General features: G+C 39.4%; 5 gene segments (V, D, J or C); all 5 read right to left on the bottom strand.

Annotated features, from left to right (window-relative positions):
* Positions 1-1567: 1567 nt before the first annotated feature.
* On the bottom strand, positions 1568-2110 carry LOC119800337. The segment is given in 2 exon segments: positions 1568-1884; positions 2031-2110. Coding segments are annotated over 2 exon segments (369 nt in total).
* An 11585-nt stretch (positions 2111-13695) lies between these two features.
* Positions 13696-16339, bottom strand: LOC119799840. The segment is given in 3 exon segments: positions 13696-13754; positions 15793-16119; positions 16294-16339. Coding segments are annotated over 3 exon segments (432 nt in total).
* Positions 16340-27183: 10844 nt separating this feature from the next.
* On the bottom strand, positions 27184-27801 carry LOC119799839. The segment is given in 2 exon segments: positions 27184-27539; positions 27736-27801. Coding segments are annotated over 2 exon segments (408 nt in total).
* Positions 27802-46460: 18659 nt separating this feature from the next.
* LOC119799838 lies at positions 46461-50108 on the bottom strand. The segment is given in 3 exon segments: positions 46461-46595; positions 49547-49938; positions 50063-50108. Coding segments are annotated over 3 exon segments (573 nt in total).
* Positions 50109-64375: 14267 nt separating this feature from the next.
* Positions 64376-65066, bottom strand: LOC119799837. The segment is given in 2 exon segments: positions 64376-64818; positions 64982-65066. Coding segments are annotated over 2 exon segments (495 nt in total).
* Between the last annotated feature and the right edge of the window lie 7023 nt (positions 65067-72089).

Here is a 72089-nt window from a genome sequence, read left to right as displayed (position 1 = left end):
TATAAACACTGCTCCCAATTTCTACCTCAAGTTTAAACTTGACAAGGACATAATACTTTTGAGGACATGGGGAGTTCACCTACTGATAATGTGAGATATATTGCTGGTCTACTGCTAAGAGCCAACTAGCATATTTCCTTCTTAACTTTCCTTTTTACATACTGAAAACTATGGATAAGGAGAGCTTATCCATAAGGAGAGCTTGCAGAATTTGTTTAATTTAATATCTTCCACATTGATTCTGTTATTTTTGGTTTTCTTTTTTTGTTGTTTTGGTTTGATTTTGATTTTGTGAAAGAGAGTTGCTTAAGCTAGACTCTCAGTCCTCAACTCAAGCATTGTGCCTGCCTTGACTTCCTAGGTAGCTATAGTTAACACAACCATCAATTATATGGCATAAAACATTTAAATTTATAAACTAAGGTTTTTCCAGTGGAAATCTTAGTATTTTTGCAGAATTAAGTGAGTAAACACACAAAATATTAGACAAGGAGGTCCTTTTTCTATTTCGTGTACTTCAGCTGCTTTTATGAGCTAAAATCACATTCAAAATTATATTTTTTCATTTACAAAATACACATGTGAAATTATTTCTTTAGTTAAAGTTATGAATTTTCACTAGATGAGTAAATTTCATTCTTCTCCCCAATGTTATCATTTGTCTATTGTAGACACAACTACAGTCTTATGTATATGTTTAAGTTAACACATCTGAATTTCTTGAGGTAATTGGGTATATAAGTGACAAAATAAGAGGAATTAGAAGTGGACAATGGTTATATAAATCACTGCTTCCCTTGTCATCAGAGGAAAGTAAGGCAAGAGACTATTCTATATTATTTCCAGCACAAAAGTCACAATGAAAGCCTTGGGGTGTATTCACCACACATTAACAACACTGTTGACAAGGGTATAGCGAGATGGGGACTTTATAAATTCCATTTGGTAAAAACCAAGTACACGTCCAGGACAGACTCCAAAGCTACAGAGAAACCCAATCTCAAAAGCAAACAAACAGGAGCTGGAGAGATGGTTCAGTGGTTAAGAGCACCGCCTGCTCTTCCAAAAGTCCTGAGTTCAAATCCCAGCAACCACATGGTGGCTCACAACCATCTGTAATGAGGTCTGGTGCCCTCTTCTGGCCTGTAGGCATACACACAGACAGAATATTGTATGCATAATAAATAAATAAACAAATAAATAAATAAATAAATAAATAAAATTTAAAAAGCAAATAAATAAGCAAACAAAATAAAACAAACTGCAAACTAAACTAAACTTAAAACCAAGCACACAGAGAACTATTTGTATTTACCTAAACTAGTTAAGTAAATATATGTAAAAACTTCAGTGGTGCGTGGGTAGCAAAGGGAGACTGGAGAAAACCAAGCTGATTTCACCTTGGTCTGTCTGTGGCCTGATTGAGTCTAATTCTTAAGTTCACTGAGTCATCAGGCATTTCCTGCAAGGAAAAACTCCTCTGCACCTTTGCCAGATTCAAACCGCACAGCAGGGTTTTGCTGGAGCACAGCTGCAGGTTTGGGTATGGGCTGCAGGTGCCAGGAGATCACTGTGCACTTGCTGCACAGAAGTAGGTGGCTGAGTCTCCAGGCTGAGAATCTCTGATGTGCAAGGAGAACTGTTTATCACTTTTACTAAAGAAGACTGTGAATCGTCCATCTTCCTTTTTGTTCGACACTGAACGTATGTCTATCAGTAATGCAGGGCCTTCAACAGGGAACTGCCGGTACCATGGGAAGTAGTTAAATGCGCTGTCCTCATAAGTGCAGTTTAGAACTGAAGTCTCTCCTTCCCAGACTGTCAGAGATTGGGGGCTTTGTCTCACCTGCTGCCGGTCAGGTCTCTCCTGCTGGCCACTCACCCCTGTGTAGAGAAATAACAGTTGTCATTAGGTTTCCTTGTATGTCCTACCTGGTTATGGTTTTATCATTATAATTTTGTCTGGTTCTCCAGTAATCTCATGCCTCCAAATTAATCCTATATCCTGGATATTCTCTTTCATGACTCACAGGCTAGGTGAAGGGTTAGGACTAATAATGACACTTTCAGGATCTTCTCCATTCTTCCTAGACTGAAGCTTGTGTAGTACTCTGGTGGCCTTTATCTCCCCAGAACACAGCCTTCAACTTCACAGGTTCTTAGTACTTTCAACAGGCTCCGCCTCTCACAAACACTTTGTCTAAAGGTAGCTTTGATGTAGGAAGCACTTCCCCATTTTGCCCAAATTCATTATCACTGAAAGTGCAGACACTGAAAATCAGAAATCCCTTTATTGTAATTGTACCAATATACAGTGATGGTGGAAATGTGAGCTCATCTAGCCACCAAGAATGTCATTGTGGATTTTCGGAAATATAGAAATAAAGGGAAAAAAAGGAAAAAAAGATAAGAGCATGAAAGAGAAAAGAAATGAAAAAAAGAAACAAAAGGAAATAAGGAAAGAAAAGAAAAGGAAAGAAGAAAAAAGAAAAAAATAAGAAAGACTAATGATCCATTTAAGACCAGGAATAGGTGTTTATCCAGGAGAACTGAGGTCAGCATATAAGAGAGACACCTTCATATGCATGTTCATGACAGCACCATTCACTATTGCCAAGATGCAGACGCAGCCTAGGTACCACCTGTCAACTGATGAATGCAGAAATTACTGTACCTGAAATAACAGAGTAATATTCAGCCACAAGGAATAATGAACTGGCGCCATCTGTAGAAGAAAGGTGGTATTGAAGGACACCATGTAAAGCAAAATAAAGCAGACATATAGAGACAAGTAACGCATATGTGTTCTCATATGTGAAAACTAATAAAAAGAAGGAAAAGGGAAACTAAAGATGATCTGAAAATAGAAGTTATACAAATGAGTAAGGGAGATGGGACATAGGAAGAGAGAGGACAACAGAGGGGGAGGCAAGATGACTATGAGGAAATCACTGCAAATGCATATACTAAAATTTTACAACAAACCCACTGTCATGTACAATTATTGTGTGCTGATTATTATGGCAATTATATGATTAAAGGAAGGATAAATTTAAATTTTTCTTCATTCTAGAAGCTTACACACACACACACACACACACACACATATAAAAAGTTAAAATGCATTTATGCTGGGTCAAGAATACATCTATCAGATACCACGGGCTAACAAATAAAAATGCCTAAACCAGGAATGGGTTACCTCTTCTGGTGTTTGAATTAGTTTCCTTTCTATTGGTAACATAAATAAATATAATGACCAGAAGCAACTGAGGAAGGAAATGATTTATTTGGTTTACATTTCTGATCATATTCCATCACTGAAGTAAGTCAGTCAGGAATTTAAGCTGGAACAGTGGTAAGAAACATACATGAAAGCTATTTACTGGCTTGCTCCTTGCTGGCTTGCTCATCTTGTTTTGGTTGCTGTTTCTATTTTATTTTATTTTATCTTAAACTTTTTATTTATTTTACATACCAGTCACAGTTTCCACTCCCTTATCTCCTCCCATTCCCTCCCCCAATTCCATTTTATACCCTTCCCATCAACTCAGAAATGGTAAGGTCTCCCCATAGGGAGTCAACAAAGCCTGGCATATCAAGTTGAAGAAGGATCAAGCCCTCCCCCCCTCCCCGCATCAAGGCTGAGCAAAGCATCCTACCATAATGATTGGTTTCCAAAACGCCAGATTATGTACCAGGAGCAGATCCTGGTCCCATTGTTAGGGGCCACAAAAACAGAACAAGCTACACAGCTGTCACCCACATGCAGAAGTCCTAGGTCAGTCACACGCAAGCTCCCTATAGAACCCAGAACCTTCTCCCCAGACATGATATTGTCCACAAAGGGGCTGGGGCCTCCCATATAAATTGTTAATGAAGAAAATGCCACAAACCTGCCCACAAAGAAGTATGGCAAATAACATCATTTGACTGAAGTTCCTTCCTCCTGGGAATCTCTAGTTTGTGTCAAGCTGACAAGAATTAACCACAACTGACCCCTTGTCAACTTGACACATAGAACAGTGTTATTTAACCATGATCTTCCCTTTCTTGTTGATTTCCAAGACCTCATTTTAGTATCACAATATAAACCATAGTACAACTTTTAAATAGCCAATTTTTCTCATTTACACAAATGGAGTAGCAGTCTTCTGTTAAAAATATGACCTCATGAAATTTGCTGACAAATGGATATAACTAGTAAAAAAGACCATCCTGAGTGAGGAAACCCACACCCATAAAGACAAACATGGTATGTACTCATTTATAAGTGGGTATTAGCAATAAAGTAAATGATAATCATGCTAGAATCCACAGACCTAGAGAAGCTATGTAACAAGGAAGAATCAAGGTGGTACCTATGAACCTCAGAGTGAAGAGGAAATAGAATAGACATTGCCAGTGGAGAGATGGAGGAATCCAGAGGAGGGTTTGGGATGGGAACAAGATAAATCACGTGGAGGGAGGATGGAAGGAGAGAGTACTTAGAAAGACAAATGACATCTGGAGGAGGGTATCTCTGAGATGAGTTAGAGACCTAGCACAATGGAAACTCTCAGGATTCTATGAGGGTGACTCTAGCAATGGGGGATACATACAGAACTCTAACTGTCCATCTCTTTTAATCACACAAGACTTCCAGTGAAGGGATTGGGAGACCAATCGAGCCACAAGACCTTCGACCTACAATTTATCCTGCTTCAAGGAATAAAGGTGGCACAGAAATTGTGGAGGTGGCCAATTAATATTGGTCCAGCTTGAAACCTGTACTATGAGAGGGAGGCATCCCTGACACTGTCTGAAGGGCCACAGCCCAGGAGTTTAATAGCCCACAGACTGGGATATACCCAAATGGGACTGGCAAAAAAATCAATAAAATGATTCCTAATGATATTCTGTGGTACTCATAGATTGGTGCCTAGCCCAATTGTCGTCAGAGAGGCTTCACCCAGCTACTGATGGAAACAGACAGAAACCCACAGCCGAACATTAGATGGAGCTTGGGGACTACTACAAAAGTTGCCAAGTTGGGTTTCTAGATTGAAAACATTGCCAAGTTGGGTTTCCAGATTGTCATGAAGCCCTGACCTCCCCAGACAATAGCTTTCTGTGTCCTGAATGTTAGGAGATAATTCCCAGAAGATTTTCCTAAGTTTAGCTAATCCCTTATTCATTAAAGCTGACTTGGAAGCACCAACTCTTCAGGATCTATTGGCTCAATAAAACAAAAGATTCATTTCCATAGATTCTTAATTCAAAATATCTCATTACAGTCTTGATAGCAGTTTTTGCTACTCCCTTATACTTCCTAGCCAAGCATCCATTGTCTGTGCATTTCATAACATTATGTTCTAACATTTCAGAGGAGTTCATTTAGGTCTTTTCTAGCCTAAAGTTCAAGAATGCTTCCACAATCTTCCCCAAAAGCAACATGGTCAGGTTCACTACAGCAACCCCTCATGCTGTTAATATCAAATTCTGTTTAAATTGTGTCTGCTGCTGTGATAAAACTCTGACCTAAAACAACTTGGGGAATAAAGGGTTTTTTGTATCTTGCCAGGTTACCATCAATCACTGACAGAAGTCAGGACAGGAACTTAAGCAGAGAAACTGGAGGAACGTGGATTAATTGCTCACAGTCCACAGGCTGCTCAAATTGATTTCTAATACAGCCAAGGACCACCTACCCAGGATGGTACTTCCCAAAGTGGGCTGGGCTCTCACATATCAAGCATGAAGGAAATGCCTTCATAAAATGCTCACATGACAATCTGGTGGAAATAATTCCTCAACTTGTGTTACCTCTTCCTTAACATCTCAGTGTGCACTTATTTGACAAAAAAAAAAAAAACAAAAATAACAACAACAAAAAAAAAACACAGAACACCCACCATTATTGGCTAGTGTAGTCCCACAGGCAACCCCTGTTGAACATTATAGGACATTAAAAATGCTCTTGGTTGCCCTCCATAATTTGATACTAACCACCTATTGCTGAAGATATCACATATCTGCATCATAGAACATGAATAAAGTAAGCTAGTATGTACCTTGAAACTTCATTCCTACTAGATGGCTTCCATATTGCTGGAATGTGTTATGCATGCTACCAGGGAGAAAAATAATTGTCTGTCTCACCCAGCTGTGAACACTGTGAGTCCAAATAAGAACTGGCCTGGAAAGAGATGCCCACCTATGCAGTAGTTGCACAAAAATCTTTTTGTAGCAACTGGTTTGTATCAACCAACCAGTCTCTGATAATACTCCATAAGGTGACACCCATACCTGACACCATTATAAAGTGAAGAATCTCTGGTTAAATATATCATATGTCCTAGGAGAGAATTCACTACTAGTACTCTGACAAATGGACACAGTATGAATCCAACTCCTAGTGACAGCATTTACACATAGATTAATGGAAATCTCAACCCTCATTAGAGAAATTAACACTAACACTGTGCTTCTTATCAGCCAATATGCAGAGAATAAGGGGCAGTGGAATTGCTGGCCCTAATAGGATATCTATATCAAATAGCTGATTTCTCCTCCCAAGATTTGGGGTTCAGTGGGGAAGAAAGAACAGAAAGTGTGCTGGAGTCAGCAGTGGTGAAGAGCTACAAGGAAATGATGTTTTCTGGATCCATCAGGGAGGCTGCACATAAGAAGCCACAGTTTTGTGGTAGTTTTTACAAGGCCTGTGCAAGCTTAAGTCAGACAAAACCATGGCATAGACAGGTGGGGTGAGCATCAATACACCAAATACACCAAGTACTCTTGACCTTGTAGGCCCAGAACATTCGAGTTTTACTGCAAATATTAATAAGCTATATCAAGACACACAATGAATATAATATTCCACTATGACATAAGGTGATGAACAAGTAAAGCATAGAGAATATATGCTCCATTCACTTAAGAGAACATCAATTTTATTATAATTGTCCATGCTTCCATGACCTTAAAAATGATAGATTTGAATTAATTGAAATTTAATAATATCTTTATAAAATAAAGACCAGGTCAGCTAAAAGTATTTAAAAATAATACCATGTAAAATAAAACAGAAGTTAGTAGAGTGATCTACTCTGGAAAGGCTTTGATCTTTAGATGGGTGAGAGAGGACAGAAAACATTCTGTAACCTGCACAGGACACACACCTTCAGGAATGCAGCATTTTTGGCTGCTCTCATCTTGAAACTTGAAAAAGAATTTTGTATCTTTTTAATTCCATAGATATGTAATTCCATAGATAAAATACAAATATTAAAATCAGTTTGGCTTTATATGTTAATATTAGCATATAAATTGATACATTGAGGTATCAAGTCCTGTTAATAAAACAGAATCTGCTAAAGCAGAGAGTCTCTGTAGTATAAATAATAGGAGTTGGAAGACCATGAGGAAGCTACAGCACAGAGAGGATTATATTATATATGTGGTGTCATTAGAGGTCCAATCACAGTCCAACAGCAGGCAATGATCCACTTTCCAGTCTCCAAAAAGGACTTAATATGTTGTTCAGTCAGAAGATTGCACCTTCGAGACTCTGGTTTGGCTGTCTTCATGTATAAATTGGCCATGATGCTTACACCTGTAATTCAAGCACTTGAGGTTGGAGGCAGGAAGATCAGACATAGAAAGAAAGACATGACAAGAGAGAGAGGGGGAAAAGAAGAAGAAGAAGAAGAAGAAGAGGAAGAAGTAGAAGAAGAAGAAGAAGAAGAAGAAGAAGAAGAAGAAGAGAAGAAGAAGAAGAAGAAGGAGAAGAAGAAGAAACAAAATTCTATCTGAACAGATTATACTTCAGCATCCTAGGGATTTTTTGTTCCTTTTTTTAACATTTCAGTGTCTTCTCTCTTTCCTTTACTCCCTTTAAACAGACATCTATCCCACACATATGCTACATTCATCATCTGTGGAGAATACATTCCATGATGTCCTTCAGCACCAAATCACAAATAGTGATGAACCACACATCCATTTTCTCCTGTACATATATATGTATCTCTGAAAAGTTTTAACCCTTTTACTGAAATGAAGAACATGTGCCTTTTCTTTTGAATATCTAAATTGCAGCACTGATGGGAAACCTCTTTCAGCCAATGGCCTTTGAGAGGCTGGACAACATTGAGGCCTGGCTTTGGATACCAAAAAGCTATGGTCCTGCCTGATTGCCCCTCTTCTTCTGGAGTCACACCCGGATGTTGAACCCCATTCCTATTTCCATACTGTGATCTGTGAGTTACCTTTTAATAAAGAAAATCTTAATGTACCCTATTCATTCAGAGCTAGTGTGTGATTTTTTTTTTTACTCACGTCATCTGTCACACCAATATGGGAATGAGTTCATGCTTACTGGGACCGCACTTTTGGTTCACCAGCCCAGGCACCCCTGTGGTGCTCCCAGTTCACAAGCCAGGTATATTCCTGCTCAAGGCTCATGACCCCCACACCTCTGCCTCTCCAGCTGGTAATCACTGTGGTGTTTCTTCTGCCAGCATGGAATACACAGTTCACGACTCATGACTGATGGAAAGATTTGGGCTTTCTCATTATTCTGGACACCAACTTTCGGGAATCACTTTGATTGTCCTTAATAACTGCTCTTAATTGTTATACAAAGCATATTTATTAGTAGGCAACAGAGCAGAACAAGAGCAAACAATCCTGGAGAAGCTGACAAGAGCTTCTCTGCCATGTCCCTCCATCATGCAGCTGCAACCGCAACACCTGCTGGCCAGTAAAGATTATTATACCTACTCCAATTCACTGTAATTGGCTACAACAGGTAAAATTTGAAAATTAATAATTACTGACAATATAACAATTCAGGAATTTAAAAACCATACTGATTACACTATGGATGGCATTTTGCAAGGCTTATGTGATTTTCCTTATACATTAATTTATTTTATTTTGGGAATTAGCTTTCTTTTTTATATTATATTGTTAAGAAAATGGTTTGATAACAGAGTCAAGAATAAGGCATTTTTTTTAGAAATGATACAGTCTTTACAGACTAGTAATGAACAGCTATTTGAAATAATTAATAGTACTGAAAAGGGTAACATTAATTTGACAGACAAGATCCAATCAATGTTTAAAGGTACTGAAACATTATCTTAAAGAATTCATGCTTTTAAATTTAACAATCAGAATATTTTGAAAAGTTGTGATAGATTAACAGATAAGGTATCTCTCTAGGAAGGCAATATGCACAGCATCAAAATTATGACCAAGAATGAGACATTATCTTTACTGGACAAATTACATACCTAGGAAGAATCAATGAGGGCATTAGAACAAAACAATGGACAGGAGATTCAGAATTTAAAAAACGTAGTAATAAAAATATTTGAAAAGATTAAGGAAATTATTGAATTTAATGATCTGAGAGGGAAGGTACAAGGACAGGATTTAGCCTTGTCAGTGCATGCCAGCTCTGGGATGACTTACCCAAAGTTTCAGCCGACCATCTGGTAATACCCTCTGAGAAGCCATATGATTTAGGAACGTCTTCTATCTATCTGTTGCTTTCATTGGTTAATTAATAAAGAAAAGTGCTTGGCCTGATAGGTCAGAACATAGGTAGGTGGGGAAGACAGAACAGAATTTTGGAAGGAAGAAAGCAGAGTCAGGCAGACACCATGAAGCTCTGACCTAGGATGGACATAGGTTAGAATCTTCCTGGTAAGGCACCATCTCATGGAGCTACACATAATAATAGAAATGGGTTAATCAAGATGTGAGAGTTAGCCAGTAAGAGGCTAGAGCTAATGGACCAGGCAGTGTTTAAATGAATACAGTTTCCGTGTAATTATTTTGGGTAAAGCTAGCCGGTGGCTGGGAGCTGGGCGGCAGGAAGCGACCAGTAGCTCCTTCTACAGCCATATGGCACAAAATACCCTAAAATAGTCAAAGAATATACATGGCAACCTATAGGTATGAGTGATCTAAATGAAATTAAGCAAATAATAGAATCTTTTGGCCTGCATTCACCATTTGATAGGGAAATGATGAAAACATGGGCTTCAAGCAATAAGGCTTTCCCATTCAGTTGGCTTCAGTTAATCTCAACAATTCTACAAAATGGACCCCAGCTGCTATGAAGAAGCAAATATTTGAACAAAAGAGAAAAGAAAAAGGATTCAAGGCTTCCCAGGATCAAATTCTTGGTGAGGCTCATTACTCTCATCCTTAAGACCAGGCTCTCTACAATGAACACACCTTGTCCTTTTGTACCACAACAGCTTTAAATGCTTGGGACAGGATTCAGGAACTAAGATAGAGAATTTAAACATACATTAGCGTTAAATGGGGCCAGAGAGAATACTTTAGTGACTTTTTATGAAGATTAACTAAGGCTATACAAGTACAAGAAACAGACCCAGAAGCTAGATATGAACTTATTGAATCTCTGACTTTTGAAAATACCAACTTAGAATGCAAAAGAGATCCTCTTACCTTTGAAGATCATAGTAGCACTAGTAGGTGAATGGATCTTTCATAAAATGAATGTTGAGACATTTGACTTTAGTCATATAGTCATATAGTCATATAGTCATAAGGCTTGCGGCAGGGTTCTGTTCTTGTTGTTTCAGGAAAATACACATATTCAAAAAGTCAAGAGACCCTGGATGTTTGGATACCTAAAGAGAAAAAAAATAACTATCCAGGAAGGATCACCAAGCTAAGAGCAATATGACTTATGAGGATACATCATATGATGGTAAAAGTTCACTATACATAAAAACACACACATACACACACACACACACACACACACACACACACACACACACATATGGTTTTAGAGTTTGACAGTTGCTATCCTTCTCTAAATCCAAGCATGTTGTTAAAAGAAAAAATTCAGAATTTTCCTCTCATGTCAGGAGCCATCTTGTTTGGGAGAGATAAAAAGAAAGATTTTAGGAAATATTTTGCTATTCTCCATACCTATTTTGTCTATATCATATCTTTTTTGTATATATGTCTATATGAATAATATGTTTTGCACAATGAACAGTAGATTTTCCTGTAGTAATCTTTGAAATTTTCTAGAAGATATGGTTCCACCACAATTACTCCACCTGGTTGATATGACTACTAATAGAGCTATTTTAAAACCCTATCAACTATTAAGAGACTACTTGCAATTATAACAGACAGTAATCTGGAAATTTAACTATAATTTTCTTTAACAGGATTCCATAGAAAGAACATTGCCCCTATGATAGCTAGAAGTATTCTAGAAGATGATGCCCCCTCTCCAAAAGAAGTTTGTCCTTAGGGATAAGGACATCATTTAGGGGTTGATTATAACTGGTATAGGGTTGAGGGTTGGGGTGGAAATTATGAAGGCTCAGAGATCTCCTTGGAAAAAACAAACAGGGAAATTGAATGGGATAATAAGTAGATTAGTGTTAGCTTACTCATACTAATAATAATAATGGTGATTAATAGTGTGAATACTTTTGAGCTGTTATTTATGAACAATTTACATTGGTATAAATTCTTGTATATTTAACAAGTTCAAATTATATTTGTTATATTGAATATGCTCCTATTTCTGTTTACAATATTTGTACACCTATGTAAAGTTAGTTGTCAGATTGTATGCATGCATGTTTCTCCCTCCATTTAAGACATTTTGTATATTGGATATAAATTTGGGGATATATTTGTCATATTGCATTATATATTTCTACCTCAATCAAGATATTTATACATTGTTTACACTTTTAGGTCATTGTTCTCATTTATTCACAGTTGTTTAAAGATTGGTTAATAATCTAATATGAAATCTTAGTTTTTAAGTTATATAGGTATTGTTTTGTAGATAAATAGCCATTCATGCTTGTAATACTTATAGTTAGACTAATCAGGTTCTTTGGATACATAGAGATTGTATCCTACATAGATAGGTAATCTCCAACCACTTCAAAGAACTGTAGAATAGGTCATTTAAATAACCTAGGTTTCTGTTGATGTGAGACACGATTTTTCCTTACAGCAGTGATCTATTCCTGAGAGAATGTTGAGCACCGAAGACACTCCACTTGGAGCTTGTTTTTTTTTCTTGGAAAAACTGACCTTTGGGCAAGGAACTCCCCATGCTTTGACCACTGAAAAAATGCATGGCATCTGGACTGGACAAGCAGGATACAAGAAAAACTACTGTCATACCTTGTCAAGACAGGGTAAGACAGTTTGAAATTTTTCCTGCCTCTGAAAATGGTCTGTCAGTTACTCTAGGCCTTAGCCAAAGTTGGTTGCTTCAATATTGCAAATAAGACTTGTGTGATTGTCCAGGATTGTCCAGGAAGCCAGTTGTCTCTGTCATTTACTGCACAAGTTGGAAACTACTTAATTACTCCTACCACCTACTCAAGTAATATTATCTCTTTATCAAGCCTTCAATGGGGCTGAAAATTAGACAGTAGTAGTTACTTTCCTCTTATGATTTACTTAAGCCATTTCTAGCACAAGACTTAGACTCTTTAGGATAGAATGATTATTGAAATATTTAACATATATCCATCCATTGTTTAATATTGTTTAAGCTGGTTGTAATTCTAATTTTTATTCTTGATATCTGTTCTTATCGTATATAGTTTTGTATTAGGTTTGGAGCTCTCTTATTTAGACAAAAGGGGGAGGTGATGGGGAACCTCCTTCAGCCAATGTCCTTTGAGAGGCTGGACTACATTGAGGCATGTCTTTTGATACCAAAAATCCTTAGTTCTGCCCATTCACCTCTCTTCTTTCTGCCAGCCACACCTGGATGTTGGACCCCATTCCTATTTCTTCTCTGTAATACATAAGTTCCCTTTTAATAAAGAAACACCTTAATATACCCTATTCTGGGCTAGTGTGGGATTTTTTTTTCCTTGCATCACACAGCACTATGATACCTGAAGAGTCATTCTGAGGACTCAGAGGGTTGCTCAGTGAAAACAGACCATAAGTTCATGGACAGCCAAGAGATGCCAGACAAAAATGCTCACAGTTACTGGTGGGGATCTCTGATACTACTAGAAAGAATAGGTGGTTTAAAATGAACAGGCTACTTATTTCCCAAGATCTTATTTGATATTAAAATGTCAAATGATTGAGAACTAAAAAAGTTAAACAAGATGGGCTGCAGTCCTATGTATTTGCTGAGTGCCTAACTGCCTTCTGTGTGGGCAGTTCTCAGGTATCTTTCATGACACACAATGTTCTGATCTTCTTTCTGGAAAGCATCACTCAAGAACAGAAAACAGAAGCCTACAGGGGACACCTGTGTCTCTAGATAAGACAATGAAGAATAGGGTGTAGATACTGCTTCCCAATCCAGCCAGAGAAGATCCTGATGGAGGAGAAGATTGAACTTCAAACCATGAGAAGTGGACAGAACATCTAACATAATTCTAGGCACAAGTTACATAAATGTGACAGGATATTGAATCAAGTGTGGCTGACAAGCTTAGAAATCTACAATAGAGAAGTTAATGTGGCCTAGGTTTTAAAAGACAGAAAGCATCTTCATAGTGTTCACTTGCAAATTCCTATTTGTCAAAACTACGGACCCAGGATAAATAGATATTACATAGGTAAATATAGGCTAGTCAAATATATGCATTTGTTTTGTACTGAAACGTAAGCAACATAGAAGATGATTTACTTAATAAAGCAATTATATATAGATTATTGAGGAGTGTGTCGAGGAGCCACATCTTCATCTGCTCTGAAGTAGCACTGCTCCTCTGTGGACAAATAAGAAAGTCTTCACACTCAACAGTGTCCTGAGGTTAGAAGTCTACATCTTGAAGAAAGAAAGGCATCAAATCTTCCTCTGGTGCATTATTTTTGATATGAAAATGGATTATGTCTATGTTGAGGTCAGCTATAGCATAGTTTCTTCCATGCCTCCTCATGATACCCTATCTTTCTATCATGCCTAAAACTACTCCATTCTGAAGAGTGAGAGAAGCCATTCATAAGACAAAAGGAAAAAAACAATGCTGATTATTTACAACGAAGCTTATAAAATAGGCAAATATTTGGGTTTCACATGAGTTCTATTTTATTGACCCCTTACATAGACTGTGAACATGCAAATTATTAAACCATAAAGTTTATTTTTCTTTCCCTCAATTTTATCTTTTTTTATTTTTTCAATTATAATATAGTCGTATCAGTCCTTCCTTCTAAAACTTCCTATCTTTCTCTCCTTGAACTCTTTAAACTTTATAACCTCTTCTCTCTACAATGGTTGTTATATATTCATATATATGAACATATTTATTGATAAGTACAAATAAGGCCTGCAAATTTATATAATGTTACTTGTATGCATGTTTTCAGGGGTGACCAGTAAGTATTGAATAATCAGTTTGTATGCTCTTCTCTGGGGATAACTATGTCTCTGACTATCAGCATTGCCTAGTTTACAGCAGCTCATGAGGTAGAATTGCTGCTTTCTGTACCTTCTACATGAACCTTAACGTATCTATTGTTTTTTTTTTCAGCTCATGTTTAGATAATCATGTTGGTGAGTCTTCATGTGTATGCCTTCTGACATGCTTAGGAGTCACAATTCCACAGCCAACTTCCTTAACCTCTGGCTCTTATCATATTTTCTCCCCTCTTCTTCAGTGTTTCCTGGGTCTTAAGTACAGGACTTATATTGTAGATCTATCTGTAATGACCAGACTCCACTACTCTGCAGTGTTACTCATTGTGTTTTCTACAATGCTTCCATCTGCTCATAAAGTCATGGATCTTGGAGAAGAGCCTACAACCACCACTTACTAATCCAGCACAGTCACTAACTACACTCTAATCATTTGTCCTTACCACATACGCATTCCTTTGCACAGGGTCTGCTCACTTGGCTCATTTTAGAATGAATCATTCATTTTCTTTTATTGAGTTTTAGGAGTTTTAAGATATTCTCTTTAAGCCTAGTTGAATAAGACACATCTTTGGGCATTTTCTCAATTGATGTTCTCTTTATTTTCTTAAAGATATTAAGATCTCTGTCTAGAAAACTTCAAAGCAATTATGAGTAAAGATAAATATTTGAAAGGGTAACTTAAAATAATAAATTAGAAGATTAAAAACCTTTAATATCCTCAACATCTTCCATAAATTCAATAAAATTGCACTAAAACACCAGGCACCATTTTTTAACTGATGAATTGAATGGAGAACAATGCACTGTGGGTGGCACCATTTTGTGGGAAAGTGACCTGGGTCTTATTAGGAAGCTAGTTAAGTTGGGCCTTGAGGGAGCTAGCAATAGTTTCTCCAGGGCATTTGTTTGAATCTCCTGTTTGAGTTACTGACTGAATTACCACCAATGATGAACTATAAACTGGAAGTGAAAAATAATAAATACTTCCACCTTATAAGTTGCTTTTTCTCAGAGATCTTAATCACAGCAACAGAAAGAAAGCTAGAGCATCCAGCTCTCTGTACATTCTGTATCTTCTATATATTTATGTTCTTGCTGTTGCTACAGTTCATTTTCTCATCATAACCTGGCCCTACACACAACAGGTTACCTGAGATTGGTTCAGTCCTCTCTTCAGCTTCTCTGTTAGTTCTAAAGTGGACATTTATGCATCAGGAAGGAGTGCATATTGAGAATTTAAAGACCTAAATCCTTAACTTACATGGCCAAAAGTTTACCTGAGGTTAAAACTCAAAGCTCTGGCTATACCAAAAAGGGATATTAAGTCAAGCAGATGTTCTATAGTGAAATTCTAATATCTTATGACAGGGGATGGCCACACCCACCCAACTGAAGATTTGTGTGCTGGCTGCAGGTGTGTGTGGAGCACTGTGGATCCACAGCACAGAAATAAGTTCCTGAGTCTGTGCTCTGAGAAGAGGAAATGTGCAAAAAGCTCTGACGTTCCTTACTGACTGTAGTTGAGTTCAGTCTTCCACTCTGCTTTGTTCCAGAAAGATTGGAAAACAGACTGACGAGGTGTCCCCCAGGGCTTTGGTGGAACCACTGCATTTGGTATATATTGTTGGAAAAGTTGCACTGCAGCTCTGCGCTCTCTCCCTCCTGCAGAACCAAGGACACAGGACTCTGCTTCACTTGTTGCCCTTTCACCCCTGAATAGAAAAAGAGAAAGAGACACAGATTAATGTAGTGTCCATAAAACTCTGAACATACTCCCATGCTTTTGAAAAGGTGGGAGCTCTGCAGAACCCCTGAGCTGCTTTCCGACCCCTCCATGTGCTCAACCGAATCCTCTCTGTCTCCTGAATGTGGACAGCCAGACTCACAGCAAACCTGGGTGCACAGCAGCAGAGAGCACAGCAGCCTCTTCATGGTGCTTGTCTGGATGCTGGAGACAGAAGCAAGTAACCAACACCTAGACTGTGGTGTCAGGATGTCTGTTCAAGTGTCCCTCCTCCTTCACCAGTCATCTCCACCCAGGCAGCCTGCCAGGTCAAACACTGCTGAGTTCCCTCCCAGTCATCTGGGCCTGAAGCTCTTACCAAACCAGACCTGGCCGAGAGTCTGGGTGCAGCACAGTGGGAGAGGGTGTGGCATATTTTAGGACGACCCTGAATTTATAGGCAGTGTGGCTGAACTTTGAAGAAAAAGAGGATTTATTTCCTCTTAATGAGAAAATGTCTTAACTGTTTAATAAGTGAGTGGAGAGCGTTAAAAAAAAAAGGAACAACTAAGCAATCATGCCAGGAAACAGTTGAATGTTCTGAGTAAAGAATCTCTATTGGCCAGGCTGTGGTGGTGCATACCCTTAGTCCCAGCACTCAGTAGGCAGAGGCAGGTGGAGTTCTGTGAGTTTGAGGCTAGCCTGGTCTGCAAAGTGAGTTTCAGGAAAGTCATGGTTACACAGGGAAACTGTCTCAAAACACTACCCTAGCCTGAAAAGAACCTTTATTAAGTAAAGAGAGAGGCATTCCAGTCATGCGAAGAAAAAAAAAAAACATCTGTTTTTTAATGATTTCCTAATTTTGGAATAGATAAAATATGTGTTGTGCCAAATACATCATTATAAAATTACCTCATACACTCTAAGGGAAGGAAAATTTTGCTGGACCTCGAAAAAGATTTATTAACATAGCTTATGGTTCCTTAAGACTTCAGGCTGCTCTCCCAGAGTGTACTCAGCCTGTTTATTTAACCTTCTTTTAAAAGAACAGTGCAACAACCAACCTTGCTTGCCATAGGTTCCACTGTAATCAAGTTTTATAACCTAAGTTAATGCATAGCCTTAATCCTAAATTTTGTACACTTCCTGCATATGGGTATGTATGTTATGGTATTTATTGATAGAAACAGCAAACATAGGTGAAACCAATCTTTTAAAATATCTGCCACAATATTAAAGACATTATATAGAGAATGTTTAGTAATGGTTGTTTGCTTATCATCTGGGCCATTTGGTGTCAGTTGGAGTCAATGACTTATTCTTTTGTACAACTCTATTAAAGATTTATGTAAACTCCCTCCATTCCTTTCCCATGTGATGATTTCTTGTGCTATTCAATAAATATATACCAGATCCTTTTGTTGGAGGCAAACCTACACAGATACAGGAACAGACAATACAAGACAGCATTCAGAGGGACACAGATTTAGACTCATACAACAGACAGATACAGATGTAGAACTACGGAAGTCAAGGAAAGGGAGAAGCAGAGAATTCAAATCCAGGCTTGGTCTCAAATTAAACCAAAGGGAGTGATTTTTCTTTTTCTTAAGGTGACACCTAAATATTTTGGGTACTCTGAGGCTACATTAATAAACAAATGTAACGTTTATTTTAATAGGCACTCCCATTATAACAAAGGTGTGGGATAAATTTGTTTGACTGTTAAATGACTGTATAGGAAGGAAGTGGAATGAAGAAGTTAAGATAGGAGTGCTACATGCTGAGTGACAGGGGCAGCAGAGCTGCTGTGCTTTTGCATAAGATGAATGCAGGGGACAATGCACTCGAGTTCACAACAATGAGGAATGCATTTTAAAGGATTCATCGTAAAGTTGACTGCTTGAGAAATGAGACTTGTAATGAAAAGTAACAATTTCCTCAAAGATAAATCCAGCCTCAACTTTGCGCCATCTCAGCCCATCACTGTCTCAAATGGTGTTAAAGCAACTGATGTCCTCCAGTTTGAAAAGAATCCTGAGGATAATTGAGGAAGAATTTTGACTCGGGTAAAAATGCTGTCCTTCTGGAATAAGATCTTTCCTTTGCAAGATGAGAAACAAATCTATGGCAGCTCAGATCTATCCCATAGGAACGAAGCACTTGCCAACATTCCACTTTCTCTGTACTGCTGCCTTCACAGAAACTGCCAACTCCCTGAGTGTCTGAGGCTGTGACCCTGGCCTCTTACTCTGCAAATCTCAGGTGGTTTATGTCCAGCTCTGCACATGTGACTCAGTGTAGAGAGCACCCAGCTCCCTCAGTCTCATCTCCAGGGGATCCTCAGGTGGAAGGAGTTTTCATCCTTCTGTACTCTGTCTGAAAGCTCTCCATGCTTGAGACAGGCTGGCTTCCTGGTGGGAGCTTCAGGAGGCACTGGAGTCTTAGGTGAGAGTGTTGCATATGCAGGTAAGGACCCTGAGGGACAAGAGATGAGTAGCTGCCCCTCAGCTCCAGAGCAGCTGCTGCAGATGCACAGAGGCAGCCATCAGGCTGGGGCACCAACTGGGCTCTGCATCCTCCTGCAGCAACAGTGCTGTGCGGGCAGCTCAGCTGAAAGGAGGTCTCTGGTCAGAGCGAAACAGCACAGCATTCTTTCTGGGGATGAAGCTCTAAGCAGAGTGACAGTGAGCAGCAGGGCTGCTCTGAGCCTCGGGATGCACAGCAAGGTCACCAATGTGAACAAGAAGCAGCTCACTGCTGCCTGGAAATTCCTAGGAAGTGAGTGGGAGAGGTAGACAGAGGGATCTAGAAACCTTCTCCACAGCAACCCTGTTTGAACTATTAAGTATTGTCAGTCTTGGCAATAGGCCTGTGTCTGAGATTGTTTCTGTCACTACCTAATATGTGCTCAGTGAAAACCAGTGTTTACATAGTGGAGAAATTAGGTTTTGTTGTCTTTGATTTAATCTGCCGCTAAGTCCTTTCCCCGTTAGAGAGCAGTGCCCCCTAGAGGCCAGGCAGAAATACAACTTCACAGTCTGAGTGTGTTGATTTTTCACACCATCTTTCCTGCCTTTCTTCAAAGCTTGATAATCATATACAAAGAAAGACCTGTGCTTTCTACGTCATGAAATTTGTCAATTTTACAAAAATACGAGTAAAAAGATATAAACAAAAATGGACACAAACTGTTTTAGTTTGAGATATTTACCCTTTACATATTTTAAAGGAAACTGTTAGAAACCACAGTATTCAGAAAAATCACATGCTACTTTACTGCTAAAATCTGAATGACATAATGAAACGGCACCATGAGTGTACAGTTTGATGATGCTGTGAGGAATAAGGACTACATTTCCTTATTCTCTCCACAGCAAACATGGGGAATGTATTGTTGTAAGAAAAGCCAGCTAGGGATTACTGAGCCAAAATCAACTGTAAAATTGTCTCAAGAAAATAAACCTGCTTAGATGACCTGCCATAGATAATCATTTCAATAAACTCAAAGTCAAAGTCATCGTGTGTCAGACTGAATAGAAATGTAATTACTTATGCAGAATCGTGTTGTCTTTCGTATGAAATGTAACCTAATCCCAGGAGTGGCACCTGTCATATTCTAATCCCTTCCTACAGGAGACCATGCCCTGCATGCCCACCAGGGGGCAGGCATTCTGAACATCACTTTCTAATTCTACTACTGAATTTAGTGTCCTCATTCTTGAGAGGTAGTTTGAATGTTGCATTATGGCAACAATGTATATAGTTTCGTGCCCTATAAAAAGATGGCATGCTAAGCCTTAACACATAGCATTCAATGCGACAATCTTATACCAAAGTAAGAAGACAAAGCACAGAGTCCTCTTTAGACAGATTAGGCTACACAGTGTGGCAGCAGTGAGAGCAGAAAAGAACACGGAAGCGGTTAGAGAGGAGATACGCAGATTCAGACATAGTAAACTGACTGGAAATAGACCATGCCTCTGAGTTAAGTCACAAGAAGCCACAGTGTAAAATAGCTATAGCTAAAGACTGTGATATCTTGGTGGCCATTAACTGTACAATGAATGGATTGTGAATCATGTGAATTAACACAACCCAATAATTCACCTTAGTCAAATCCAAAATATATTTATGTCCACTTTATTATTACCTGACAAGTAAAATTGTAATTGAAAAAAATGTAAGAGGAAAATCATTCAAAATATCTTACTTTTAGAGAATAATGCAGCACTTTAGATCATGTGATCGCCATTCTGGGATCTTCATAGGCCTTGGATCTGTTTGAGTCAAGAGTCTGAAGCATAAGTTACATTAGGTTCACAATAAAGCTTTTTCCAACCATAATAAATATTCTGGATTGCTTATCGTCTTCATGTTCCAAAAGGAAGAGCTTTGTCCATAAAACTATATCTTTGGTTTTTTTTTTACTTAGTTTCCTTATTGAATCTTTGCAAATTTTCCATCATGCACCCCAATTTTGCTCATCTTTTAGCCCTCCCATACCCTCCTCATCCCTGTAGCACCCTCGCATAAAGAAAATTTTCAAAAATCAAACCAAACAAAACCAACCAACCAAACAAACAAAAACAAAATCAACAAAATGAAACAAAAAAAACCATTTCCACTCCTTCATCTTTCCCACTTCTCCAACACCTCCTTATTTGTCCTGGTGGCATTGGGAGCCATGATGTATACCCTTTGTCCATGATGTTTACCCTTTGCCCAATCGACTTTACTTGCAACTTTCATGAGTCTTAGGTTTTTTAATGAGTCTTTGGTTTTTCAATGAGTCTTTTGCTTGGTTCAAGGCCTCTGGTTTTTGGTACACCATCATCACTGGACACTCACCAAAACTATTTTCAGATATCCCACAGCTGCCAGGAGTCATGGAGATCCTGTGGGTGTCTTTTCCCAGGAACAGTTCCTTCATGAGCTCCAGCATATGTGGAAGATGCTAGGGAGGGTCAACCCAAGGCCTTGTTGTATGCCTAGGTAGTAGCTGAGTTGGTCAGTCTGGGCCACTGAGGCTGCCCCTCTCAGGTGAGGGGTGGAGCCAGATCCCTTACTCCCATGCCATCAGAAAACAGATCTCCTTCACCTGTGGCGTGGGATGGGGGCCATCTCTCCTGAGTGTACCCAGAGGGAGCATAGCTCTCCCATTAGGGTTGGAACCAGCTCTCTTGCTGCAGTGTCCATTAAGGAGCAGGACCAGACTTCTGAGGGCCAGGGAAAAGCAAGGCTGGATCAACATGGACCTCTGATTTCATCATACATCGTTCCTATGGCCCCTTAGGTGACACATACCACAGATAGCATAGTCCTAAGCTGCAGCAGGAGCATGAGCAACGACATGGTCCTTGGCAGCAGCTGGAGTCTGGACAACATCCTCGTTTTTGGTGGAAGAACAAGTCATTAAGATCATGGCTATGATTGTAGTAGGAGCATGGTACCCAGACACCAACAATGCCACAGGTTGTAGCCCAACTTTGGGCTTCTGTGGAACCTTTGGTGGCAACATAAGCCTTGGTCTTCAACATAGACCTGGCTGCCATAGGACTATGGACCCAGACATGGCCATCAGCAGCAACCTGAGCCTGGATGACACCATGGCCCTTGGTGGCAGCACAGGCCACCCAGATCAGCATGGCTCTGGAAGTAGCACAACTCTTGAATTCCTATATTACCACAGATGGCAGCCCAAACACTGGGCATCTGTTGGTGACAATATGGGCCATGGATGGACATGCAGATCCTGGCTGAGGTAGAATCACTAACCTAGACATAACCCTGGGAGCAGCCTGGGTCAGTCATGATATCACCATAGCCTCAGCTAGTAAACAGGCCTCTTGCATCAGCCTGCTCTACTTTGCCTTCCCTTTTTCAGTTCTGCCTCTTTCCCAAGCACATGACCCATTTCACTTCTATTTGTCTTTCATTTCTACATCACATTTTGCTCATCATAAGGGGACCCACCTTGAGGGCTCAGCCTGGCCTGTGAGCAGATAGCACCCATATGATCAAAATTGCATCAGGTAGGCCGTGAATGTGTTTCTGACTTATTTGTTTTTATGACATCATTTTTATTAAATGTTTCATTTGAAATTCTCACACTCATATAAATGTGTTGGGATCTAATCCACCCCCATACTCACTCTTCATATTCCCATCCTTTTTACTCCTACTTTCCTACCTGATTTTATGCACTCTTCCCCAACCCACTAAGTTTGTTTTGCGCGGTCAAGTTTGTGTATGACTGTGGGACCACTGAGTGGACTGTAAGTAGCACCTCAAGGCTAATGGTAAAGAGAAGTGATTTTCAGTCTCCCAGTAGCCATCAATTGCCAGTGGTTTCTCAACAAGGGGGAGGCTTCATGAGCCCTTCCTCATCCACATGGGAAAGTTGGCTGACTTTTTCTTCTGCCAGTCTTGAGCATAAAACTCCAGCGACTATGAGGTCACGTGTTCATCTGCCCTGTAGTATCTGGCCGATAGTTTTCTCTACAGACATCCTATCTTTCTGTATCTTACAGGTTTTTCTTACCCCTATTCTGCTATGATATCTGAATGCTTGGGTGAAAAGCATGATGCAGTGTCTTATTTACAGGTGACCACTCCACAACTCATTCTATGCACACTAAATGATAGCTTGTTTCTGTATTGATAGCAAAGCACTGATAGTAGAAACTTCTCTGATAAGGGTGAAAAGATGTACTAATCTATGGATATAAGATAAGTTAGGGAATAGCTTATTCCTAAGTCTGTTTATCAGAAAAGTACTAAGATCTCTTCTAGGGCCTATGATTTATCAAGACACAGGGTTTTGTACAACTCCCACAACATTTACATCACCGTTGTACCAATGAACATATCTGTAGTTTCTGGAGAGCTAGGGATTGTGAATCATCTTTGGTTAACAAGAGACTAGAACCAATGAAGTGAAAGTCTTGGTTTATTATGACACTTGATGCTGGCTAGCTGGGACTGAAAATTCAGCTGTGATTAAAAAAAAGAGGCCAGCATCACTAAGGAAATAAATTGAGGGGGGGAATATTTCCTCAGTATCAGCAGATAGAAGCTCTGTTCCAGAGAAGTCTAGGGTTACAACTAAAGCTGGCAGCAAAACCTAGTTATGTGTAAAGGTCTCCTGGTGCAGGAGAATTGTCTGTATTCTGTCAATCATGTTTTAAATAAACGCTGATTGGCCAGCCAAGAAGTATAGATGGGAAAACCACACAGGAAATAGAAATGATACAATGAGAACAGGAGAACTCTGGGAAGGAGGAAGTTGATTCCTCCCACTCCTGCCCAGACTACCAAAGCAGCAGGATGTGATCTGCCCCACTGAAAAAAGGTACTGAGCCACATGGCTAACATAGATAAAAAATGGGTTAATCAACATGTGAGAGTTAGCCAGTAAGAGGCTAGAGCTAATGGGCCAATCAGCTTATAATTTATGGAGACCTATGTGCGATTTTCTTTGGGGCTAAACAGCTGTGGGAACCGAGCAGGACAGAAACAACAACAAGCAGGCTCCTGATCATGTTACAGTCTCCCACGTGGTGTTGATTTTAGCAGCATGGAAGCTGCCTGACTGAAGGTGTTATGGAGAAAAACAGGCTTGTGACTATATGGCAAGGTTTGAGTCTCTGAAGAGGAAAGGAGAGGCCACTGGTGAACGTGTAGCCTCAGTTTCAGTGGAGGCTCCAGTGTACTGGATATGCCAGGACAACGGGATGACCCCCAAGATCTGAGATGGATGTGCAGTACAGCAGGGCTAAGCCTAACAGATAAGCTTCTTGCATTAGGAATGGCAGAACACAGATGTGAGGCTATATAAGCCCTTCAGAGCATAAAGGTTATGAGTGAGTTTTAGAGACTGAGCATTGGGTTACAGGATTTGATTGACACTGCTGGGCTTTAGTTTTACTTAAGTGTTGTTTTTAATGCCTGGAATTTTCTCTCTTGAAATAAGAAACGATGTATAAATCATTATGGATTCTACACAAAACCACAGTTAAGAGATTTGGATACCTTAAAGAGATTTTGAAATTTTAGTGTTCTAATTTCTGAAGACTGGAGATTTATGTTTTTAGTAAAAACATGATTATATCAATTCTCTCCTCTATTTTTCTCTCTCTGAAACTCCCTCTTCCTTGTCCCCTCTCAAAACCACAGCATCCCTTATAGTACATGATATATTCATGTAAATTTAAATACGACTTGCTCAACGCATCTAGTGTTACTAGTATGTATATGAATTTGGTCCTCACTACTTATTATTTGATAAACAATTAGGGGACTGAGCTCTGAAAAAGACTAATTTTTTATTGACAGTCATTAGTTGCCTATAGAGTCTGAGTAGGACCCATGAGATTTCCCCTTTCCAAGTTGCATATCTATTGAAATTATATTTCTTCATGTCTTGTTCAGGCAGACATGTTGTTGAGGCTTCATGGCTGAGGCTTCCCTGTCATGTCTGGGAGACTCACCTTCCCGGGAGCTTTCCTGATTTTCTGGATCTCAAATTCTGTCTGCCCCATCCTCCATTAATGTTCCCCGAACTTTAGGTAAAGAAATCGTGTTGTGGATGTAAAATTGAGCTCAGTACCTCATGATCGCTTGTTACTGAATTTTGATTGGTTGTGTTTTCCTGCACTGGTCTCCATTTTTGTAAGAAGTTCCTGTGATGGGATTGGGAATTGTATTTATCAGGGGTATAATGACAGATATTTAGAATGCAGTTAGGAATTATGATGGTTTAGTAAAGTAGCTGAAGTAGGTTTCCTTCTAAGCTCCATGACCTCACTAGTCCCTGGTTTCCAGTGGCAGACATGTTTTCCCTTCTCATGAGTGGACCTTCATCTCTAGTTAGTTAGTGTTCATCATACTGGCAGGCACTCTGAATACTATTAGAAGAGAAAAGTGACCACCAACCCAGCTATAAGCCCATTGATCTACAACTTGACCTGTCTACCCAGTATACTGGTGCAATAGTGGCACTAAAGTTGTGGGAGTAACCAAACATGATCTTAATGTTTGACTTTGGAATTAAGCGATGAAATGAAACCCATGCCTCACCCTGCTCCTTTAGTGAACCTTAGGTCAGATAGGTCATGGGTCAAGGGGAAAACCAAATACTGTTATCTGGTAAAGCAGTGGTTCTCAAGTTTCTCAATGCTGCAGCCCTTTAATACAGTTCCTCATGTTGTGGTGACCCCCAGCAAAAATTTTATTTTCACTGCTGACTTCACAACTGTGATTTTGCTTTTGCTGTGAATCCCAATGTAAATATTTTTGTTTTCTGATGGTGTTATGCAACCCTTGTAAAATGGTAATTTGGCCCATAAAGGAGATATGACTCACAGATTGAGAACCAGTTTGATAAAGGAACATAGCAATGAAATGACTCCTAATGACTTTCTGCTATTCCCAAGAATCCGTATCTCACTCACCACAGAAACTTCCTCTTGCTGTGCATGGGAACTAAAACACAGGCCCACAGTGAGACTATGTGCAGAGTAAGAGATTTTGGAATTCTTAGTTAAATGAGAAGTCTTCATCAAATCCTTCCCATTGGTACACAGGGTACTTCATGAAAGAAGAGGTGGAAAGAGTGTATGAGCCATAAGTGGTGGATAACAACAGACCTTATTTATGTAAGAACTCATGGAGATTGTGGCAGCATATGCAGAGTCTGCACAGGTTCAAGCCAGATGTGGTTCTGCTGGGGGACAATGGTCTGTACCCTGTCACTTGTATTTTAAATAAACACTGATTGGCCAGTAGTCAGGCAGAGAGTATAGGAGGGGTGACCATGCAGGAAGTAGAAGTGGGCAATGAAAATTCTGGGAAGAGGGAAGTTTCAGTCTGAAGTCATCACCCACACATGGAAGAAGCCAGACACAGAGGAAACAAGATGTGACTGCCTTGCCGAAAAAGGTACCAAGCCTCGTGGCTAACACAGACAAGAATTTTGGGCTAACATAAGCTATAAGAGTTAATAAGAAGCCTGTGTTAATAGGCCCATCAGTTTACAGTTAATGTAGGTCTCTGTGTGTTTCTTTGGGACTGAGTGACTACAGGACCGGGTGGGACAGAAACCTTGGTCAACATGGTTCCAATGTGGACACAGGCTCCTATCCCTGACTAAGAAGGTATCTCCAATGGACAGGTGCTTGTGAGGGAAAAATTAGTTTTCTCCAATAGAGTCTCACTGAATATACAAACCACAGTCAAAGATATGTCCCATTCCTAGCAATATATGGCCAACACAAGTAACTCACTGGTACTTTTGTGGAAATTTATTTCATATTTTTTGTTTTGACTTTTTAAAAGTATTACTGGACTGCTTGTGTGTTATTATTTCCAGATTTCTGTTGTTACAGATTTTGGTTTAATGTGTGTTGGAAAACTCCCCCCTCCCCAAGTCCCCTTCAGTAACACATTTCCACTGTGGTCATGTATTCTCCTTATGCAAACATACTATACACTTTATAAAGAGCCAGGATCTTCACAGCCTGTCCTCCTTTCCCCTTCCACCCTTGGTCAGAGGCAGCCTCTGTTTAGTCCTCCCCATCACAGTAAATCTCTCTTTTTTGAGTCCTATTTCATGATATGACTTTGTGGCATTCCCTGCATCCAATACACCAAGTTACTGTTCCTTCCTCCTTGAACCCTAACAACAATATACCTCTGTATGTGTGTTTCTTGTGTCTTTTCTTTCTTTCGTTTTATGTTTGATCAATTTTTCCCATCTGTGTGCTAAAGAGAGCAATAAAAGCAAAAGTAGGTGTGATGTTGTTGTGTGGAAGTGTAGAGGATCTGAAAATAAATCATGGATGTTAAATCTTAATTAAAATTTAATGTATATATTTTTCAACTAAAATAAAGTGGAAAATATTTGAGCCACACCAGTATGTGTTACATTCATTCCCATAATAATAAAGTATTTTCCATGTAAGTTAAACCAACCCTCCTGTGGCTCTTACCTTCCATTTGATATGGAATAGAAGGAGAATAATCAGAATTTCTTTACCCTATTTTCTGTACTCTAGCTCAGACTTTGCTGGGGCCCTGTAGGTTTGGGTGCAGGCTGCAGGTGTACTGGGGAGCACTGTGTGCTCACTGCACAGAGGTAGACAGCTGAGTCACTGGGCTGGGAGTCTCTGATGTGCAGGGAAACAAGCAGGCTGGATTTATTGAGATGAACTGTGAATCTGCCTTTTTTCTTTTCACCATTGGTGAAGATGGACATCAGAGCCTCGGGTTCTTTCCCAGGATTCTGTCTGTACCACCAGAAGGACTGAGAAGCACTATCACTGAAAGTGCAGTTAAGAGAGGCCGTGGCTCCGTCTGAGACACTGAGGAATTCTGGGTTCTGCTGCACCTTCTGCTGGCTCCTCACCCCTGTGCAGAAAAACAAAGGTCAGATAAACAGGACTGGATGCATATGGATAAAGACACCCCAGAATGGCTTTTTCATGGGCCTCCCACCTGCTTTCGTTTCAGCATGAGAACATTTCTAACCTCCCTCCTAAAACATGTGAAGGTTATAGCCTCCCATATTGTATTTTTATGTGCCCATAGGAATGGTCAAACTCACCCCTCAGTTGAAGCCAGAGTACCACTAGCAAAACACTTAAGGGATGCTTCATTGTTTTCACTGAAGATTCACACTTCAATCATAACAAAAGGACTGGCACTTAGGGAGTTCAATTTCTTCTGCTGTAAGATGCATAAAAAACGAAAAACCCCAAGCTGTTCATCCAATTAGAAAGAAGGGACTAGTTTTCACTTCTATCTCAGAAGCCTTTCTCCTCCCTCTCACCACCCCCACAACACACAGACACAAAGGACCATGTGAGAAATTGCATCTGGGTCTCTGAGAGGATGCTGCCATCTGGTGGACCCACCTTAGAGTCAAAAACTAATTTAAATGCATACTCTTTTATGTGAACTATTAAAACAAGAAATAGTCAGGTGAGAAGTTTGAAACTTTGCTCAAGTTTATGTATATCTGTCCTTATCCAAACATTTTCACCAAATGGTGACTTATTTTCAGCAAATGAAAGTTATTTTACTAGTCACTTTTCTGTAATATTTCTGAAGAACTTCTCAATCAAATAATAATTTATGTTCTTTATCTCTTCTCTGAATAAGCTTCTACACCCCTATATTGTTCCTCCATCATCAGTTTTTATATAAACTTTCTATAATTAAAAAATCTGTTAAAAATAAGATACCTTCATTTATTTATAAGAGACATTATCTCGTATTCCCTCTTTTTCAAGCCTATGAATATTTATCAAACAGATTGTAACTCATTTAGAGGCTTTTGTCTGAATCTGTCTTTATTATATATTTGAAATCTTTTTCTGACAAGGAGAGTATTTAAAATGCTAAGTGGCATGGCCAGGGCTAATTCTGTGGTTTTGTCTTTTGACTCCACCCCATCCAATATGACAGAGGTATGTTCACCGGCAGCTGTGTGAACCGTGTTCACTGTCCCAGTTCCAGGGATGCAGATGGTCTGTGTAACAGTTAAGCAGCTTGTACACTCTACCCACAGACCCCAATTCAGTTCTCTAAGCTGAACCTTTTGAAAGAGCCAGAGTAGTTCCTACAACCAATACGAACCAGGGAGTCATCTTTTAGAGAGACCACACCTCTGTTTTCAGGTCACAAAGAGAGACTATCTGAAAAATTGTGGCAACCAAGAAGCTCCAATTGACTCTTGTATTTGTGGTTCTAAAAGCCCTCTTTTTAAGCTTTCTTAGGTTTTATGAGAATACACATTGCCAAATGTTGGGTGCCAGATGTAGCTACAAATATTCTCTGATCTGCAGGTGTGCCTGGACCAAATTTTCTCTCCTTGCCTGTTCCAGAAGCTGCATACAAAATAACCAGTCTGAGATTTAATATCAATTATATACTCTTTGGTCTATTAGCACAAGCATTCAGATATCATAGCAGAAGAGGGGGAAGAAAAACCTGTAAGAGACAGAAAGAAGCTGGGCGGCGGTGGCGCACGCCTTTAATCCCAGCACTCGGGAGGCAGAGGCAGGCGGATCTCTGTGAGTTCGAGACCAGCCTGGTCTACAAGAGCTAGTTCCAGGACAGGCTCCAAAGCTACAGAGAAACCCTGTCTCGAAAACAAACAAACAAAAATAAAAAGAGACAGAAAGATAGGATGTCTGTAGAGAAAACTATCGGCCAGATACGAAAGGGCAGCTGCACACATGACCTCATAGACACTGGAGTTTCATGCTCAATTAATATCTTTAATTAACCCATTTTTATTATTTTATATTTTACCACAAGGCTCAAGGTTAGTTAACTCGCATCTTGCCTCTTGGGTGTTTACATGGCATCTATATGACTCTGCCTTTTTTTCTCCCTGAATTCAGTTTAGTTCTCCCATCTTCCTCTATTCTGCCCTGCTATAGGCCAAAAAAGTTTCTTTATTAACCAATCATAATAAACCATATTCACAGCATACAGAGGGAAATTCCACATCATCCTTTAAATATGAAACACCATATATAACTTGCGCTTACAGCCTAGCTACATTTTATTTATGTATTTGTCTATTTATTCATACATTTATTTTTGTATGTATTATGTGTGTGCTTGTTTTTGTGTGCATGTATGTGTGAACACATCCATATGAGTGCGTGTATATTGAGGGAGGCCGCCTGTTCATTCCTGGCCACCTAGATCCAAAATAATCAGACAGAAATCTGTATTAATTACAATACTGTGGTCAATAGCATAAGTGTATTTCTGGCTATCTCATATCTTAAACTAACCATTCTCCATTAATCTCTGTATCACCATGTGTCTGTGGCTTACTGGGTAAAGTTCCATCTGGCATCTGCCTCTGGTGGAGCTATATGGCTTCTACATGACTCTGCCTGCTCTCTCTATATCCTTTCCAGCCTGGCTATATTATGTTAAGCTCTTGGCCAAAAGCAATTTCTTTATTCATTAGCCAATAGAAGCAAGACATATACAGAAGGACTTCCCACACCATTTCCTGCTTTTCTGTTCAACTAAAAAGGAAAATTTTAACTTTAACATAGTAAAATTACATATAACAAACAGCTATCAACAAAAATTACAATTGCAATATTTATATCTACTTTATCTTTTATCCTACCTAAGGAAAATTATAATTATAACTATTTATTCTTCAACACCTTCAAAAACCCCAGAAGGATATAATATTACCTAAGTTAAGAGGAAGTGTATTGTAAATAACTTCCAAATGTCTAGAAATGACAAAAACATCTCATTGCCTGGACCCAACGTTCTTCTGTATCTTTGGAGCATCTATCTTAAGTCTACAGAGCCATAGTATCTGGCAGACATTTTCATGAAGCAGGAAATTTCAAAGACAGTTTCATCTATATTGGCAGTTTTTCAGTCACTTTCTTCTGTGTCCTGCAGAATGTTTGGCAGACTCTTTCATGAAGCAGGAAGCTTCATGGCAGCTTCAGCAGTCATTTTTCTGTGGGCCCTGCAAGTCCAGTCAAGTAGTTCAGGCAAGAGCAGTTTCTTGCCTATTGGCTAATAAAGTCCATGATGAGCCTCTTCAACGCCCATCATCCACTTGAAGAAGGTTGGTGCTGCCAGGGACAGATGTGTCTCAATGTCATGAAAAGTCCTAAGTTGTTAAAACATTTTAATGCCATATTCTGTAGTCTTTGAAAAATGTGTACATGTGTACAGGTCAGTGGTCAAAATCTTCATCTAGTTTTGTTATTTAAGATGTATCAAAAAACTCTATTCAACCAATTATAAAAAAATTGTCCTAGATTTCACTGCTTTATCAACACTCCCTTCTCTTCTTCTGCCCACCCTCTCTCACACAGACACAAAGGGACACAAGAGAAATTGCCTCTTGTTCTCTCAATGAATCCAGCTGATCATCCCAGGCTGCCTTGTCAGTGAACTCCATTGACTGAACTGGCAATGGCCTCAACAGTGCTAGGGCTATAGATGTGAGTGCATTATTGGATAATACATGTGTTTTGGGGATCTGGACACAGTTCTTCATGCTGGTGAGAAGGGCACTTCACGGATTGAGCCTTCTCTCCAGTCCCTATTTATTTTTATTAGTAGTACTAATTATATAAATTATTGTTTATTGCAACATTTCAATACACACATATCAGATATATTACTCATTTTCACTCCCCATTTCCCTCTTTTGCACTCGCTAAAAGACAATTGAGTTAATTTCATAATTTGGTTAATACAAATAGTACCAAGACATCATGATGTGCAAATAACCTTATTGTATACTGAGTTTGATTCCTTCAGGAGCACAGTTAGGACTGCTAAAGCTGGGTTATATGGAATTTATATTTTGGTGGGATTTCTATCAAGGAAACATCACATGAAATTTCATAATTGTTTCAGTAATTTATATTCTGATCAACTACACATAAATGTTCATTTCTCATCATATTCACAATATCATTGCCTTTTGTTTTCTTGATGATAGCCATTATTTGGGGGTAAGATGGATCTTCAGCATAGATTTTATTTGGTCATCTGTTTCTTTAGCACGGTGGTACTAGAAGTGCTTAGAATTCTCCATATACCAGTAACAAACATCCACAGCAGGGATGCTGGTGATCATCTAGGGGAGTTCTGAGCTCCATCCCTGAGACAGACAATGAACAGAACATCCTAGAAAGACAGACATGGAACTGTGGAAAAAGCAAAAGTATAAGCTTTATCTACTGAAATGGGAATGCCCATAAAGCTAATTAGCCATTTGGACTTTAGCTATGGAGTTTTATTGAGTTTATATGTCTTCTCCTTTTCACTATTAGTCCTTTTTAGGCCCCACACATGCCTTTCCACCAATTCAACTCAAATTGTCTTCTGGGAACAAGAAGTTGCAGTTTGTAGGAGCTCACTTTTGCTTTCCCATCTGCACGTGGTCTTCCTACTCTTTCTCGGCCCCACCCCCTCAGAGATCAAGGATGGAGCCATTATTTCTCTAGCTACTTAATTAGAGGATGGGCTGGAGCTGAGTAGGCATCACCCTTAGAGTGCTCTGGGAGTTTGTCCAGGGGACTATGGTCCCACATCCTGAAGAACATCCCAGATTCTTTTGTTTTATCTACTCAGAGCTCAGTTTGCAGCTTCCTCCCTCAGGTATCATCTCCAAGTTTGTGAATCAAGATTGGCACAACTAGACATTTTTACCTAGAAACTTTATATCCCCGCATGGCTAGAAAGTTAAGGAGGACTCAGTTTCTGAGAAAGTCTCTACTCAGGTGCCCCACAGAATAACAGGACTTGTACATGTTGAAGAAAAGTTTTACAAGGATTTGACCATTTCATGATGTGCTGAGTCAAGGACAGTAAAGTGGATGGGTCTATCTATAAATATTTGAGGTAGAGAGCCAAATACATAAAAAAACAGGTGGACATTAGTCCATTAGTCCATCCTGGGAAACCATTTTAAATTACTTCATTATCAGCCACAGCTGACAGGCAGGGTAGACTCTCCCTCACAGGTTTATCTCTGGTGCCCATAAAGCTTTCATGTGGTTCTTAGATGAGCATTTGGTGGATATAAACCTCCCAACTGTAACTTGGTTCTGAGTCTATGGTCACCAAACTAGAAGAGGTCACAAGCCACTTAACTTTCAGGCTCGCTCAGCAAGATTTCAGACACTCCCTCGGTCTTCATTCAGTTCACTACTCTTTGTGTACGATATGCCTGTCTTTCAGCAGGAACTAGACATTCATATCTACCTTCTCAATTACACATAGGAAGCAGCCTCAGAAAGGTGACTCTTAACTTAGGAGAAAGGTAAAGCCATCCCTGGTGAGATGAGGGTATTGAACTGAGAGGAAAAGTGCTCATAGTCCCAGGACAGAGGGATCCACAGTGAATTCAGTGGACATCTACGGTGACATCCTAGGTCATTAGCATACAATACCCTCCAAGCCCCTGAGATCTCTGCATATCAGAAGAGGCAGGATAAGGGTGTGGCATCTGAGGTGGACAAGTAGCACAGGGTACAGCAGAGGAAGTGGAATTAGAAACTGCACCACCTTCTTAAACTTAGTAAGTGATAACATAGAGGGAGGTTGGAGTGTGACTTAGGACTAACTCCTTTTAGTTCTCATGACCCTGCATGAGTAAGTTGTTTCTGCTACACTAACAAACTACGTTCTTCCTCCCAAGTCATGCCCTGAAAGTGATTTCTTTTGAAAACCCTTGGCTAGATTTTTGATTTACTTGGAAAACGCAGGGCCCTATGATAGCTCCTTAAGATTTATCCATCATTAAACCAGTCCATTTAACTCTCAACTCACACCAGGATCTGTTCACAGCTGTGGGGACTTTCTGCTCTCTTGGTTTCTGTGAACTCTGGCAGGTATTCCCCACCAGGGGCCAAATTTGTGTCTTCTGTGTTTTATTTAGGTGAAGCCAATATGCAGAAAAGTTTTTTGTAAGATATGCCCACTAGTTCTCATTGGATGTAAGGAAGAAGGAACTGATGCCTGGACCTGGAAATGTCAATGAGGTCAAGAACATGTGAGTAAATAGGTCATAGTGTTGGACCCTGAAGTACAACTACCAGGAGAAGTTGCCCCAAGAGACCATCTCTCACATCACAGTTGATGTAAAAGCATGAGGATTTTATTAATTCTGTCATGAAAGGGTCTTTCAACATTCGAGAAGCCAGAAAGACCCTGAATGGCTGGTACAACTACTTTTTAAAGTAAAAAGTCACAGAAACAAGGGAGGAATCTGGGGGTTGTTTTTTAACTATTGTGATTGGCTTATTCAAAGGGCTATTGTTAATAATTGGCTGGAGAGTGATTGCCAGATCAGATGAGGTAAGAAGGAACATTTTAGGGTTACTTTACCCCTTTCCCAGGGACTGAGTCTAAACATCTGTGGACATCTGTGGGTTATCTTGTCCCAATTTCAGGAACAGAGCTCTATTTGGAGAACACTCACAAGGACTCAGGGAGATAGAAAGTTTCCAACATTTCAGTATGTGCATGTGTAGCTGTTAGGTCCTTGGTTCCCAGGGGAGGGGGGAGCACTAAGGCATGGAGGCTGAGAGGGTTCAGAAATGACTTCAGGATTGTCAGAAATAGCTTTAGAGTTATCCTAGAGTTTTACAATAGAACCTAGAGAGAACCTAGTACTATTGCTCAGCTAAGTGTACTGAGCCTCATAAAAACTCTTAATGACATGTTGCTATATCCATAAATCAGTGCATTACACAAGAATTTTCTTCTTATGGTAGATGGTAATTAACATAAAGACTTACAACTGGTCATTGTTCAGAGAATAAAAGACTTTGAGATGCTCAGTCCTAATAGGACATCTATATAATTAAGACTTGAGATTCTTTACAGAAACAGGAATGGAAGGATTGTGAGAGCCAGAAGTAGTGGATGATGTCAAGGAAATTGTTTTCTGAATAAAGCAGGACAGATGCACATAGGAACTCACAGCAACTGTGACAACATGCACAAGACCTGTGCAAGCTCAGTACAGACAAAATTATAGTATAGGAGACTAGAGGAGGACATGCATTCCCATATCTACCTGAGATAAACTGGAATTTGACAATGGTTTAAAGAAGGAGCATCCGTATTCTTTAATGTTGTGATACCTGAAATATTGAACACAGAGCAGGGGAGGCTCCACATGCCACAGTAGAGTCCAACACAAACCATATTTTATGAGAGAGAGAGAGAGAGAGAGAGAGAGAGAGAGAGAGAGAGAGAGAGAGGGAGAGAGAGGGAGGGAGAGAGAGGGAGAGAGCGAGAGAGAGAGAGAGAGAGAGAGAGAGAGAGAGAGACGCGTCTTCTATCCTCTCTCCAATATCTATCTCACCCCCTCGTAACTTGCCCGTTCGTCTTCTCGCTGAAAGAAAGCATGTCCATCCTCCCTCACACCAAAGCAGACTGATTGCACTGTTAGTTTTCTGTTGCTGTGAGAAAACACCAGAAACAAAAACTCTTAGTGTAGAAGATCCTGTATATCACAGACCATTGCTGAGAGAAATCACTCCTAACTCACTCACCTCACTCATATTCACCTCCATTTGAATTTCAGGCACTTCCAACACAAAGCTGGGTAACTCTTTACCCTACAGTGGAAAACTTCAAGACTGCTTCAGGTTTTCCTGTGTACTCAAGAGACACAAAGTTGAGCAAGTTTTCCCTTTCCCCAGACCGACCATCCCCAGAAAATGATGAGTTTCTTAAGGTCTGGTTCACAGCATCTCTTGGCTTAGGAGTGGCAGCAAAAGCCTCACTCTGCATCTCTAGGGAGACATTCTGTCCAGCCATTGGAATTACACTGAATTTGTAATTACTTTTGCTAGAATAGTTATCTTTACAATGATAGTTCCACCAATTTATAAAAGTGGGAGTCTTTGCAAGTGTGTTCCTGGATTACTTTCTCTATATTTTTCATTGTACAGGTCTTTCACTTCCTTATTTAGGTTTATTCTGAGGACTCTCCTCCCACATTGATTTATTTTTAACGTGATTTTTTATTAGTTCTTTGAGAATTTCTTACAACATGTTTTGGTCATACTTAGCCCCCCTCCCTCAACTTTTACAAGATCCACACCCTTTCTTTGCCCACCCATTTTGTGTCCATGTATGCAATACTATTTTATTCTCCTGTCAAGGCTAATTTGCCCTTCTATGTTTACATGTCCACTGCTATTGGCTTTGTTCTGATCTTGTTTATATAGAAATTTCCAGGAGAGATTGTTTCACAGCAGATATCCTGATATTCTGCCTCTTGACGTGTTTAGTCCTCCTCTCTTGTCACGTTTCCTGAGCTATAGACACGGGGGCTTTAATGTAGATGTAGCTGTTGGAACTGTGCTTCCCATGATCCTCTGATCTATGCATTGGGTACAGTTGTGCTTTTGGTGATAAGTTGGATAAAGCACAAGAAGGCACTTTTGGTTGCCAGGCCAATGTGTGATAAAGCAAGCAGTTTTTTTGAGGGGGGAGGAAAGAGAGCTAAATGCCTTCTAAGGAGTGGGGCAGGAGAGAGAAAGAGAGACAAAGAGACAGACAGACAGAATAGGAGACAGAGAAAAATGGGTGAAAGAGATCATTAAAGAGGAAATGAGAGAGAGCCATGATGTCCAGAGGGACCTTTTAAAGGGAGCGTGTGTTGCTGTGAGTTGCAACAGTGATAATGCACTGTGCTTGGCAGCTGCAGGTGATGATGAAGGCTGCTGCAAGCTGCTGTGACTTAGCCGAGCACCAAATTACAGCAGTGATGGTCTCCAGTTACTCTAAAGAGTGGTTCTGCTGATGAGGGACAGTAATTACACTTGTCTGTGAGCAAAAGGATAATATTTAAGATGTAGTAAGAAATTAAGCTCACTTACCAACATGGTGGTAGTAGATTATTTTCTAATGTTGTTGGGGCAGCTGGCCCAATCCCTGCGTTCAGGGGCGTGGCTGCTCCAGCGGGGTAGCCATGCCCCTTAAATAGGATTGGGGAGCCGGAAGGCGCCCCGTTCGTTTTGCCCCGCGCTCACTCCGCTGGACCCTTGGTTCTGTAAGTTCCCTTATCTCCCTTTGTATTAAACTTGAATAATTATAAAAGGACTATTTTTGGTTATTTCCAATCTTCGCCGCATCATCTGGCGCTCCAACGTGGTGCTAAATCCACTTAAAAACCTCGTGGGTCAAACCGCGACTCGCTTTGGCCCCGCGGCCCGGCCGGAGCCCGCGCTCCCCCCTCCCTCCCAGACGAAACCGCGCCTGAAACCAGGCCTGCTGCCCGGGAGCTGTTTGCCCGGTCTCACGGGCTGCTCCGCGCGCTGCGGGCGGGTGGATCCGGCTCAACTTTAATTAAGCTGATTGAGCCGGAGAACGCATTTTTTTTTAATTATTATTATTCCCACGCCTCCATTCGGAGCAACGCAGTATCCTTTACTGTGCCGGGCCGGCTGCTTTGCTCGGTCCAGAAGCTGTTTGCCCGTCCTCACTAGTCGCTCCGCTCTGCGCAGCGGGGACCAGAATCCGCAGCTCCCTCCTGCGCTTAGCGTCGTCCCAGTAGCCAGGTACAGACACCCGCCATTGAAAGCCGTCCGCGGGCGCCCGCGCGCGATCCGCCCCCCTCGGCTTCCCTCGGCTCTCGCGCCCCGCTGCACTCCCCCTCCCCACACCTCAGGGCCAAGTCGCCCGCCAAATCGTTTGTGAAGTTCTTGCAGGGAACCGAAGCCCCGCCACTTCGCCGCTGCTTCCACAGCTACGGTGCTCTGCGCGGAACGCCATCTTTGGTTTCCTACACACGTGAAACTCGGGGCCCTACGCCATCTAGTGGCAGACAACGGTAATTACAGGTAATTTTTCATTTGATTAAAAATCAACCGTTCGGATTGACAATGTCCGACAATATCACTATTAACGGATTCTATAACTTGTTCAACTACACGATGACTGAATTTTTGAGCGATACAGATGTGGTTTCCCTTGGCTGGATATTTACAGGGTTTGGTATCTTCTTTATTTTTGTTTGTTTCATTACAACGTGGTTGGGAAATAAAAAGGAGATAGAGTCCTTACAGGCAGGAGCTAAAAAACTAAACAAGGACATAAATGGTTTGGAAAACACTAATAAACAGCTTGAAAAGATGGTTGCAGCTCTCGAGGAAAGGGATAAGAGACTTTCCTCTGAGATGGCTTTGTTACTTGAGAAATTTGGAACTTTCGAGGAGAAGTTTGAATTTCATGAGGAAAGGAATAACAGATCTCTCTCGGAGATGACTTTATCGCTTGAGAGAAAAATGCAAGGTATGGAGTCAGGAACAACGGATCTGAATCATAAGTTACAATCTCTGTCGGTAGGAACTGAAACATTATCTGAGGAGATTCGAACCGTTAAATGTATTAACAAGACTTTATCAAAGAGCTATGAAAGATTGCTGGACAGAATTTCAATACAAGATGGCACCATTCATGCCATGAAAATTCTGTCCAAGGATGAGACGTTATCGGTATTGGACAAACTTCATACCCTTGAATCCTCTATGAAAGCCTTGGAACATAATACTGGGCAAGAGATTGAGGCATTGCAGAAGGCAATGGTAAATAGATTTGAAAAGATCGAGGAACTTATGGACTCTCATGAACAGGAGCGAATAGTACAAAAGAAAGTCCCAACCCCATCGAATAGAACTCTCCGGGATAGCTTCAATAGAACTCTACCTATTTTCCCAGTAATAACTACAGAAAAGGTGACTGGTTCTAAAAACCCTAAGATCACCAAGGAATATACATGGGAACCTATCCGTATGAATGATCTGAAAGAAATTAAACAAGCTGTTATGAATTTTGGGATGCATAGCTCCTTTGTTAAGGAGATGCTAAAGTCTTGGTCCCTTACAATTAACCCAACCCCTAGGGACTGGTTGGACCTAGTCTCAGCTGTGTTAGAGAACGGTCATCAGTTGAGCTGGAAGTGCATGTTTAGACAAGAGGCCAGGCTTTTAGAACAGCAGGAAAGATCAAAGGGAGTTGACATCACCCTAGATCAAATTATGGGTGAAGGACTTTATTCTGATCCTCTAGAACAAGCTAATTATGATGAACGCACTCTATCCATATGTACTACCGCAGCCTTGAAGGCTTGGGACAGGGTTCAAGACCCAAGACAGAGAACGGAATCATATATCAGAGTTAAACAAGATCCGAGAGAACCATTTGTGGACTTTTTACATAGACTAACTAAAGCTGTACACATAGGGATATCTGACCCAGAGGCAAGGCAGGTAATAATTGAGTCCTTGGCTTATGAGAATGCCAATGTAGAGTGCAAAAGGGTATTGACGCCCCTAAAGATCAGATCAGCACCCCTGGAGGAATGGGTCTTACATACAATGAATATTGAATCGAATGAGCTTCACGCCCATCACGCCCATCACGCCCATCACGCCGATAAGTGGGTAGAAGATGCCATTGCCAACGGTACAAGAAGATATCAGAATACCAAATGTTTTAATTGTGGCAGAATAGGACATATGAAACGGAATTGCAGACAAAGGACTTACAGAAATAATAATAATAATAATGCCTTTGCCAGGAATAACAGGAATAGAAGGCCTCAGCCTTCAGGGTTATGTAGGAGATGTGGGAAAGGCAGACACTGGGACAGCGAATGCAAATCATCAAGAGATAGGCAAGGAAATCCGTTGCAGGCGGGAAACGCCATGGGGGGCCTCTCGCAGGCCCCCATGGCGAATGTGGTCCAGTCATTTCCCGTTACAACGGAGAACATGCCTTGTCAGGACAATTAGAAATCCCCATGTCTGCTGTTGGAAGCGAAAATAGCCCAAGAGATGAATTACGTGTATTTTGGCAAACTTCTATAAGTGATCAAAGACCAAAGTTAAGAGTGTGTGTAAATGGCATTTTCATTACTGGCCTGCTGGACACAGGAGCGGATGTTAGTATCATTACTCCAGAATCTTGGCATCCGTATTGGCCACTACAGGATGTAAATGTTCGACTTTTGGGAATTGGGACCCTATCTCGAGTAAGGCAAAGCACTAGATGGGTCGAATGCATCGGTCCTGAGGGACAGATAGGAAAATTAAGGCCATATGTAGCTAATATTGCAGTAAATTTATGGGGTCGTGACCTATTGCAGCAATGGAATACTCAAATTAACATTCCTGCTGCCTCTAGAGCATATATTTCTGAGGAAAACATCAAAAGGTATTACAGATGGCGAAAACCAGCCATTCGGGCTGTACAAGAACACAAACCAATGGATGCCCCTCCAGAACCACCAACGGCCCTACCTCTAAAATGGTTGACTGAGAAACCGATATGGACAAAACAATGGCCTTTATCTGAGGAAAAGTTGCAAGCTTTAGAACAGCTAGTACAAGAGCAATTGGATGCTCGACATATAGAAGAATCTACCAGCCCTTGGAATTCTCCTGTATTTGTGGTTAAGAAAAAATCTGGTAAATGGAGAATGGTGACGGATCTCAGAGCTATAAACAGGATTATTCAACCTATGGGCTCTCTGCAATCTGGACTTCCTTTGCCTTCTCTATTACCAAAAGGATGGCCTCTCATAGTTATTGATTTGAAGGACTGTTTCTTCACAATACCTTTACAAGAAAAGGATAGAGAAAAGTTTGCTTTCACTGTGCCTACTTATAATAACTCTCAACCTACCAAGAGATACCAGTGGACCGTCCTCCCACAGGGCATGTTGAACTCTCCTACCCTGTGCCAATACTTTGTGAATCAACCATTACAAATAATACGCAAGATGTTTCCCAAATCCGTTGTTTATCATTATGTCGACGACATATTATTGTCTGACTCAGACATGGATACCTTAGAGAAACTGTTTGAAGTGGTAAAAACAGTTCTACCTAAATGGGGATTACAGATTGCTCCCGAGAAAATTCAGAGAGGAGATTCTGTTGATTATCTAGGTTATAGAATAGGTTTGCAAAAAATTAAGACACAAAAGGCACAAATTAGGAGAGATCAGCTGCATACTCTTAATGACTTTCAAAGGTTGTTGGGAGACATTTCCAGCCTTCGACCGGCTGTTGGGATAACACCTGATATGATAGTTCACTTAAACAAAACCTTAGATGGAGAAAGAGACCTAAACAGTCCCAGAGAATTAACAGCTGAAGCAGAAAAAGAACTGACAATGATTGAAGAAAGATTGCAAGAAGCACATGTGGATAGGGTGAATCCAGAACTCAGTAGTATTCTCGTTATATTGCCTTCAAAAATTTCTCCTACAGGAATTCTAATGCAAAGAGATGATATTATTTTAGAGTGGCTCTTTCTACCTCATAAGCCAAGTAAGAAATTAAAAACCTATGTGGAAAAGGTTTCTGAACTAATCATAAAAGGTAAATTGAGACTTCGCCAACTAGCAGGCATAGACCCAGCAGAAATCATAGTGCCTTTCACCGCTGATGAGATACGAAAATTGTGGGAAGATAATGAACCATGGCAAAGAGCTTGTGCTAATTTTTTAGGAGAAATTAATAACAACTATCCAAAAAGCAAAAGGCTTAACTTTATAAAGAGAACTTCTTGGATTCTTCCTCGAATTGTCCGTGATGCTCCGATAACTGGAGCCCGCACGTTTATACTGATGCTAATAAATCAGGGAAGGCAGGCTACAAATCAGAAGACTTGAGTAAGGTGGAACAAAGTCCTTATGATTCTGTCCAAAAGGCAGAGTTATTTGCCATTCTTATGGTGCTAAGGGATTTTAAGGAACCTCTTAACATTGTTACTGACTCACAATATGCAGAAAGAGTTATTTTACATATTGAAACTGCCGAATTCATACCTGATGATACTGAGCTAACCTCATTGTTTATCCAGGTACAAGAAATGATCAGGAACAGACTTTGCCCTATGTATATAACACACATCCGATCCCATACGGGTCTGCCAGGTCCTTTAGCACGTGGCAATGCAGATATTGATCAGCTATTGATTGGTAGTGTGCTGCAGGCTTCCGAATTTCATGAAAAGCATCATGTCAATAGCAAAGGCTTGAAAAAAGAGTTTTCTATTACATGGCAACAAGCTAAGGAGATTGTAAAGAAATGCCCTACTTGCTCTTTCTATAACCAAGCACCACTGCCTGCAGGGACTAATCCAAAGGGCACCAAAAGGAATGAAATTTGGCAGATGGATGTGTTCCATTTTGCAGAATTTGGAAAATTAAAATATGTACATCATACCATTGACACTTATTCAGGATTCCAATGGGCAACTGCTTTAAGCTCAGAAAAGGGCCGATTCAGTAATCACTCACTTATTAGAAGTCATGGCCATCATGGGTATACCTGCGCAAATAAAGACGGATAATGGTCCAGCTTATGTCTCTAGAAAAATGAAACGGTTTTTTGCCTATTACAATATTAAGCATGTTACAGGCATACCCTACAATCCTACAGGTCAAGCAGTCATTGAAAGATCAAATAGGACGATAAAGGAAATGTTAAACAAGCAAAAGGGGGTGGAGAATACCCCCAGAAATAGATTACATAATGCTTTACTAACTTTGAATTTTCTCAACGCTAATGAAAAGGGGACAACGGCTGCAGAGAGACATTGGATAATGGAAAAGTCTGTTGAATTAAATCAACCAGTTTATTTCAAGGATGTGCTAACCTCACAATGGAAGCCAGGGGATGTGCTGCGTTGGGGAAGGGGTTTTGCTCTTGTCTCCACAGGAGAAGAAAAATCGTGGATACCATCAAAATTAATAAAGGTTCGGTTTGAAGAGGAAAAGCCCCTTGGAAAAGAAAAATAACAATTCATGCACAAGGATGGTGAACATACTGATGGTAAGAAACCTATAGTACGGGGGCAGGGTTCTTTTCTTATCCCCACAGGAAGACGCTCACCTGCAAAGGACCTGAGGGACCCTGCATACCTTGAATATTGATGAATTGGAACCAATTGCAACCCAACAAGGATCAGCATTAACATTGGGTAAGCTCGGTGAGTATAAAAAACAATTTTTGTATGTGTGTCAATATGCATCTCTTCATAGATATTCAGAGCTGGGTTTCTTGGAGTTGGACTCTGGCCCAGTCCCTCTCCAATTCCAAGCTTGTTTATAAGAGATTTCTCAGAGTTTCTGTCTCAGGTTAGGAGTAAGATTATGAGACAGAATATTAAAAACAATAATGTTGATGATGGTACCAATATATTTGCCTTCTTTGCCTTCATTCATATCTATGGTTGTTTTTAATGCACCTTTCATTGAAGATATGCACGTATACGTCTGTATGTGTCCTTGTAGATAATGCTTATCTCTCTCGCAACAAACGACAAAAATTTTTTTTTCTTCAGTAATCTTTGCAGTTTCCAGGATGAAGACGGGGCCCCGCAACATCAACTCCAACTAGTTATTATGACGTCATGTTTTAGTAGCGCTAATATTTGGCCTGTTTTTTGGTACCAATTGCACAGAACACTTTTGAATGGTGCACATTTTTGACAACGTTCTGGCCTCATTTTTTAAAAAAAAAAAAAAAAAAAAAAAAAAAAATTCAGAGGCTGGACACATTTTTCCTAGACGAAATGTTACCCTGGGTATTCTACCATCATTTGCTTTCACAGGAACCCCTGGGAAGAAAAGTCGCCCCTATGTCAGCTGGAAGCAATCTTGGATGACGACGCCCCCCCCCCCCCAACAAAGTTTACCCTCAGATTTAGGGACACTAATTGGTGGCTGGTATAGGGTGGTCGGGTTGTGGAAGGCTTTATATGGACTCAGGGGTATAATTTATGTGTATATCTATATGTATTAAAAAAAAGGGGGGGGGAGGGAGGGATTAACTGGTGATCTGAAGGAATAATTGATTTTTGTGAGTTATTGTTTTTCTTTTTAAAAAAAAAAAACTATATGAGTGTTGATTCTTGTATATTGATATGTTGAACATTGTATGAGAGTATGATACTACCTCTGTTTGAAACAATTGTTATATTGACATTGTTTACCATATTGCACTGTACATTTCTACCTCAGATATTATTTATGTAAGGACCCTGTTTACATTTGGAAATCATTGTCTTCATTTTTTGCACAGTTGTCTATTCTATTAGTCATACAGTTACATAAGTGTTGAGAATTATATGTTGGTCATATTTATATTTAGGACAATCAGGTTTTTTAGACACATAGAGGTTGTATTTAGTATAGATAGCATAATCTTCAACCTCTTTGAAGAACTGTAGAACATGGCCTTTAATCTAACCTACAGTTTTGTATTTATGAGACACAATCACTCCTGGCAACAATGCTCTACTCCCGAGAGAACGTTGAGCACCAAAGACACTCCACTGGGAGTTTGTCTTCTACTTGGCAGAACTGGCCTTGGGGCAAAGAAAAGCCCATACCTCCATTACTGACTAAAGTACAAAATATCCATAAGTGGATAAAACAGAATTGTCTTATCTTGCCAAGACAGGATAGGATAGTTCTACTAAAGGTTCCTTGCCATTGTATAATGGTATGTCAGGTTTTTTCAGGCCTCAGCCAAAGTTGGTTGCCTCAACATTGCTATCAAGACTTCGTGTGGTTGCCCAGGTAGTCAATTGTCTCTGTCTTCTGTTGCACATTTTGGAAGTTTCTCGTTTGTGCTTCCTGGTTGCTTTGGTAATTTTACTCTCCTTCTCAGATCTTTGATGGGGTTGAAGATTAGATAATGGTAGCTACCTTCTAGATTATTTAGACTTCTCAAAGTAGAGTGATTAGAAAAATTCTTCGTTATATACTTCTCGCCTGATATTGTTTACTTTTTGTAATTTTATATGATCAGTTCCCATTGTATATAGTTGTATTTGGTTTCTGAATCTGTCTTATTTAGACAAAAAAGGGGAGATGTTGGGGCAGCTGGCCCAATCCCTGCGTTCAGGGGCGTGGCTGCTCCAGCGGGGTAGCCATGCCCCTTAAATAGGATTGGGGAGCCGGAAGGCGCCCCGTTCGTTTTGCCCCGCGCTCACTCCGCTGGACCCTTGGTTCTGTAAGTTCCCTTATCTCCCTTTGTATTAAACTTGAATAATTATAAAAGGACTATTTTTGGTTATTTCCAATCTTCGCCGCATCATAATGTCCCAGGAAGTATCCTAGTTTCCAGTACCAGGAATGGTTTCCCTCATGAGTGCACAGCTATTGGTTGCCAGAAACCTATGGGTGCCACTTTTATACCCTTATGGATATTTTGCCATACTGGTAATTGTCATGGTTCATAGGTCTTATGCCTGGGTAGGTCAGTTTATTGTTTCATCCCTTGTCCCTTGGCAGATTGCTTAGTACTTTCTGAAACCTTGGAAGATAAAACACAGGAAAGAGCTTTTCAGGTGAGAGCCAGGCATAGTCATCCAAGCCCTGTGTCCTAAGTGTGGAGTGTCTTTAACAATAGCGGCTTAAACCCTGAGAGGCAATCAAGGACTACATCAACAATCTATATTGTCTTGGGAGTCACTTAAAATAACTACCCTGATTAACCACTCAAAAGGAGGTTCTTCATGCCTGGTACTGTTTCGTTATTCTATGCTTCTTGTTGGAGTGGTATCATTCCAAGTGGCTTAACTTCCTTTAAGATAAGGATATATTTATACATAAAGAAATATATACCTTATTACTTATATAGATTTATATATTATCATATTAATATATTATATTATTACTATATATCTTATTAAAATAAAATGTAGTCCTTTAAAATATATCTATCTTAAAATGTATGTATAAATTATAAATATATAATATGTGAGCATGTGTAAACTTTTTAATATAGTATATGTATATATAATTTAGGTAATATAGAATAATATAATTAATGAACTTATCAAACAACTCAGATATTCAGCATTTCTTGTTTCTTATTGAATTAAGGTTTTATATCCTGAACAGTTCACATTATTTCATTAAACCATTTATTTTGTTTTCTTGAACCAATTAGGATTTCATTTCTATCTACCATTAGCTTTTTTTGAAAGGTTTTGGGGAATTCAAGAATTGTTTTGCCATATTCATAGTTATTTTTTGATTCAAGTCTCCAGTTTCATCTTATTCATTGGGTACCACTAGAATATGTTGGATTTTTTTGGAGGGGGACATATTTTCTTGGATTTTATTATTCTGTTTTTTTCTAAGGGACCATTCATCAAGTGTTAAGTTGGTTGTTTCTTTGATATGAGAATTTAACCCATTGATCCTGAATTGAATCGGTAAGGTGAAGGACTGGAGTTTTTCAGAAAGGTCAGAACCATACTGGAACTGAGCCAATCTGGCTGAGTAAGACAATGGAGACAGAGAACTTGCAGACAGAGTTCCTGGGGGAAATATGGTAGACTTGTGTGGGTTCTGGTTCTTTTATACTGAGTCCAACCCAATGGGCTAGGGCCCTGACAGAGAAGTCCAATGGCATGAACAAGAAGATGCACCATGAACTTTGAATTACTGTTGAAAGAGTTAGCATTCCCAAAAGCAGTCTGCTTGGCCTTTCCATGAATGTTAGAAAATATATTTATTAATGGATATTAAGTGCTTCTTCTGTTGACACACATGTACAAGTCTATAGTGTACTTTAACAGTAAGAACTACTGTAAAATTAGTGCTGTATACTGAGGTGAGTTTGGAAAGAATCTTATAGTCGCAGCAGAGAGAGCAATGGGAAGATGGTTTTACTGGTTCACTGGCGACTACAGTAACCTTTAGCCATATGTTTTAAAAATAAATCTCCTGAGTGTGGTTTCCTCTCATTTCTAGGTGACACAATTTCACAGCAACTTTCCTGGTCCTCTGTCTCTTTCACTCTTCCCATTTTCTCTTTCTTGTTGTTCCCTGAGCCTTAAGTTAAGGAGGTATGTGGTGAATGTATCAGTTGGACTGGGTATCTCACTTGTTCTCTGTATCTAAATGAGACCTGGAGAAGTACAACACTAATAGAATAGACTTGCTAACATGGAAATGGGAAATCTCATGAAGCCCTACCAATAGAGAAACAACTACAGTCAACTAAGAAGTGCTGAGAGTAGAACCAGATTGAAACCCCTAACTGCTTACCAAGATCAAATGACCAGTCCTGAAACTATATACCTATGAGTAACACTCACCAGACTGAGCAGACTATATTTATATATTTAGGCAGGTGTGTGCATGTGAGCATTTGAGTGTGTGTGTGTGTGTGTGTGTGTGTGTGTGTGTGCATGTGTGCATCTGTCTATGTGTCTGTGTTTGTCTATGTGTCTACTAGTGACAGACAAAAAGACACTATGATTTTAATGGAGCAAAGGGACATCCATGACAGGGGTTAAAGTAAGGAAAAAATAAGGAAAATGTGATGTAATTTATTTATTGTTTAAAAGAAAATAAATAAATACAATATAAAAGAAAAATCAAATCTCCTATAAAATGTCTCCCACAGTCATTACTTTAATTCTCTAGGATCTTTTAGCTTGCTTTGGTTTACAGTAAAATTTAAATTGTGCTCAACATTTCCTGACTTGAGAGCTATTTTAAAGTTTCTCATTTCTTTTAATCATGTCTTCCTTTACTCTTTGAGTTTCCCCATTGTGATACTTGCATTAGGGTTTGATTCATCCCTTCTGGCTGTAGCTGCTAAGGAGACATGAATTATGTGAGGGAAGGCTGAGCCACTGAGCAGCTATAATTATCAGACAGATGTCCCCCAAAACAGGAAAGCTAGATCTGAGTGTATAAGGAAAGTTCCTAGAGCATCATAGGATACCATGCAACCAAAGAGAGAGCACAGTGTAAGTCAGAGTTGCTCAGGTACGAATAAGGAAAAGAGGAAAAGGACAAAGAAGAGTCAAGTGATATTTGCTTGTTTGCCTCCTAACTCATGCATTCAGTAGATATTTCTGAACTGATTATAGTGGAGCATTCACAAGTCTTGGCTCAAAGCAGTTCTTTCTCCATTAATGGTAATCACAGCATACAGAGGGAACTCCAACATCATATGACAGATTAACAGGAGAACTATGAGAGAGAAACAGGAGGACTATGACAGAGCAACAGGAGGACTATGAGAGAGTAACAGGAGGACTGTGATAGAGTAACAGGAGGACTATGACAGAGTAACAGGAGGACTATGACAGAGTAACAGGAGGACTATGACAGAGCAACAGGAGGACTATGACAGAGTAACAGGAGGACTGTGACAGAGCAACAGGAGGACTATGACAGAGCAACAGGAGGACTATGACAGAGTAACAGGAGGGCTATGACAGAGTAACAGGAGGGCTATGACAGAGTAACAGGAGGACTGTGATAGAGTAACAGGAGAACTATGACAGAGTAACAGGAGGACTATGACAGAGTAACAGGAGGGCTATGACAGAGTAACAGGAGGGCTATGACAGAGTAACAGGAGGACTGTGATAGAGTAACAGGAGAACTATGACAGAGTAACAGGAGGACTATGACAGAGTAACAGGAAGACTATGACAGAGTAACAGGAGGACTATGACAGAGTAACAGAAGGACTGTGATAGAGGAACAGGAGGACTATGACAGAGTAACAGAAGGACTGTGATAGAGGAACAGGAGGACTATGACAGAGTAACAGAAGGACTATGACAGAGTAACAGGAGGACTATGACAGAGTAACAGAAGGACTATGATAGAGTATCAGGAGGACTATGATAGAGTATCAGGAGGACTATGATAGAGTAACAGGAGGACTGTGATAGAATAACAGGAGGACTATGACAGAGTAACAGGTGGATTATGATAGAGTAACAGGAGGACTGTGATAGAGTATCAGGAGGACTATGACAGAGTAACAGGAGGGCTATGACAGAGTAACAGGAGGACTGTGATAGAGTAACAGGAGAACTATGACAGAGTAACAGGAGGACTATGACAGAGTAACAGGAGGGCTATGACAGAGTAACAGGAGGACTGTGATAGAGTAACAGGAGGACTATGACAGAGTAACAGGAGGACTATGATAGAGTATCAGGAGGACTATGATAGAGTATCAGGAGAACTATGATAGAGTAACATGGGGACTATGATAGAGTAACAGGAGAATTATAATAGAGCTGGCACCTTTTCCCACAAAATGCTTATGTTAACAGGTCAGATTTGTACAAATGCTGTGGAACATTATATATCCCAGCATTAACTTAGCATTGTGTTCTGGAAGGAACAGAATGTCATTTAAACACTTTAAGGGTGTAGACAGCACCTGGTTTATACTGCATGTATTTTATGTGATAGGGCATTAAGTTGTATGGTTGCTCTTTCCCAAGCACTGAAATTGCTTCTGAGGTTCTTTAGACAGCCAGGTAACATGTAGCCACTTAGAGTTCTCAAAACTTCCACCCTTGCTTCTCAAACTCTGTGTTTGAGTGTCATCCGGTACTTACTAACAGCAAAGGGGAAATTTCTCTGTGCAGTTGAAGTGCCTTTCCCTTCTGTGCCTGTGTGACAGGGCGGGTTCTGTCCTCCTTCCATCTTCCTCTTTCTTCTCTATAGGGATCCTTGGACTGGGGACCCTGGGCTCTTCTATCACCTCTCCCTCCATACTTTCTGAAAACATTATAGAGACATGCCTTTTCCTGGAGCAACCTGTTCCCTGCAATTATATAATGCAGCTAGCTCTACCAGAAAGTTGTGGAAGAAAAAATGGAGACAAACCACCTCCTACAACAAGCAGACAACTTACTTAGTCACACAGCTTTGCTGGAGGGTCTCATTCTCTGCCTGAGGCAGTTTTGCATCCGATTTTATTTTAGTTCCAGCCAAGAATCAAAGACAAAAAACTCTACTTCTTGTTCTCCCATTGTGGCTATTCATATGATTTTGTGCAAACCAGAAAAAAAATGGAGAGGCATACAACACAGAGGAACCAAAGCAATCTCAGAGGCAGGAACTCAGTATTGAGGCCCCTGGTACTGAGTTTGTGTTCAGCTCTCCCTGTGGTTTCCACTACTGTGTCACCCAGAACACAGTAGTACACAGCCGAGTCTGACTCCTGGACCGAGGCTTTCTGCAAGTGGAAGGAGCTGGATCTTCTATCATAAGTAGCTTCAAAACCTCTGCTGCTTCCCTTCTCCTTGTCCTTCGAGGCTCTGAAGAGGAGCTGTGGACCTTCTCCAGAATACTGCACGTACCAGAACAGGGCTGGGTATCCTGAGGCTGAATAGTTGCAGTGTATAGTAAGAAAGTCCTCTTCTGAGAGGGTCACTTGACCTTCCGTCTGTGTCACTGAGTTTCCATGGGTCCTTGCTGGAGGAAGAAACAAAAATAAAACAGATATGTATGTTACCTTAAAGACAAAGCTCTTGGTTGAATTTTGGGCTCAAGGCTTTTCTTACATCAAAGAGTAAAAAGTTTAAATCACTTTACTTACTGAGTACGAGGAGTATCACAGTAATGAACCCTGGGGAAGAGTCCATCTTTTGTGGCATCTAGATGATGTTTGTTCTTGAGTCTTAGCATGTTGAAAACAGAGAAACAATGAGTCTAAACTTAGATTCACACAGGAAATACTATAGTGTTAGGATGCTGCGCCACCTGGTGACCAGAAAGTAACAGTTAAATGTGGCCATAGTCACTGAAAGACATGGAAATAATGAAATCTTGGACTGAGTTGACGATCACTGCTACTTCAAAGGTCGTATTTTCTCTGTTCTAAGTGAATGCCAATTTCAAAGCATTTTTGATTAGTTTTTTTTCGGGGGAGGAGGAGAAGTCACACTGCACAAACAATACTTAAATATTTCAGAATTCCATGACAAGTGAAGAAAAACATAAGTGATTGAATTCTATGGAGTAATCTGAACTTTTTAAAAAGGTTCCCCTTCACCCTTAAAAGATTTCCAGCTAATGCAAACTGACTTGCTCTCTGAGCTAAGTCTACAAAGGGACTTTCTGTTTTTACCCATGCTTGGATTCTCTCAGTGTTTAGATTAAGCTCCGTGTCTTTAAAATCTGTGTCTCATTGCCTGTTTCTACTAAGAAAATGCTGGGATTAAATGTAACCATGATACATGTGCTTCCAGTTTCTTGTTATCATCTTTATAGTTATTTTCATATAATTGTTTAGGTGCCATTCCTGGTAATTGTTTTATCTTTACAGGTCATTTTATGTCCTAAGGTAATAACTAAGGTACTAATATGTGACCAGTTATGTTTCTTTTGCATTTTTTCTTCTCTAGGTAAAAACAGCATCATGAGATGTAGCAGTCTCCCAAGATAGTTACAGCCTCCCTGTCTTAACAGAGAAAATACATTTTAAGAAGTGAGCCATGTTTCTCTTTCATGGTATTATCAGATGTAGGGAAGATGAACTTCATTCTCTATGGCAGGGTCACACAGAACCCTGTATGGAATAGGAAACATAAGTTGCACCTTGGGCTACCACCCTGATCTTTCCAGTTCAGATGTTATTTTATTTTTTAATTACTACTGTTGAGATTACTATTTAATCATAATATTTCTCCCTTTCCTTTTCTCCCCCCCAAACTTTCCCAAGTACCCCTTCCCATTCTCCACCAAACCTATGACCTCTTTTTTGATGATTGTTATTGCATGTGTATAAGTATATGTGTATACATATATATTTCTAAGTACAACCTTTTTGGTTCATATAAATTTAAATGTATGCAAGTTTTTAGGGGTGATCTGGAAAACAAATTGTTGTGTTCTTCCCTGGGTAAGGCCACCTCTCTTCTTCCCAAGTTTCCTCAGTTGCCTATACCTCTCTTGCAGGGATTAATCATCATAGGCTGCTGTCTGTCCACTTTGTCACACTCATTGGTATAACCCTGGATCAGCTCACACTTCAATGATCATGTTGATGAGACTTTACCTGTGTAAATTATGACATCAGTAAAAGACACAATCTTTAGGCAAACCCCTCAATCCTGTAATTTTACAATCATTCTGCCTTCTCTTCTGCAATGTCCCTGAGGCTAAGGTACAGGAGTGTTTCATAGATGTATCTCTTGGTACTGGGATCTACAATTCTGTAGTTTGATTGGTTTTGGTACTCTTTAATGGTTTCTAGATAGAGAGAAGTTTGCAAAGAGAAGTTTCCATTAAGAGGGGTGATGGCTTCAGTTATCTGTGGGTATAAGGACAATTGTTCATAGATTGTTGTTAGGGATTATGCTGGTTTCATAAAATAGTGGTTGTAGATTCTCATCTAATAAGCAAGATTTCACTTGAACTTCATAAGTTATATAGGTTTCAGCACCACACAGAGTGTTCCTATTGTGGAGCTGGTCTTCTATCCAATTAGAGAGCTATGGGTACCATTAAGGTGTGTGTGCCGTTACTGCACTTGTAGGGTTATTGTGACTGCTGATGGTTGATGTGGTTCATAGGCATCATAACTGGGAAGGACTCTGATGTTTCCCCCTTTTGGAAACTTGCATGGTACTTTCTTGTTTCAAGAAAACTAGTCTTGCCGGGCAGTGGTGGCGCAAGCCTTTAATCCCAGCACTCGGGAGGCAGAGGCAGGCGGATCTCTGAGTTCGAGGCCAGCCTGGTCTACAAGAGCTAGTTCCAGGACAGGCTCTAAAAACTACAGGGAAACCCTGTCTCGAAAAACCAAAAAAAAAAAAAAAAAAAAAAAAAAAAGAAAGAAAACTAGTCTTCTGGAAGGGACATTCAAGCATAAGTTCTAGGTCCCTGTGTCTGAAGTGACTGGTGCTGTCAGCAATAGGGACCCGCCACCTTTCAGGGGTTAACCAAGGGAAGCAGCAATAGGCTGTATGTTTTGGGAGTCTCTTGGATAGCCCTGGCCATGAACTAAAAAGAGGGCTTCTCATGTATGGCCTTGAGGTTTTGTTACATGGTCTTTGGCTCTTGGAGGAAACACCATCCTCCCACAGTAGAAAATTTTATTAAAACTATAAATATCTATATATCTGTATCTAATCCATTGCATTGTAGGAGTTACTTTCTAGGTAAGTAGCTAATAACATGGTTCCTTCTGAAATTTTCAGAAATCCTTACAGTTACTTTACCCACTTCTCTTGTATTTATCCCCCCTCTAGTTTCCTTAAAAATCTTCTATTTTCCCTTTTCCCCTATCAGATTGCTGGAATCATGATAGTCTGCTTTACTCTACCCCACTTCTTTTGTATTTACATACCCCCTCCCACATTTTTCCCATTTCCTTGATTCGATAACTTGTACCTCACTAATCTACCTGCTATTATTCCCTAACCCCCCTACCTTGGGCATGGTCTCATTTCACTTTCCTGGTTTCTGTGGTTACTACACACTATGAACTCACGACTGAAGATTTAGAGATACCAGCCTTCAATAAGAAAGAGCATGTGGTATTAGCCTTTCTGGATCTGGGTATCACTCAGTATGATCTCTTCTAGTTCCATCTGTTTCATTGCAATGTGTCTGACTTTATTTTTACAGCTGAAGAGTATCCCATAGTATATCTGTACCACATGTTCATTAACCATCAACCAGCTGTTCAACATTTAGATTGTTTTTACCTCCTCCCTGTTGTGAACAAAACAACAATAAACAAGTATCTGTGGAGCAGGATGCTCAGTCCTCTGGGCATATGCTGAGGCTGGGTACATGGGATATTAATTTTTAGCTTTTTGATAACTATCCAAACTGATCTAATGTGGCTGCACCAGTTTGCATGCTCATTCACAGTGAAGGGTCTTGCCTTTTCCCTGCATCCCCTCTAGCATTTGCCGTCAGTTCTTCCTTGGATATTTGCCTTTCTGATGGGGTAAGATGAAATCCCAAGTTGTTTTCATTTGTATTTCTCTAATATGTAGGAACGATTAACATTTTTTGAAGATATTTTTGGTTCAGAAATCCCTGTTTATTTGTTACTAATTATCAATGGCATTATGCTTACAGGGAATACAGTCACAGAAAACATTTGTAGATACAACATAAAAATCAGGAGAAAGGAGACAGTGGGTTGCTATAAAGTTACAATTTCCAAGGTAGTTCCAGGTGAAATCATAAATCATTCCCATTCCTTGCTAATGCTCAGATTTAATTAGACATCTTTGCCATTTTGGTTAATCTTACTATCTCCTATTCATACTCATTTGCCACCTGCATTTCTAGAAATGTCTGCTATATTACCCATTTTTTTGTGGGTATAATGCATGGGTGCAATCACCTCCACCATTTTTTATTAATTTTTAAAATATTTTTTGTTTGTTCTTGTTTCTTTTAGAACTCTATATTCAGGTCCCTGGATATGTTTTTATATATTTTTGGAATATAATTTGGAAAATATATATTTTTGGAATATACATTTTTTTTTACTTTTTATTTGTTTAGACATTAATATATTCTGAATATTAATACTATGAGATGTATATCTAGCACAGATTCTTTCCTGTTATGTGGGTTGTCTTTTCACACTGTTGGTTATTTCTTAACTGGCAGATATTTAGTTTCATAAACTACCACTTTTCAATTTTTGGCCTTAATTCTTGGACAAATGGAATCCTATCAGGAAGTGCTTTCCCCTACATCTTGTAAGATATTGACTATATTTCCTTCTAGTAGTTTTAATGTCTTGGTTTTTACATTTAGGCCTTTGATCTATTTGGAAAAGTTTTTGTATAGGTAATAGATACAGCTCTATTTTCATACTTTTGTATCTGTTTTACCAGAACCAATCATTGAAGATGTCTTCTTTCTCTTTCCATCAAATGGCTTTGTCATATTTGTTTAGTATTAAGTGGTTGAAGTTACATGTGCTTATGTAGGCCTTCAATTTTGTTTCATGAGCCTGAATACATGTTTTTATGACATTACCATATCACTTATAATATTATAGCTTTGTAATATATCTTAAGATCAGAAATTGTAATACCCACTATCATTTTTTTTTAACTCAGGGATGCTATGACTATCCAGTTCTTTGGTGATTAGATGTAAATTTGAGAATAGTGGTTTTCCCTTTCTCTGTAGAATGACTTGGGGATATTGATTAGGATTTCACTGAATCTCTAAACATCATTTATATACTAGTCACTATCGTAATATTAATTCTACCAATCCATGAGCATGGGATGTCATTCCACTTTCTAGTGATTTTCTCTATTTCCTTTTCAGAGGTTTAGTCTCCTCTGTAGAGTTCCTTCACTTCCTTGGTTAGATTTATTCACAGATATATTATTTTTGATGTTACTGTGAATGGCCATGTGCCCAGGATCTTCTTCTTTGTTTCTTGATGAGATATACAAATCACTAATTTTTACAAGTTGATATTGGATAGTGCTATATTGTTGGTTTTTTGATTAAATCTAGGAGTTTTCTGGTAGAATTTGGGGATCTATAATATATAGTATCCTATCATTGTCAAAATTATGGATAGTTTGACTTCTTTCTGTATTTTTGTCCATTTAGTTTCCTTCTCTTGACTTTTCACTTTAACTAGTACTTAAAGCAAAATAATTGAAAGGAATAGGGCTAGTGGATATCTCTCTCTCATTCCTGACATCAAAGAAAATGATTCAAGCTTTTCTTCATTTACTCTTGTGTTGTCTATGGGTTTCTCATATATAGTTTTTATTGTTGAGGAATGTTCCTTCTAGTTCTCTAGGACTTTTATCATGAGAACATGTTGCATTTTGTCAAAGGACTTTCTGGTGTCTTTGAGATAATCATATGATTTTTGTCTTTGTGTTCATTTGTGCATTTTATTGTCTTGAATAACTTTTGTATTTTGAATCATCCTTGCATTTCAGAGATAAAACAAATGTGGTTATGGCATACAATATTTTTAAGTGTATATCTTTATTCTTTTGCAAAGTATTTTATTGAGTAATTTTGAATCTGTGTTTTTCAGGGATATTAGCCTACAGCTTAATTTTTGCTGTTGCATCTGTGCCTTGTTTGTGCATTAGAACAATATCAGCTTCAAAAACATTCAGTAATCCTCCTTCTCATTGTATTTTTCTTTTATTGCTTAAGAAATACTAGCTGTAGATTTTCTTTGAATGCCTGTGTGTTGTAGGAGGCTGCTTGTTTGTTCCTGGCTGCTCAGCCCTGAAATAACCACACAGAAACTATATTAATTAAATCACTGTTTGTCCTATTAGCTCTAGCTTCTTATTGGCTATCTCTAACATCTTAATTTAACCCATTTTTTATTAATCTGTGTATTGCCACATTTCTGTAGCTTACTGCCAAGGTACTATCCAGCTTCTGTCTCTGGAAGATATACATGGCTTCTCCTAGGATTCAGTTTAGTTTTCCCTGCCTAGTTCTATTCTGTCTCTTATAGGCACAACACCATTTCTTTATTCATTAACCAATAAAAGTAACACATATACAGAAGGACTTCCTACATCATCTCCCCTAATCTATAAAAATAAAAAGGAAGGTTTTGAATTTAACACAGAAAAAAATACATATAACAAAACAGGTATCAAGCAAGAATTACAGTTACAATATTTATTTATAGTTTATCTTTTATCATAACTAAGAAAAACTATAATTATAACTGTTATTCTATTGCTCCATCGAAGTCTCCAGAAGGATATAATATTACTTAAGTAAACAGGAAGTACATTGAAAGCAACATCCAAAACTCTAGAAATGACAGTTCCACCTATATTGGCAGGTTGTCAGACACTTTCTTCTGTGTCCTGCAGAATGTCTGGCAGACTCTTTCATGAAACAGGAACCCTGAAGGACCAACTCACCTTTAGGCAAGTTCAGTAGTTATTTTACTATGAGTTCTACATGTCCAATTCATACAGCATAACATTAAGCAGTTTAGGCAAGAGCAGTTTCTTGCTCAAATGTCCAGCAAATTTCATAAGAAACCTCTTTGGTGATAAACTTCCTCTTGAAGATATCGGTGTTGCCAGGAGCAGATTGTCTCATTGTCATGAAAACTCCTAAGTTTTTAAAACATTTAAATGCCATATTCTGTTAGTTTTTGAAAGGTTTGAAGAATATACATCAAACAGAAATATATCTCTATATATCTAGAAAACCTAACTACCATGACTACAAGCTTGACTATTATAATTAATTATTTGTTAACCTATATTTCTAGTTTTTTTTTCTCATGGTTTTTTTTTTATATTTAAAAATTTCCATCTCCTTCCCTCCTCCTCCCCCTTCCCTCCCCTCCTCCTCCCCCTTCCCTCCCCTCCTTCTCCCCCTTCCCTCCCCTCCCCTCCACCCATACCGCCCCTCCCTCCCTCTCAAGGCCAAGGAGCCATCAGGGTTCCCCACTCTATGCTAAGACCAAGGTCCTCCCAACTCCCACCCCCCCCCCGGTCCAGGAATGTGATCGACCAAGCTGAGAAGGCTCCCACAGAGCCCGTCCATGCAGAAGACTCAGAGCCCAGAGCCATTGTCCTTTGCTTCTCAGTCAGCCCCCGCTGTTGGCCACATTCAGAGAGACGGGTTTGGTCGCATGATCCATCAGTCCCATTCCAACTGGAGTTGGTGATCTCCCATTAGTTCTGTCCCACCGTCTCCATGAGTGAACGCACCCCTCTCGTTCCTGACTTTCTCGCTCATGTTCTCGCTGCTTCTGCTCCTCATCAGGACCTTGGGAGCTCAGTCCAGTGCTCCAATGTGGGGCTCAGTCACCTTCCCCATCTGTCGCCAGCTGGAGGTTCCCTCCCGGTCCTGACTTTCTTTCTCATGTTCTCTCTCCTTCTGCTCCTCATCAGGACCTTGGGAGCTCAGTCCGGTGCTCCAATGTGGGGCTCTGTCATTTTCTTCATCTATAGTCAGGTGGAGGTTCTATGGTGATATGCAAGAAATTCATCAGTATGGCTATAGGAACTGGCCTTTTCAGGCTCCCTCTCCTCAGCTGCCCAAGGAACTAACTGGGGGCGTCTCCCTGGAAACCTGGGAACCCCTCTAGGGTCAAGTCTCTTGACAACCCTCAGGTAGCTCCTTAAATTAAGATATATGCTTCCCTGCTCCCATATCCACCCTTCCTATATCCCAAGCACCCCATTCCTCCGAGCTCCCCCCGTTCTCCCCTTCACACTTTTCTCTCCCCATCTTCCCTTGGCCCAGTCTTGCCCAACCCTCAAGTTCCCAATTTTGCCTGGCAATCGTGTCTACTTCCAATATCCAGGAGGATTACTATATCTTTTTTTGGGAGATCACCTTCTTATTATCTTCTCAAGGATCCCAAATTTATAGGCTCGATGTCCTTTAATTATGCCTAGAAACCGATTATGAGTGAGTACATCCCATATTCCTCTTTTTGGGTCTGGGTTACCTCACTCAGAATAGTGTTTTCTATTTCCATCCATTTGCCTGCAAAATTCAAGATGTCATTGTTTTTTACCGCTGAGTAGTATTCTAGCATGTATATATTCCACAGTTTCTTCATCCATTCTTCCACTGAAGGGCATCTAGGTTGTTTCCAGGATCTGGCTATTACAAATAATGCTGCTATGAACATAGATGAGCATATGCTTTTGTTGTATGATCGGGCATCTCTTGGGTAGATTCCCAATAGTGGAATTGCTGGGTCCTGGGGTAGGTTGATCCCGAATTTCCTGAGAAACCGCCACACTGCTTTCCAAAGTGGTTGCACAAGTTTGCATTCCCACCAGCAATGGATGAGTGTACCCCTTACCCCACAACCTCTCCAGCAAAGGCTATTATTGGTGTTTTGGATTTTAGCCAATCTGACAGGTGTAAGATGATATCTCAAAGTTGTTTTGATTTGCATTTCCCTGATAGCTAGGGAGGTTGAGCATGACCTTAAGTGTCTTTTGGCCATTCGAAATTCTTCTGTTGAGAATTCTCTGTTCAGTTCAGCGCCCCATTTTTTAATTGGGCTAATTGGCATTTTACCATCTAGTCTCTTGAGTTCCTTATATATTATAGAGATCAGACCTTTGTCAGTTGCAGGGTTGGTGAAGATCTTTTCCCAGTCAGTAGGCTGTCTTTGTGTCTTAGTGACAATGTCCTTTGCTTTACAGAAGCTGCTCAACTTCAGGAGGTCCCATTTATTCAATGTTGCCCTTAAGGTCTGTGCAGCTGGGGTTATGCTTAGGAAATGGTTCCCTGTGCCCATTTGTTGTAGAGTACTTCCCACTTTCTCCTCTATCAAGCTCAATGTGTTCAAATTAATATTGAGGTCTTTAATCCATTTGGACTTGAGTTTTGTGCATGGTGATAGATATGGATCTACTTTCATTCTTCTACAGGTTGACATCCAGTTATGCCAGCACCATTTGTTGAAGATGCCCTCTTTCTTCCATTGTGTACTTTTGGCTCCTTTATCAAAAATCAGGTGTTCATAGGTTTGTGGTTTAAGATCCGGGTCTTCTATACGATTCCATTGGTCAACTTCTCTGTTTTTATGCCAAAACCAAGCTGTTTTCAATACTGTAGCTTTGTAATAGAGTTTGAAGTCAGGGATGGTAATGCCTCCAGAAGAACCTTTATTGTATAAGATTTTTTTGGCTATCCTGGGTTTCTTGTTTTTCCATATAAAGTTGATTATTGTCCTCTCAATCTCTGTGAAGAATTTTAATGGGACCTTGATTGGGATTGCATTGAATCTATAGATTGCTTTTGGTAGAATTGCCATTTTTACTATGTTGATCCTCCCAATCCACGAGCAGGGGAGATCCTTCCATTTTCTGGTATCCTCTTCAATTTCTTTCTTCAAAGACTTAAAGTTCTTGTCAAATAAATCCTTCACTTCCTTGGTTAGAGATACTCCCAGATATCTTATGCTATTTGTGGCTATTGTGAAAGGTGATACTTCTCTGATTTCCCTCTCTGCTTCCTTATCCTTTGTGTATAGGAGGGCGACTGATTTTTTGGAGTTGATCTTGTAACCTGCCACGTTACTGAAGGAGTTTATCAGCTGTAGGAGTTCTTTGGTGGAGTTTTTGGGGTCGCTTATGTATACTATCATATCATCTGCAAATAATGAAAGTTTAACTTCTTCCTTTCCAAATCGAATCCCCTTGATTCCCTTATGTAGTCTTATTGCTATTGCTAGAACTTCAAGCACTATATTGAAGAGATAAGGAGAGAGTGGACAGCCTTGTCGTGTTCCTGAATTTAGTGGGATAGTCTTGAGTTTCTCTCCGTTTAATTTGATGTTAGCTGTCGGCTTGCTGTAAATAGCTTTTATTATATTTAGGAATGACCCTTGTATCCCTAATCTCTCCAAGACCTTTATCATAAAAGGGTGCTGAATTTTGTCAAATGCTTTTTTAGCATCTAATGAGATGACTATATGGTTTTTTTCCTTCAGTTTATTTATATGATGGATTACATTGATAGATTTTCTAACCTATATTTCTAAATTATGCATTGCATTTTCAAATTAGCTGCACAAACAATACCTTAATCAAGTATATATATGTATATATATAGATATATAGATATAGATATAGATATCAAAATTGATCTTAAATTTGAATCAATAAACCAAGATCCAATGCAAAATCCATCTCTATGGCATATTCCCCTTTAAATATAAAGAAACATTTATAAACAATATTTGGAAATTTGGGTATAGTTCTCTCCAAACTTATTCCTGCTTTTTGTTGGGAGAAGTATTTTGTGGGTGACCTTTCAGGGGGCCTTGGTTCATCAAACCACATTGGTCTGGAAGAAATTCACAGGTTCTCATCTTCTATGGAAACAAAAGCTGAACTTCTTTTCCAGAGCAACATATCCTTAGACCTAAATTTTGAAGTCAAGATAACTTTAGAACATATATGTTGGTTTAGCTTAGCAACCCATACAAGGAACTGTCTCTCTGTACTTAGCCCCTTCATAGTCAAATAATATAAAGAAAACATAATAATATACAGAATCCAGACTCTGTTTATTTTCCATCTTTATGTGGCTTAACTTTCTTATTCTATTACTTTTTCTACAAGTTTACTTTGTCTCTTTAAAGACTTTGCTTTATTCTTTAAACCATTTACTTTCTTTTATAACTGTCTATATAATTTTTCCTCTCTCTCGGGAGCCTATGCACATTTATCCCACACTGTGACCTGTTTATCTGAATGTGGCTGTCTTTATTGTGTATCTGTAATCATTTTCTGGCAAGAACCACCTCTTTTTTATGCTAAGCAGGCAGACATTGCTAGGGTCTACTCTGCCCAGTCCAACATGGTGGAAGCATGTTTGCTGCTTCTGAGAGCCATTCTCTTTGACACAGATCCAGGCTTGCAGCTGGGTGTGTCACCATTAAACAGTTTGTAACATGCTGCTCACAGACACCATTTAAATTCTCCATAGCCAGACCTCCCGAAGGAGTCAGAGTTCATGTTTAGCAGCATGGCCCAAGTAGTAGCTGTTTTATTTTATTTATTTTTATTTACTTATTTAAAAAAGAAAACAAGCTATCTTTTTTCATTATACATACTAATCCAAGTTTCCACTTCCTCCCCTCCTCCCATTCCCTCCACATACCCTCACACCCCACACCTATCCAATCCTCAGAGAGGGTAAGGCACATTGCTTTAGGGAAGGTCCAAGGCCCTCCATACTATATCTAGAATGAGCAAGGTATCCATCCAAAGAGAACAGGTTCCCAAAAAGCCAGTACAAGCAGTAGGGATAAGTCCTGGTGCCACTGCCAGTGTCCCCTCAGTCTGCCCCAGTCATACAACTGTCAACCACAATCAGAGGGAGTAGTTTAGTCCTATTCTTGTTCCTCGCTGTTCTGCTGGACTTTGTGAACTCCCATTAGCTCAGGTAGACTGTTTAAGTGGGTGTACCCAACATGATCTTGAAAGCTTTGCTCATATTGTCATTCCTCCCACTCTTCAGCTGGACTTTGGGAGCTGAGTGCAGTGTTCTGATGTGGTCTCTGTTTTAAAACCACCCCTTTTTTGCTACTGCTGAATCAAGAAGACTTCTCTTAAAGGAGCTGCAACATGCCACCAGCAAGAAGAACCCACTGGAAAAAAATGCAGCCAAAATTTATTAGTGTCTAGAAATCCTTTCCAAGCCCTCTTAGGTTTTATGTGGATTTAGCAAGCACACGTTGGCATGCCAATTTGTAGTAATGAGAGGTCACTATATACAGTTTTTGTGTTGTTATGTCAGGAGTGAGCAGCCAGGAACAAACTAGTGGCCCCTACAATACTGGTGGAATTCTTCTATCAATACATCTGGTCCTGAACTTTTTTTTTTTTTTTTTTTTTTGGTTTTTCGAGACAGGGTTTGTCTGTAGCTTTGGAGCCTGTCCTGGAACTAGCTCTTGTAGACCAGGCTGGTCTCGAACTCACAGAGATCTGCCTGCCTCTGCCTTCCGAGTGCTGGGATTAAAGGCATGCGCCACCACCGCCTGGCCCTTGAACTTTTTTTTAAGCTTGGAGGTATTTCATTAATATTTCAAATTCCTAGTTTGTTTGGGTTTGTTTAGATTGCTGAATTCTCTGGGTTAGTTTTGATGGATTGGCTGAATCTAAAACTTCATGGGATTCTTCTGTGTTTTTTAACTTAATGGAGTACAAGTTTTTAAAATATTCCCTTGTAATATTCTAAATTTCTTTGGTATGTGTTGTAATGTTTTCGTGTTCAGTTTTGGTGCTGATCAATTGTGCTATCTCTTTCTTTCTTTTGTTTAGTTTGGCAAAATATCTGACAATCTGTTAATCTTCTCAAAGAACCAGCTTTTAGATTCTTTGTGTTATTTGTTTTTTTTCTATTTCCTTGATTTCTGCTGGGGTTTTTATTATTTCTTGCTGTGAACTGGTTCAGATTTTGCTTATTCTTGCCAACTTTTTGAGCTGCATCATTAAGCCATTTACTTGTGCCTTTACTTAATTTTTAATGTAGGTACTTAGAACTGCAAATTTCTCCTCTAGGACTGTTTTCAATGTGTCTTATAAGGTTTGTTGTATTGTGTTTTTATTTTCGTTTAGTTCAGGATTTTTTATTTGTTTCTTAATTGTCTTCATCATTTAATAATGTATTGTTTAATATCCATGAGTTTGTGTATTTACTAGAGGTTTTTATTTTGGGGTGGTAGACTGGATTGAAACTGAACAGTTTATTTAGTTATTTATTTTATTTTTTCACTGAATTCTTTTTTTCTCATTTATAAAAAAGGTTATATAATACATGCATATATTTTAATATTCATGATCTTTTATGGTAAATGATTAAAATTCTTTCTTTTGTACTTTTGAAATATTTAGCATATGCTTTGCATCTTTAGTTACCTTACAGTGCACAGCACACCAGAACCCCTTTGTCTTAGTCCCTATACCCATATATCTGTTGTCCTCATCTACTCATCCTTCTGCTCTCCCAGGACTCTGGTTACTATCATTCTATTTTCAACTGCAGTGAGATCACCTTTCTACTCTACATATGAAAAAGATTATGCAGTATTGTCTTTCTGGTGTGGCTTATTTTATTTAACATAATGTCTGTGGTCTGTGTTATTGCTGGAAACCATTTTCAAGTCTACGATCTATGCTAATGCCAGCAGTTATGGGCAAGGAATCTTCTTTTGCAGTGATATCTAAGACTTTAGACCATAATTAAGAAGGAGAGACATTAAAGGCTTCTGTGACAACCTGTCCCTATTCCCCACCCCCAAAAAGAAAGAAGCAGACTAGACAGGAAGCTATTGAAGAGAGTCCTAAAACATTGTAATTAAGATGCTGAAGTGTAGCTCTTTGCAGTTGAGGGCTTCTGGACACTGTGGGTGGGGGAGCTCAGACAGAACTCAGTTATCTTTAAAAGGCTGGTCAATGGGATATTCACTATGTTCCCATGAGTATATAGGCAACACAAATTAAACTTCATTTTTTTTTCTTTTTTGGGGGGAAGGCACAGGGTGGAAGTGTGAACCTCAGAGAGATGGGAATCAAGTATGATTGTGGTGCATTATATGAGGCAAAAATGTAAAAAGAGTATGCACAATAGAACCCTATTCAGATTTAGAAAAGAAGAAAATTCCGTTATTTATTTATTTGTGTGTGTATGTGTGTGTATTTATGTGCATTTTGTGTGTATGCTATTGCTTTGTGGTTAGATAGACAATAAGCGGTGATTTCAATACTTTTGAATTTGCAAATATTTTTTATGTCTTAGAATGTAGTACATTTAAGAAAATCTTCATGTGATACTAAGGGGAATGTGCATTCTTTGCCATTTATATAGAGCATTTGTTAGTATCTCTTAAGTTCACTTGCTGTAGGATTTCAATTAATTCTGATGATTCTCTTTTGATATTTTGTCCAGGTAAACTGTTTACCTGAGAAAGTGGGGTATTAAAATTGCCAACTATTACTAGATTAATATTAATTTCTGTTTTTAAATGTGACTTATGTTTTTTCTTGGTCAGTTTTTAATTATGTTTTCTTTTCTGGGCATACTTAATGTTTTAACTACAGATAATTAAGGAAGTGAGGGATACTTTTCATCCCTGAGGCCCTGAGATAACCCCCCCATTTGGCTATCCAATACCAAGTGGTCAGCCCTAACATTATATACATATGAGCAATACTAATCAAACACAACCAATTATATTTATATACACATTTAATAATAATAATAGTTAAAGAAAAAATCATGAATTTGAGAGTGAACTAGGAAAGGGATATAGAGGGGGTTGGAGGGAGGAAAGCAAAAGGGAAATGATGAAATAGTATTTTAATTTTTAAATATTTTTTAAGAGAAAGGAGAAAATGTCATAAACTGTTTTGAATGACTTGAATGTAGCTTTTAGCTAGATTTTCTTTATGTCTACAATATAGTTGGCACTTGCAACTAACAACTGACAAATGCTACACTGGAAAGCTTGTGACACAGGATGTGGATGGGGCTCCAGGCCCCGTGGCAGGTTTGAGGACAGGCTGTAGGTGCCTGGTGAGCAGTGTGTATCTGTGGCACAGAAGTACACGGCAGAGTCTTCAGGCTGGGCATCTATCATGTGCAGGGAGAACTGTTTGCCTTTTTTATCCAGTAAAACTAGTAGTCTTTGGTCCTGCTTTTTTTCCATGTTTGACCGAATGTCAATAATGAGCTCAGGATGTTTTCCATGTCCTTGTTTATACCAAAGGAAGTAGGTTGAGGCACTGTCTACATATGTGCAGTTGATGACAGTGCTGGCTCCCTCTTGGATGGTCAGGATTGAAGGACGCTGTTCCACCTGCTCACCGTAGCTTGCCTCTATGCATAAAAATGAAGAGAAAAGAGAATGGTTGTCAGGTCATAATTTTCCAGAATTCTCTTTTTCTATAGTAACTAGAGAAGAGCTGAATAAAATAGAATTCCTTCTAGATGTCTCAGAAATGCCTACAGAATGTTCTGTGACTTTAAAATCTTAACTCACCATTCCACTGCAGCCAGAGAAACAGGAATAAAGTAGGAACATATGCCTTCATTGTTCTCTCAATGAAATTAAGATCCAGTATAGATTCTGAGGCCGAGCAGGTCAGTTACAGCTATTAGCGTGTTGTTCTTTCCAAGTAACAATTCTACCACTTGATTCAGCCACTCAGTCACTGAGAAAAAAATGCTGTGCTTCCGCCCTAAGTTTGTACAACTAGCATACAAGAAAGAGAGTCCTCTGTATACTCCCTAGCAATTGAGGTCTACTACCACCTTGTGGTTGCATTCTTAATCAGTGAGGCCTTTGCTTACATGTTCTCTGACCTATGAGGTACTCAGACACATGAAACATCAATGTATTCAATAAAATAGTTTCTAGTACTAAGACATCAGGAATGGTAATTGTACACACTAGTGAAGCTGTTTCTTATCTTTAAATTTAACATAACATATGTGTGGTTCTTCATATATACATTTATATATGTGATATTTTATATATAAATATTTGTGAGATGTGTTCTATTTGTGTGTGTGTTTGTGTCTGTAATGTTTTTTTTCTGTTTAGAACTGTAGTTATTAACCCACCTCTGTATCACAGAATGATTAGATCATTCACCAAGCAACTCTTCTTTTTCTTGGAGACAGATGCTTAAGTCAATATTTGTCTTTAATAGTTATGGAATCCAGGAAAAGGCTTTTCCAGCTCTCTCATAGATTTTTAGTTGCATACAGGCAATCTTTATTCTATTTCAGTGAGTTCTTGCTGACAATACAGATGTGATGTTTTTGTACTTGCATCTTACCTTCCAGAGAAGTCTGCCTGGAATCACAAATACGCATAACTACTTTTAGGAAAGTTCTCGGGCATAATTTGGTATTAAGCATGGCAACATCCATTTGGCTTACTCTCATAGCATCCAGTGATTTACTGATAGAATAGCAGTGGTGAATTCCATGAAGAACTTGTGAAGTCTTGCAATAAAACCAGCATTCCTCCTTCCCATGGATCCTCCGAGACACCGTGCTTCTGGCCCATTTCCTTTGCTTAGTGTCATCTGAAAATACCTACTAACACTGTCTATCTGGCAACTCAGTATACACACAGGCTTGGGAAGCAGGTAGTCCAGATTCACTGACCTTCCTGTCCTCCATTTCATTTCACCTGGTATCATCCCTAGCCCTGCACAGGCCAGTTGCCTGTCCTATCACTCTTCCTCCATTCACAGAGAATCTTGCTGAATTTTCTTTCCTCCATCAAACCCATTCCTTTGTGTCAAATGCCAGTAGAGACACTTCTTTTGCAAACCTGGTGGCTGCTCCTGTCTTGGAAGCAGGTAGTCCACCCTCACTCTTCTTGCTGTCCTTCATTGCAATTTTTCCAGTTTCATCCCAACCATGTAGTGAACCACTTGTATGAGCCTGTCTTTCCTCTCTGCTTCTATTCCCCAGGGATTCTACTATATACTGGAGAAGACTCAGCTTTTGTCCTTCCTGTGGATCCTCTCAGCATCCCCTCTAGTTCATTCTCTTTCCTTCCTGCTACCCTCCAATACATAAAAAGCACTTTCTATCCCATTGACCACATTGGCAAGGAATCAAGTAAATTATTCACACTATTCTTCCTGTCCTTCACTACAATCTCTGTATTCTCATGCTCAACCTGGTAACAGCCTGCTTACAGGTCTCTTCCTTCTTCAACACCATTCACTGGACACTGCAACTCTTGGTTTAGTTCAGGGTCCCTAACCATTCCAATCCCATCTCTCCACATAATTATATAATTATTTGTCTTACTGCAACCTACCTAACGATGCCCTCTTCCCACCACACCCCAAATCCCTATGGATCCCACCTCGAGGTGTTAAGAAGATCAACTTAGCTTGTTACTTAAACCTCTATTAAACTTTTATTTCAGGCAACAGCTATTTCTTTATGTCATACATTGGCCCATAGAAGCATCCTCTACCAGGCAATCAATAACAACAATAATTCACTAAGATCTGGGGAGTTCAACAGAATCCAAGGAAGGAAACACCTACTAAACAAAGGCAATACAAGATATCACAACGTAGAAACACCATCATCCCAACCCAAGACACCTATACAAAATTCCAAACATTTAATAACCAAGACAATATATCTTTACCAGAACCCAGTAACCTTAGTACAATAGACTCTGAAAATGCAATAAAACTGAACAACAAGCTAAGGTTATCAAAAATACATATTTTGAATTTACCCAAATATCACAAAAGATTTAACTAAATCTCTTAATAAAATCTTCTAAACACACAAACAGTGAAATAAAATGAAAACAAAAAACTGTTCAAGACATGCAAGTAAAAATAAAATCATGACTTGATCCTACCCTGCCCCCATGTCTGCCCTTGTGTCTGAGGTGGCCTTGGAATACCAGGTATCCCTGTTTCAGTGCTGAGGAGTTTCATCCAGATGGACAGGAACAGTTCCTGCTCCTACACTGAGGAGATCCACCCAGAGAGTCAGTCATAGTAGACTGGACCAAGACACCAAGACTCTCCTAGCTCTATTTGAAGGAAGAGATGGACAGGCGCCAATGCAAGAAATGCTCCAACATCCTGAAAGGCAACATGACATCACCAGAAACCAGGGATCACGAAACAAGAAGAATTGAACACCCTACTCCAGAAGAAATAGAAGAAATCGACTTTAAATGGAACATTATGAAAATATTAGAGGACCTTAAATGGGAGGTAAAAAAACTGCCATAACGAAATAGAGATGACAAACAAAAAGGTTGAGGAAATGGATAAATCTCTCAAAGATACCCAAGAAAAACAAGAAAAAGCAATCAAACAGGTAAGGGAAACAGTTCAAGACTTGAAAAATGAAATGGAGGTAAGGAAGAAATTACAAACCGAGGGAAGGCTGGATATGGAAAATCTGGGTAAATGAACAGGAACCGCAGAGACAAGTATTACCAACAGAATACAAGTGATGGTGGACTCTCATTGGTTAATAAAGAAACTGCCTTGGCTTTTTGATAGGGCAGGATTTAGATAGGTAGAGTAGACAGAACAGAATGCTGGGAAGAAGGGAAGTGAGGCAGATGTCTCAAGCAGTCGCCATGCCTCTCCTCTCCAAGACAGACACAGGTTAAGATCTCTCCTGGTAAGCCACCCCTCGTGGTGCTACACAGATGACTAAATATGGCTTAAAGCAAGATGTGAGAATAAGCCAATAAGAGGCTGAAATTAATGGGCCAGGCAGTGTTTAAATGAATACAGTTTCAGTGTAATTATTTCAGGTGTAAAGCTAGCCGGCTGGCGGGACGCAGCCCTGCCGCTCCTACTACATACAAGAGATAGAAGAAAGAATCTCAGACACTGAAGATACTTCAGAGGAAATAAACTCACTGATTAAAGAACAAAACAAATCAAACAAATTCTTAACACAAAACATCCAGGAAATCTGGGACACCGTGAAAAGACCAAACCTAAGAATAATAGGAGTAGAAGAAGAAGAGTTACAACTCAAAGACACAGAAAATATATTCAACAAAATTATAGAAGAAAACTTTTCCAACCTAAAGAAGGATATTCCTATGAAGGTACAAGAAGCATACAGAACACTAAATAGATTGGATAAAAAAAAGCATCCCCTCGCCATATAATGATCAAAACACAAAACATACAGAATAAAGAACAAATATTAAGAGCTGCAAGGGAAAAAGGTCAAGTAACATATAAAGGGAAACCTATCAGAATTACACCTGACTTCTTAATGGAAACCATGAAAGCCAGAAGGCCTTGGATAGATGTACTGCAGACACTAAGAGACCATGGATGCAAGCCCAAACTACTATACCCAGCAAAGCTTGCATTCACCATTGATGGAGAAAACAAGATATTCCAGGACAAAAACAGATTTAAATAATACGTTGCCACAAAACCAGCCTTACAGAAAATACTAGAAGGAAAATCACAAACCAAGGAAGTCAACAACACCCATAATAACACAAGCATCTGACAACTTTCCACCAGCACAACTCTAAGAAGGGAAACACACAAACTACCACCAGAAAAAATAACCGGAGTTAACTACCACTGGTCTTTAATATCACTTAATATCAATGGACTCATTTCACATATAAAAAGGCCCAGGTTAAGAGAATGGATATGAAATCAGGACCCAACATTCTGCTGTTTACAAGAAACACACCTCAAACTTAAATACAGATACTACCTCAGAGTAAAGGGTTTGGAAAAAGTTTTCCAATCAAATGGACCAAAGAAACAAGTGGGTGTGGCTATACTAATATCTAACAAAATTGATTTCAAACTAAAATCAATCAGAATAGATGGAGATGGACACTTTATACTCATAACAGGAACAATTCATCAGAATGAAGTCTCTATCCTGAATATCTATGCCCCTAATATAAAAGCGCCCACTTATGTAAAAGAAACATTACTAGAACTCAAAGCATACATCAAACCCCACACTCTAATAGTAGATTTCAACACTCTACTCTCATCAATGGATACGTCAACTAGACATAAACTTAGCAGAGAAATAAGAGAACTATCAGATGTAATGAACCAAATAGACCTAACAGACGTCTATAGAACATTCTACCCAAACAGAAAAAAATATACCTTCTTCTCAGCATTGCATGGAACCTTCTCAAAATTTGATCACATAATTGGTAACAAAGCAAACATCCATAGATACAAAGAAATTGTAGTAACCACCTGTGTACTATCGGATCACCATGGAATAAAGCTAGAATTTCTAACCCCAGAAAGCCTACAAACTCATGGAAACTGAACAGTCAACTACTGAACCACACCTGGGTCAAGGAAGAAATAAAGAAAGAAATTAAAGTTTTCCTTCAATTCAATGAAAACAAAGACACATCATACCCAAACCTATGGGACACTATGAAAGCAGTGCTAAGAGGAAAGTTCATAGCACTAAGTGCCCACATTAAAAAAAATGGAGAAAGTACACATTGGAGACTTAACAGCACACCTGAAAGCTCTAAAAAAAGAAGCAGACTCACCTAGGAGAAGTAGAAGACTGGACATAATCAAACTGAGGGCTGAAATCAACAAAATAGAAACAGAAAACAATCCAAAGAATCAATGAAACAAAAAGCTGGTTCTTGTAGAAAATCAACAAGATTGACAAACCCCTATCCAAACTAATCAAATGGCAGAGAGAGAACACGCAAATTAATAAGATCAGAAATGAAAAGGGGACATAACCACAGACACAGAGGAAATTCAGAGAATCATTAGATCTTACTACAAAAGCCTGTATGCCACAAAATTGGAAAATGTGAAAGAAATGGACACTTTTTAAGATAAGCACAATATACCAAAATTAAATCAAGACCAGGTAAACAGTTTAAATAGACCTGTAAGTCGAGAGGAATTAGAAGTTGTTATCAGAAACCTCCCTACCAAAAAAAAAAGCCCTGGACCAGATGGTTTCAATTCAGAATTCTACCAGAACTTCCAAGAGGAGCTAATACCTATACTCCTTAATGTGTTTCACAAAACAGAAACAGAAGAGTCATTGCCAAACTCCATTCATGAAGCTACAGTCACCCTGATACATTTTCCTCTGCTCCCCTCTCTTCCTCTTCCCTTCCCTTCAACCCTCTTCCATGGTCCCAATGCTCCCAATTTACTCAAGAGATCTTGTCTTTTTCTACTTTTCCATGTATGTCTCTCTTAGGGTCCTCATTATTGTCTAGATTCTCTGGAATTGTGATTTGTAGGCTGGTTTTCTTTGCATTATGTCTAAAAGCCACTTTGAGTGAGTACATATGATATTTGTCCTTCTGGGTCTGGTTTACCTCACTCAATATGATGTTTTCCAGCTCCATCCATTTGCCTTCAAATTTCTAGATGCCATTATTTTCTCCTGCTGTATAGTACTCTGTTATGTAAATGTACCACATTTTCCTTATCCATTCTTTGGTCAAGGGACATTTAGGTTGTTTCCAGGTTCTGGCTATGACAAGAAATGCTGCCATGAACATAGTTGAGTACATGTACTTGTGGTAGGATTAAGAATCCTTTGGGTATATACAAATGTGGTATCACTGGGTCTTGAGGAAGGTTGTTTTCTAATTTTCTGAGAAATTGTCATGCTGATATCCAAAGTGGCTGTACCAGTTTGTACTCCCACCAGCAATGCGGGAGTCTTTTCTTTACTCCACAATCTCTCTAGCATAAGTTGTCATCATTGTTATTATCTTGACTATTTTTACAGGTGTAAGATGAATCTCAGAATTATTTTGATTTGCATTTCTCTGATGGCTAAGGATGTTGAGCTTTCCTTTTGTTCCATCACACTGAACCAATCTTCCAGGACACTGTTGAATAGAAGTGATGAGGATGGACTTTCTCGCCATCTTCCTGATATTGGATGGGATGACTTTAGACTCACCCCAATAAGTTGGAACTGAATTGTAAATTTAATGACAGTCTTAACAAGTTAAGAAAGTTCACTTTTATTCCTAATTTATGAAAAATTTAAATAATCAATGATGAATTTTGCCAAAGGATTTTCAGTATATATTGAGATTATTTGACATTTTCCTTGTTAAAAATACATATATTACTTTTCAAATTCTATACCTACCTTAACTCATCAGTTTCTCTATATAATAAAAGAATACTTCAAAGAATACTTCAACCAGGTATAGTGGTGCGGTCCTGTATTGCTGTATGTGAGAAGCTAGACAGCATTGCTAGTCTGAGGGTAGTCTGAGATACAAATCAAGAGTCTCCCTCACTTACCCATCTCTCTCTCTCTCTCTCTCGTTCTCTCTCTCTCTCTCTCTATATATATATATATGTGTGTGTGTGTGTGTCTGTGTGTGTGTGTACATACATATATGTGTATATATACATATATGTTATATAAAATTAAAATTCTGTTTATGAATCTAAGAAAAATATAAATAATAAAATCAAGTAAGTAAAACTATTATTCATTCACCCCATGAAGTCATTTTGGGGGTATTGAAAAGAAATATATACATGAGTGCATCTCAAATAATTATAAATTAAAACATAAAAATAAGCAACAGAAAATGTTACACTCTAATTTCA

This window comes from Arvicola amphibius, chromosome 13 (genome assembly GCF_903992535.2).
Source record: "Arvicola amphibius chromosome 13, mArvAmp1.2, whole genome shotgun sequence".
NCBI lineage: Eukaryota > Metazoa > Chordata > Mammalia > Rodentia > Cricetidae > Arvicola > Arvicola amphibius.
Note: the sequence above shows the minus strand (reverse complement) of the source record. Positions and strands in the feature narration are given on the sequence as shown.